We start from the raw sequence: 69012 nt of genomic DNA on the forward strand, positions 1-69012 counted from the left end.
TATACAGAAAGGTGCAGATCCTAAACTACCCAAAAAAATCTGGAAAAGAAGAATGAAGTGGAAAAAATAGTCTCCCAGTGTTAACGCTTGTTATATACCTGAAGAAATGAAGGTGCTGTCGTGTCCGTGAAGGCACACTACAGACCCTGGGCATTACGTTTGCAAACCAGGCATCTGACAAAACAATCATGCCTACAATAGATTAAGAGCTTTCAATATTCAACATTAAAAGAGCCAATCCAATTAGAAAATGGGCAAAAGATGAACAGATCTTTCACCAAAGAGGAGATATAGATGGCAAATAAAAATCATTAATGTTCAACATCATTAGCCACTAGTGAAATGCAAATTAAAACCACAATGAGACACAACCACATGCTTATAAAAACATCTAGAATAAAAAAAAAAAAAGCAGTGACAGTCCCAAATATTGGCAGGGATGTGGAGAAACTAGATCTCGTGTATGATGCTTGTGGGAGTGTGCAACGATGCAGCCACTTTGGAAAACAGTTTGGCAGTTTCTCACAAAACCAAACATGCAACCACCATATGACCTAGCTTTGGCTCTCCTGGGCATGCATCCCAGAGAAATAAAACTTTTGTTCACATGAAACCTTTCCAAGAATGTTTACAGCAGTTTTTACGCATAATAGTCAGAAACTGGATGCAGCCCAGGTGTCCTTCAATGGGTGTGTGCTTAACAGGCCGTGGTCCGTCTGTAGAGTGGAATCTTATGCAGCAAAGAAAGGAAGGAATGTACAACCTGGATGGATCTCCAGGGAATGCATCAATGCTGGGTGGATTGATTGGATGGATCTATCCAGTCAATCCACTGAATGTTGGCTCAGTGCAAAAGCCAGTCCTCAAAGGTTACACACTATACGCTTCTATGTGTGTAGCATTCCTGTACTGAAAGTGATGGGTGGACTGAACACCGCATGTGATGAGGGCACGCACCATGGTTGATGGATTGTGTCAATGACAGTTTTCTGGTGTCATATTGTCCTAGAGTTTTGCAACAGTTTCTTCACTAGGGGTATCCAAGTGAAGGATACAAGAATCACCTTCATTATTTCTTACAATTATATGTGAACCTTCAGTTTTCTCTAAACAACAAATTTTAAAACCTTGAAACATGTTAAGAAATGTTTATTATGCACCCAAGTTTTCCAACACACCTCTCACAGGTGGAAAGGTGGTGTGAACAGATGGTGTCCTACTGTGAGGAAAAGCTCCATGTCCACTGGCATCTGTCTGAGGACAGGTGCTGTGCTGGGCACTGCCTAGAGGGTGTGTGCACTGGCCAGGATGCTGGCTGGGATGCTGGACCAGGATGCTGGTTGGGATACTGAACTGAGCACTGGCTGGGATACTGGACAAGGATGCTTGGCTGGGATGCTGGACTGGGCCCTGACTGGGATACTGGACAAAGGTGCTGGCTGGGATGCTGGACCAGGATGCTTGGCTGGGGTGATGGACTGGGTACTGGCCGGGACACTGGACCAGGGTGTGGGCTGGGATACTGCACAAGGATGCTGGCTGGGACGCTGAACTGGGTACTGACTGGAATGCTGGATTAGGATGCTTGGCCAGAGTACTGAACTGGGTGCTGGCTGAGATGTTGTGCAAAGATGCTGGACCAGGATTCTGGCCAGAATACTTAACAAGGATGCTTGGCTGGGATGGTGGACTGGGCACTATCTTGCTGGATTGGGATGCTTAGTTGAGATGTTGGATTAGGCACTGTCTGGGATGCTGGACTGGGTTCTGGCCGGGACACTGGGTCAGGGTGTTGGCTGGGATAGTGGACTGGGTGCTGGCTGGGACACTGGGCCAGCTGATCTGTAGTGGGCAGCCTGGCCACGTAGGGATGGGCTGTGGTAGAGGCTCCACTGGGCTCAGCTTCCCAGTCCCAGCTGGGAGTGCACCAGCTTTCTCTTCCTTCCTCTCTCTCTCACATGAGTGTGAACACACACACACACACACACACACGAACATAAGCACACATACACGTGCCCCACAGCCCATGAGCTCATTCTGCCCATGACTGGCAGGCTGGGTGGGAACATTTCTCCTTGAGCTCTTTGTCCAGCTCAGTTTCAAATGACTCATGAGTGGCTTTCACCATCTCCCCTAGGGAGACCCCCTGCTTGGCCCCATAAACCTTCCCAATTAGGCAATGTTTCCTGATAAGCAGCTGCTTGCTGGCTTCTTCCAGACCACCCAGAGAACTGTACCCCACCCCATCCAGGCAGTGGCTGGCAATCCCTCCCCAGGCTGGCCTTCCTAGAGTCTCCCAGAACTCCACCCTCGAAACTGAGGCTTACAGTGGGGTTAAAGATTGGCCGGGTAGCAGCTGGGCAAGCAGGCTTCCTGCTGTTCTCTGTCCCCTCCATTGCTCCATCTCTCATCTCCTAGGGAGGAGGGGAATAAGGCTGTCATGCATAGACTGATGAGACTCTGCCACCACATCCAGATGGGGCCTTGGAGATGTCGGGCTGGCCTGCCCTTGCCCAGCCTGAGGTCATGGCGGGACTCTGACTTTGCAGGTGTCTGCTACTCTGTGAGTTCTGGCCAGGCCTGTCTGCATGGCTGGGGACCAGCTCAGGGTCTGTGGCTGTGTAGGATTCCAGCAGTTCCTGGGGCTGAGCTCCCCATGAAGCTATATGTTTGTGAAAGCAGTGGGATCCAGTGAGCACTGAGGCCCATTGCCTTTGATTTTCCCTTCCCAAGGTAGGCTTCCTTTTGGAGCACAAGCCTTTCTGTGGCATGGACGCAGCCCTCTTGGGCCTGGGCCCCTTCCCCTCATGGAGAGCACCACTGTGTTTCCCAATCCTGACCCATGTTAGGAATGTGTGCAGGGCAGAGACCATCCAGTCGGGTCTGGACCATTCCTCTGTCTCCCTCAAGGACACAGGGCAGCTGCAGCCTCTGGGCCAATAGAGGAAGCTTGTCCTGCTGCCGGCTCTGCATATCCTGCCCTGGCAAGCTGACCTGTGCCCAAGCAGGCCTAGGTGGCCATGAAGGGGGACAAGGGGCTTTCAGCCAGAGAAGCCCCAAGCCCAATATTCTGCAAGAGATGTGGAGCGACTCTGCCGTTGCCCAGAGGCCATCGGCCATGGCCAAGAATGCTGACGAGACGTGCCTGCCCTCCCTGGACAGCATTCCCTCCTCACGCTGTACTCAGGCCGTGAGATTACCTGCTGGGTAATTTGTGTCCCTAGCCTTTATGGTGGTTTTCTGGGCCTCAGTTTACCCTCCAGGGTCAACGGAGCTGATGCTGGTCTGTTGGTAGCTGTTCCACACAGCGTGGCTGGCCTATCCGGGACCAGCCAGGGCAAGTGTTGCAGGTGTTGCAGGCCCACAGGGTCTGCTAAGGTGGGTGGGGCTGGGTGTGGTTGGAGGCAGGGGCACTGGTGCCCACTGGGGAGCTCGGAGGGCCCAAGAGCAAGTCTGTGAAGGCCCATCAGTCACTGGGGAGGTGGGCATGTAGGCAGAGGTGTGAAGCTTGAGACTGGGGACAGGGAGCCTGCCTCCAAGGTCTAGCTGGGGTGGGGTGTCTCTCCAAGGTGCAGGGGGTGGGGGCAGGCACAGCCCAGACCCTGAGTTACAGGGCACTGGACCCCCCACTTCCCTGAGGGCAAAGCCTGGTGTCCCCGCTCGCTCTTCAGGCTGGAAGGGTCTCTGGGAACCCCAGCCCTGCTGATATCTGGGGCAGCTTAGTGGGGGCTCCAGCCAGGCTAGGTGGGTTGGACTGACCTGGGCTCCTTCCAGACCCCAGATGGCCTTACCCTTGCGGAGCTCACAGATGGCCCTCACCCTGTCCTCCTCCCTCTCTCCGCGGCAGCCCACTGCTGCAGGTCCAGGCTGCTGGGACCTCCACCCGCCTCATTCCGCGGGACTCACTGGGCGGCCAACGGGAGAACCCTCCGCTCCCTGCGGAAGAGCTCGGTAATGCCTGCAACGCCTTCCAGACACACGTTTACAATCTCACACTTCATTTTTCTTGGACGCAATCTCGTGCCTTTAAACATGTCATCACTCTGTGTCCCCCCCACCGGCCACCTAGCACTTCCCGGGTGTGGGAGGCAGGCTTCAGGGGGAGGCCCCGCAGGCTGGGCAAGGCTATAGCCGTCTGGGTTGGGACAGGGCGCCCCCTCCCGCCCCCCTCCCTGCCCCTGGGGCCCTGCAGCCTGGGTGGGCTGGGGCTGTCTTTGGTCAGCCTTCTCCGTGCGGAGCCAGCCCCACCGGTGAGCTGGCCGAGCAGGGTGTGAGCAGATGAGGGCAGCGGAGAGAGCCCCCTCTTGTAGGAGGAGTCCAGGAAGAGGGGAATGACGTGAGGCCAGTCACACCCACGGAGAGGGCTAATCATGGGTGGGTCCTTCCACGACATGGCATCACAGCTTAGAAAAGGCCACAGCTCCTTGGTGCGAGATGGCTCTCAGAGAGAGTCCCAGAGAGGACATGATTTGTCCCGCCCCATCTGCTCCCCACCCACCCCTCACTCACTCCTGCGCCAGGAACTCCCGCAGCAAGACCAGGGAGTGCTCACCTGGGCGGCCTTCCCGGAGACGTAGGCGCCCCGGAGCCGTCCTACTCCCAGGAGCCACCGTGAGGTGCATCTTCTAGCACCGTTCCAAGACAGGTCACTGAGTGCTAAATTCTCAGAGCCCACCAGTCCGCCTTTGGAGGTGCTCAGACCCCCAGATCCAGGGCCACTTGTACCCCAGATCCAGGGCTCCTCTGGGTTCAGACAAGCTGGTGGGGAGCTGGGGTCTCCCTTGAGGCTCAAGGCCTGGCTAGTCCGAGGGGTCTTCGATGTTACCTGGAGGCTGGCCCTTCGTGGGACCCTACACTGCAGCCTGCGCCCTGGAGCTGACCCAGGGGCCTTTTAGCTGGTTCTCCTCAAACCCAATCGTGTGTCTGTTTCATTCGATTTTGGGTTCTCTGACATCGTCTTGTTTCAGCAGCGGATTCCGTGCCTTCTCTCCTCCGCGTCCCCCGCTGCTCCTCCCGCCTCTGGCCACGCCAGGCCCCTTTGGTCCTCCGAGCCCACTTCTCCCAGCCGCCCCTGTGCAGAGGCCCTGAGAACGGGGGTCGCTCGAGCGTCGGCGCTGGCAGTGACCTCAGCCTCTGTCTCACCTCCCTCGATGTAATAAGGATGGGGAGAGACAGAGGTCCCAAAGGTCAAGCGAATCAGCCTTTGCCCTCCGCTGGCCAGGTCGCCTCAGTCCCGGGAAGAAGTGGCCCTGCGGCCGGCTTCCCGAGCGATCTGGCTTCGCTAAGAGCGCGGGTATCACCTGTTGCAGGGTCTCCCTGTCCACGGCAAGTCCCAGGGGAGCGCGCCAGCGCGCTTCCGCTGAGGGCTGACCCTGGGTCCTCCAGGGCTCACCACCGCTGGTCCGGGCCTGGAGCTCCGCCCCGGCCCCGCCCCGGGCCCCTGGCTCCGCCCCCGCAGCCGCCCCGGGTCCCCCCAACCCGGCGAGCAGCTGGGAGCCAACGCTCCGCCCCGGCCCCGCCCCAGCCCTCCGCGCGCCCCCAGACCGCCTCTAGCCCCGCCCCCGTGGCCGCCCCCCGCCCGTCCTAACCCGGCCGCCCCGGCTCGGAGTCAGCGCTCCGCCCCAGCCCCGCCCCTACTCCACCACTCCCCACTCCTCCCGCCCCCCACGCTCCCCGCCTCCAGGCGCGCGGAGCGCCCGGACACCCGAAGGGCCGGGCGGCGGCGCAGCGGGGCGGTGCGCTCGGCTCGGGTTTCGGCCCGCCCCTGGCGTCGGCGTGACCCCTCCTTGGGCGCGGGCGGGCCGGGCCCAGCTGGCCGGCGCCCCGCCCCCGGCCCGGGGCTCCGGGCGCTATAAGAGGGCGGCGGCTGCGGGGCACCCTGCGCGGGGCCGGGAGCGCGATGGTCAGCCGCCGAGGCGCGGCAAGATGCTGGATGGGCCCCTGCTGGCGCGCTGGCTGGCCGCGGCCTTCGCGCTGACGCTGCTGCTCGCCGCGCTGCGCCCCTCGGCCGCCTACTTCGGGTAGGTGCCTCGGCGGCCCGGCGGGCGGGCTGGCGGGCGGGCGGCTCGGAGATGGGACGCGGGGTGGGCGGCCCAGGTGCGCGGGCCGCGGGGTGCCGGGCGCTGTTGGCGGCATGCGCGGCGCTCCGTCCACGGGTCAGTGTCCTCGCGGCGCTGCGTGGGGAGAGGGGCCGGCGGCCCTGACGGGCTGGCACAGGGTCGTGGTCCTCCGTGACCCCGGAGTCCTCTTCGCCGTGACGCGCCCGTGAGCGGAGCTCCGTGGAGCTCGGGGACCAAGTCTGGTCCGGGAGCTCTGTTAGGCCGCCGAGTTCTGGGGGAACGGCTGAAGCCTCCCCCCGCCCCTACCCACCCTTGCAGCTTACCCCTCCTTTCTCTCCTCGAGAAGTTAATTTAACAACAACAAAAAAATACGTACAAAATCCAGATGTTCCTTGCACTGAGCCCCAAAGGGGGGGGGGGAACCAAGCTGGAGGAATTTATTTTTCTTGCGCTTTGCTTCTTATGCCCGCTCTGGCCCCGGCCCGCGGGAGCGCTTCTGCGGGACCCGGCCTAGAGCGCAGGGCCTGGCGGGGGCTGTGAATGCGGTCCCCCGCGGTCTCAGGGGTCGCTGCCCCGCGCGCTCTCCGCTCTCCGTAGTAGCAGTTTGCGTGGTTTCGGCGCGTCGCTTCCCGCCGTTCTTTTCTGGCCTTCCTCGTCCCTGTCTCCTAGATTTGGGATGTCCAGCCCAGAGCCCTTGGGGGACCCTCTCTGACTGTGTCACGCAGATGGGCACCCCGAAGTCGGGGCTGGCCCGGCGCGGACAGCCCTCTAGGCCCCTCAGCCTCCGCTCCCGCCGCCCAGGCGCCGCCCCGGGAGCCGAGGCCCAGCCCCGAGCCCGGGTCCCTGCCCTGGGCTTCCTGGTACCGCTCCCGGCCGCGGCCCTTTGCCCGTCACCTGTTCCCTCGCCCCTGGCCCCGGCGCCGTCGCGCAGCGGCTGGCCGGCAGAGGGCCCCGTCGGTCCAGAAATATGCCACCGCCAGGGCGGGGAGAGGCCACTGGGCGAGGAGCCCTGCAGGTGTATCCTGTTCTCAAAGAAAATAAAATATTTTCATGGGAAACTTTCCCTTTGTGTTTTTCTTTCCCCCCCTTTCTCCTTCTGTTCCTTTCTCCTGGGTCGTCTTCCAGGGTCAGCTCCGTGTCTCCTTCCCCTGGAGACCCCACCCCGCTGCCCTCTCCTGGCTCCGGCTGTGGGCCCAGCCCTGCCTGGGGCCTGGGCTGTGCAGAGGCTGGCACGCCTCTGCACGCCATCTGTGCAGGCTTCGCCTCGCCCTCGCGGGCAGAGGGAGGGTCAGAGGGTGGCCGTCTGGCCGCAGGTCCACGGTGAGTCACGGCAGCCTGTCAGCCAGCTGTGCCTTCCTGCTCTGCCGGCCCAGCCTCGGGTCTGCTCACCAGGCCTCAGACACACCCTGGCTTGTCTGCTCTGTGGGTCTTCCTGCTGCCAGCCCACAGAGGGGAGGTAGGGGTCGTGGGTCCTGGCTCCTTGGCTCCCAACACCCCACCCCCCACCCTCACCTCCGGCAGCAGAGGGGCTTTGCCCCTCTGGAGAAGTCGTTGAGGTCTGCCCTGCAACTAGTGGGCATGCAGGGGAATGCAGGGAGGGCTTGGTGCCCCTGGGACCCCTCTGGCCAGCTCTCTGGCCCAGCACTTTGGCCCCAAAGGCTGTCCTGTGCAGAGCACAGGAGGCGGACCTGCTGCCCCAGGGACCAGTCCACTGCTGGCACCAGGCAGGGGAGCTGGGATCCGTGTGATGGACAGAGGTTCTGGAGCAGGGGCAGGCCTGGTGCCAGCTGGCCGGGAGGAGAAGGGCAGGAACCCGGTGCTGGAGGGGTCCTTACCCAGCAAACGCCTTGGGAGGGGATCCCCAAGGTGGAACCAGACCCAGAAATAGAGGAGGGGGCAAGATGTGCTCGGAACTGGTCTGTGTGTGGAGGTCCAGCCCTTCTGGTCTGAGGCCCTTCCTCCTGACCTAGCAAAGTGGCAGGAGCTGGACGGCTGGGCGAAGGAGATGGCCCAAGGTGGGACGGGCAGGGCAGGGCTGGGACTGGGGGCTTCCCTCCCAACCTGGAGTGCAGAAGGAGCAGGAGGAAGGAGCTGGGACCTGGGAGTCAGGCCCTCCTTCTCCCTTCCCCCTCTCCGAAAGCTCTGCCTGGCACGGAGGCTCCCCAGCAGGCTGAGCAGCTCCTGTTACAACCCAGAAACTGAGAGAGGCTGGCCTGGGCTGGGGGGCGGGAGTGGTGTCACGTGGGCGGCGGGAGCCCTCCCTGCCCCCTCAAAGAGGCTGCAACTCAAGCTGCCCTACTCCTGTTGCCCTCTCCGCCTCTGGCCACTAGGCAAGACCCTCCAGGCCGCTTCCTGGCCACGGGGAAGGGGCTCTTCCCTCTTCCTCCAGGGCCTGGCCCTGCTTCTTGGTGGTGTGATTAGCAGGTGGCGTTTCCATCTGGTTCTCCAGGGGCCTAGACAGCTTGGCCTGATGCCCTCGTGGAAGGAGGGGTTGCCTGGCTCCCCGCAGCAAGGGGCTGGCCCGAGGTCTGGCGAGTTTGGGAAACAGACTCAGGCCCCCACCTCCCCATGCCCTGTGGGCCTGGGTGGGCTGAAAGCTTGGCCTGTACCCGGCCCTGCCTCTGGTATTAGAGGGGAGCAAAATCAGCCAAGGGAGGGAGGGGTGTCTGTGGAGGCTGAATGTATGCTCAGGAAGGGGGTCCCTGAACCCAGGGGGAGGCGCCCTGCAACTCCCCCAAGCATGGAGCCAGGGACTGGGTCCAGCAGAGTGGGTCCCACAGGGCCCTTTGCTTAGAGATCCCATGTGTGCCAAGCCAGCCCCAGCAGAGGCACCCAAGCCAATACACTTGCCTCCAGGGACTGCCGGCAGTGGGTGGGGATGGGGGGCGGAGGCCTCAGTCTTCCAACATCGGTCACCGCCCAAGAACTAGGAAAGGCTATGATGAGCCCTGAGACCCTTTCTTGGGATTGGTCCCAGCACCCCACCTTCTATGGGAAACTTTGTGGGCTGGCTTGGGGAAGAGGTCTCTGTCTGGAGGAGGCTGCAGTGGGCATGGTCACGGAGGGACCCCCCCCCCCACCAGCCAGGCCAGACATCAGTGCGCAGGGTTCGGGGGGCACTCAGAACCAGTCTGAAAGGCAGCTCTGGTGCTCCAGGCCCCCGTTCTGTCTGTGATTGAAACAGAACTCCTATCCCGTCAGCGCACCCTGTTAGGGAATGCAGTTCTGTGGTTTCTGGTCCTTCTGCAAGGGGTGTGGCCAGCATCACTATCTCATTCCAGAGTGTTCCATCACCCCAGAAACCTCACATCCTGCCCCCACCCTGCCCCCGGCAACCGCTAAGCCACTTTCTGTCTCTGTGGGTTTGCCTGTTCTGGACATGGTGCATAAGCGGAGTTCTACAGCCTGTGGCCTTCGTGGCTGGCTCATGTCAGCCAGCACCCATCCAAGTCGTAGCGAGCGCCTGTGTGCCTTTCCCTTTGTGCCTGGGTGGATGTCCGACTGTGTGGGCGCAGAACCATCTCTTTTTTTCGGGCCTCTGTTGATGGATGCCTGGCTGGATTCCACCATTAGGCCCTTGTCATGCTGCCATGAGCATCGGTGGACACGCTTTCCTGTGTGGTGATCCCGAGAGGTGGAATTCTGGGTCCCGTGGTGACTGTCTCTGTTTGCAAGAACCCAGGACACGATTTGGCTGCCGTCATGCATGCCCACCAGCCCTGCAGCAGCGGTCCAGTTTCTCTACAAAGCCACCAGCTCTCGTTGTCTCTGGCTTTGGGTTTCGTTTTGCTTTTTATTCTAGCCGTTCTGCAGGCATGGGGTGGCATCTCACTGTGCCCTTCCCTGATGGGTTTGCCTTTCCCTGCTGACTGGCGACATACTGTTCATCTGTAGCTCTTCTCTGCAGAAATCTCTGCTCCATTTCTGGGCCCAGCTTTTGGCTGGGTTGTGGGTCTTTGTGCTGATTTGTAAGAGCTCTTTATTTATGTGGATCTATTATCAGACAGCGGACAGGCTGAGCTGCCAGCTGGCAGTGTGTCTCCCAGAGCTGCGTGCACAGGCAACTCGTGTGAGCCTTCCTAGTGCGTCGTCCTCTGACTTGGGCCCCAGCATGACTGTGTGGAGCAGGAGGCCGTCTGTTTGCTGGGGCCCAATCTGGAGGCCTGGTCAGGGGCTCTAGGCACTTGCACAGGAGGCGTCCCTGGCCCTGCCCTCAGGCACTGCTGTCTGATGGGGGTTGGCTGTGCATGTGGGGTCAGCGCCAGGGTGTGGGGCACCTGCTATATAAGCCTGGGACCTGGCTGCACGTCCTGTGTGGCCCGGAGAGGAGGGGAGCCCGCTGGTCCCTGGAGGGGAAGGCAGGAGGGGCTCCAGGGCTGGAGGAGGCAGCCTGGGCATGGTTGGCCTGTGGGGGGCTGGGGGATCAGGCTCCCCAGTGAGGGAGGTCAGCCTCTTGTGGTGGGGCTAGGGAGGCACCAGCAGAGGGGAAGGTGTCCCTGGGGACCCCCTGGTGGGTGGTGGAACAGTGAGCTGTGGGAGCCTTAGCAGTCTGGGCAGATGCTGTCCTCAGCACACACATGCTGCTGGGAGCAGCCCTGTGACGCCTCAGGCCAGCATTTACTGGGGACGCTGTGGAGAGCTCCTGGGGGTCTGGGGGAGTGTGGCCCTGCACCAGGAGCTGAGGGGAAGTGCAGGTTCAGGCAAGGGCCTTCTACTTCTCTGCAGTATCCAGGGCAGCTGGGTGGCCAGCGGAGAGTGGCCCTGTGGGGAGCCCTCGGAGTGGTGCAAGGGGGGATGTGAGGTGAGGAGGGAGAGCATGGAGAGCCCTGGACCCCAGGCCCTGACAGACATGGGGAGGCGGGTGGAGGGAGCAGGTAGGCAAGGATGGAGATGTGCCCCGTCTCTCTGCTTGGTAGAGTCTGTCCCTACTCCCTGTCCCCCGCCGCCACCCCCCCCCCCCGCCCCAGCACAGAAGCAAGTAGGGGCAGGTGCTTGGCTGCAGCCTAGACCAGGCCCCTGGGCTGGAGGCCTCCCGAGGCTTCATGGAGAGCCTGAGGTGAGGAGGAAGCCACGGCCACCTGGCCCCCCTCAGCTGTGGGAGCAGATGTCCTACCACAGCCGGCAGCTGTCTGGACAGGGGGACAGCTGGCCTAATCTCACCCCCTTCCTTGCCACTGTGGTGGGGACCCAACTCCAGAGCCCAGAGCACTGTTAGGACCCTGTCTGGGCTCCCAGGGTGGCCCTGGCCCAGGGCGCCGCTTGCTGACTACCCCCAGGCCCCACCCCCCCATGTAGAGGACAAAAGGAGAAGTGTGTGGGTAACTTTTCTCCTGGAAAAGAATGCACGCACGCGATTCCTCCCGTGGGACTGAGATGAGCCGATAAGGGGTCTGGTTTGATTTTCCTGGCCGCAGAAACATGACACCTGTCAGCAGGGCCAGCACCAGGCCCACTTAATCCTGGAGGGCATGGGCTCCCTTTGTGCATTGTCCCAGTGGGCAGTGCGGGTGCCCTTGTAGGGCCCTGCCTGGCTCAGCAGGACGGCTGGGTTTCTGGGAGGTTGTCTGGTACATGGGCAAGGCTGGACCCATGGTTGCCGCATGCCTCTGGTGGGCTGTCAGCCTCCCCCCTGGTCGAGGGTTGGTCCCAGCTGTCCCCTCCTCCAGAAAGCCAGCCGTGGCCTACCTGCCATCTACCTCTAGTGAGACCAGAGCTCTCGTCCAAGCTGCCCTGGGTTGGTGTGCCTAAGGCCCATGGGGGATCCTGTTGTTCCTCTGCTCCCTCACTCTGGACTCGGGAGCCCTGTGTGGGGTCTGCTGGCTAGCCCCCTCCCTACCCCAGGCCCTTACTTGCTCAGCTGCACCCACCCCACCCTGCTGTCTGGCCTGTCAGACGGGTTTTGAGGGCATGTGCTGAGGGGTAGAGGACCCCTGTGAAGCTCCCAGGGCAGGGATATGGGTGGAGGGCTTTGCGCACCCCTGGTATGGGTGCAGGAGGTGGGGGCCTGTGGCCCCGGCTGGGTGCGAACAGCAGTGTCTTCCTGCAGGGGCCTCCCCAGGGTGGGCTAGGTGGGGGGCCAGGTGGGCTGGGCAGGGGCCTCCCCGGGATGGCAGCGCCAACCTGGGTGGCGTGCTGACCGCCCAGCTCCGTGACCCATGGGCCCAGCCCACCGTCCTCCCCTGCCCCTCCCAGCGAGGTTCCTGGCTGGCCTGGCGCCCCTGGCCGCAGGAGGAAACCCGGCCGCCCAGCTGGCAGGCCCGGCTCCTCGGGACCAGCAGCCGGACGAGGGAATGGAAAACGGCAAGCCTCAAGCTGCATTTGTTTTTCTTAGCGATACCTGAGGTAGACGCAGCCAGGGAAGTGGTCTGGCCCAGGACGAGAGGCCGTCGGGGGCTCCCAGATCAGAGCACGTCAGAGCCAGCTTCCTCCTGGACAGACAGAGTTGCTGCAGCTGCCCCAGGCCACCCTGGGGCGGGATGTCCGTCTGGGCTGTCCCAGTGTCTGTCCTGGCATCCCTGTCCAAGCTGGGTGTGCGGGAGGTGGTCATGGGGTGACGCTCCTGGCGGCTTCTCCAGTTTCCGCCTGCCCCACGTCTTGCCTGTCCCTCCCCGTGACAACTCGCGGGGACCTGTGCTGTCGGTGAGGCCTGGGACCATGCAGTCCACTGCTCCTGTTCCTTTGTGAGGCCACAGCTCCCCGTCTTCTCCCCTCACTGTCCGTGAATTTGGGGTCCCATTCAGCCCCCCTGGGTACCCACGGCATCCCACTCCCTGCTCCAGAAAGAGGCCTATTGGCCAGCAGCCTCCAGGGCCTGGGATCCCAGGAGGTTTGCTGGGTCTGGGGTCCCAGGGGTTTGCTGGACCTGGGGTCTGGGGGTTGTGCCCAGGATCCTTACCTTAATGACACCCACAAACAGGGGCCTGGGGTTGGACTCGCAGACATCAGGCCTTGTGCATTGGATTTTGCTGGGTGTGGCTGAGTCCTGTGTCCGCCGGCTGACCCCCAAGCTGGCCCAGCCTGAGCCGGAAGCTCCCCAGAAACACTCAATCTGCAGGTTTGCTATAGCCGCATGGACACAGCCCGTCCATGAGGGAGCAGGGAGGGGGTACCCAGGAATGTCTGGGCCCGGGCTCTCCCAGCTGACGGAGGTGACAGCTGTCACAGACACAGGGTTGCTTGGCCTGTCGTTGCCACTGGGCCGCCCTCCCACCTTGCTCGCCATGGCCCGTGGCTCCTGCTTCCTCCTTGGCGTGTCTGGGCCCCCGCTGACTGTGGAGCCCACAGGGAGGGCCCAGCCTCTGGTGGTGTCCGCAGCCCCGCGTCTTGCATGCTTGGTGAGATCGGCCAGCACTCAGGCGGATGGAGGGTTAATCTCACAACCAGTTTCTCTGCACTGGAATTTGTTTTGAATTAGATTCACACAGAAATTAAATGCTGTCTGGTGGGGCTGAGGTTTCCTTGGCAGGGTGCTGTGGCTTCTGGAACTCCGGCCTCTACTCCCTCCGCCCAGCCCAGGGAGCTGGCTTTGTGGGCAGGATGGCCCTTGGGGTGGCTGGGTCTGTTGGCAGGAGGAAGTGCTGCTGGAATCTGTCCCTGCTGCAAAGCGGGAAGGCGCAAGAGCTCTGGGGCCTGGGCCATGTGGGCCCGAGGACAAGGACATCTCCATCCCCAGGCCGCCGTGCATGGCGGTCTCCGGCCTGGCCCACGGAGGGACACAGGCTCCTCGACATGGCTGTGCCTCTCCTGCCTGGGTTCTTTTCACTCCTGGGGAGACCGGGGTGGGGTCTCCTCAGAGGTGCTGTGGGCAGGTCACAGAACCTAGTCTGGGGCAGCTGTGCCCAGGATCCTTACCTTAATGACACCCACAAACAGGGTGCATTCCATACTCCCAGAGGGTATGAATTTGGGGGCCTTCTCTTCTGCCTCTTGCATTCAGTGACCAGCCTAATTCAGGGTTTGTGGGTGGATGGGCATGCATGGAGATGCCCCTGTGGGCCTCATCAGGAACGGCCGCACACCTGTGAGCTGAGTGTCACAGGCCTAATGCAGGTTCTTGCTGTGCTGTTCTTTCTGGAGTTGAGATAAGCCTGCAATTTCTGCAAGGAGTAAGAGACTGCAAAACTGACCCAGCAGGTTTGGATAAACTGAGTGGAACTCCGGGCAATGAGTGACTTGTCGGTCCATTTGAAAGCAGATTAGAAATAGCTGAAGAGCTCGAGCGAGGTTGGAAGATGGGGCAGCAGAGGGTTACCCTGAGTGTGGCCCGTGGGGTGCCTGCACGCCTCCACAGAGGCTAGAGGCCGGATTTGGGGACGCATGGACAGGGCTCCCATCTGACAATGGCCAAGCTGAGCATTTTCTGCAATTCTCAGAATTGATCGGTGGCACCTACGGGATTCGGGAGGCCCTGAGGAGCCCTGAGCAGAAAACGCAGAAATCATACCAGAACATCCAGAACCAGACCGGTGAGATGCCTGAAATGAAGCACTGTAAGAGCAGAGGCTGGGCAAACACACACAGATGATCTCTCAGGACGGGCAGTCTGGCCACGGACTACAGAGTGGCTGGCTGGGGACCTGCAGGGGATGCCTCCCAGACGCGATCCTGTGAGGCAGCCATGGAGGATGCGGAAACATGCAACTTCAGACTGCGGGGCAGAGAGGGGATAGCATGAGGCAGGACAGGAGGAACAGAAACAAAGTGGGCAGGCCCAGCAGACAGTGGAGGACACACCCCAGCTGTGTGGCTGCGTGCATCTGGGTTGCAGTAGGGTCGTAGGTCTGATCACTGGGTCCAGGAGACACAGACAAGACATCAGCATAGAGAATGCAGGAAAATGGAGACATAATACACCAACTCAGTGGACTGTAAGGCAGAGAGCAAAGCTAGAGAAAAGATGCAGAAAGATGCACCATGATCCAGGCCCTGCATGGCCACCTGGTCTGTGACCTGGGCTCTGCACGTGACCTGACTGTGACCGGGGTCTCCACAGTGAACTGACCATGACCTGGGCTCTGCACCGTGACCTGACTGTGACCCAGGCTCTGCGCAACGACCTGGTCTGTGACCTGGGCTCTACACGGTGACCTGACCATGACCCGGGCTCTGCACGGCAACCTGACCCTGACCTGGGGTCTGCACGGTGACCTGAGCCATGACCCGGGCTCTGCACAGTGACCTGAGCTGTGACTTGGGCTCTGCAAGATGACCTGTGACCTGCACGGTGACCTGAGCCATGACCCGGGCTCTGCACAGTGACCTGAGCTGTGACTTGGGCTCTGCAAGATGACCTGACTGTGACCTGGGGTCTGCATGGAGATCTGACTGTGACCTGACAATGACCCAGGCTCTGCACAACCACCTGGTCTGTGACTTGGGCTCTACACGATGACTTGACCATAACCCAGGCTCTGCACGGCAACCTGACTGTGACCTGGGATCTGCACAGTGACCTGAGCCATCGCCTGGACTCTGCACGATGACCTCTGACTGTGACCAACACTGCACAGTGACCCCTGAGCCGTGCCCCAGGGTTTGCATGGCAACCTGACCATGACCTGGGGTCTGCACGGTGACCTGACCCATGACCAGGACTCTGCATAGTGACCTGAGCTGTGATCTGGGCTCTGCACAATGACCTCTGACTGTGACCAACACAATGCACAGGGACCCCTGACCCGTGACCCAGGGTCTGCATGGTCACCTGAGCCATGACCTGGCCTCTGCCTGGTGACCCCTGTGCTGTGCCACAGGGTCTGCACAATGACCTGAGCTTGGCATGGTGGCCCGTGCTGTGACCTAGACTCTGCACAGTGACCTGAGCTGTGACCCGGGCTCTGTATGGTGACCCCTGGGCTGTGACCTGAGCTCTGCATGGTGACCTGAGGTCTGCATGGCAACCTGAGCTGTGACCCATGCTCTGCATGGTGACTACTAGGCTGTGACCTGGGCTTTGACCTTGGGTCTACATGGTGACCCGAGCTGTGACCCGGGTTCTGCATGGTAACCCCCAGGCTGTGACCTGGGCTCTGCAATGATAACCCCTGGGCTCTGACCCCGGGTCTGCACAGTGACCTGAGCTCTGACCTGGACTCTGCACGGTGAACCCTGGGCTGTGACCTGGGCTCCACACGGTGATCTGATTTTGAGGCAAGTGCCATAGGAGTATATTTGAGGAATTTGAGGAAATGCATATTTGAGAAGTGTAGAGGAGCCTGGAAGCCCTCAGCAACTGTAGGTCACAGATTGAGGCAAAGAGCAGGGATCTAAACCCAGAGAAAGCAGAAGGAAGGACGCAGAAGTGAGGAAACAACCCCCTTGCGTTAGAGATGAAGGGGTGCCCTCATGGGCAGACCTGACGAGCTGGATGGGGCGATCACCCATGGGAGCTGCAGACGCGCCTGCACAGAGGTGTGTGGATGACTTCAGGGCAGGCCTGGAGCATGGCTGAGCGTCACAGTGTGCCCACGCACTGGGGTAGCATCTGATGTGCAAAGGAATGAGGCACCCACATTCAGCAGACAGGTGCTCTCCGAAAACAGGGTGTTCTTGGTGTGAGGGTGCTGTCACAGAAGACCACACTCCGCCTGGTTCCCTGGGTGCAGAATGTGCAGGGCAGGCAGACCTCAGAGACAAAGTGGATTAGTGCTGGCCAGGGGCTGGGACCAGGAGCTAAAGGGGTGCATGTCAATTTGAGACCATGAAATGCCCTAAAATCGGCCATGGCCATGTTTGTACATATCTGAGAATATACGGCAAACCCCTGAACTGTAGACCTTAAATGGGTGATTTTACGGTGTGGGAATTATATCTCAATAAAGCTGCTTGGAAAAAAGAAGGAAAAAGAAAAGAAAGAAGAGTAATCGGATCAGAAGAGAGATCTTTTCCAGAAAAGGTCAGGCTTCATGCCGAGTTCTACCAAGAAGTTAAGAAGATGTGATTCTGATCTGACCAGTCTTCTAGGAGGTTTAACAAACTAATTCTCTCTGAGGCACTGACCCCTGGCAGGATGAGCACGGAAGAGAAAATTGCAAACACAGATGCGGAAGGCCTAGACACGACATCTTAGGGTTATGGCTAGCTGCACAGAGGAAGGCCAAGCCCCTCCCGGCTGAGGCACGTGAGTGTCCAGCCTCGGGAAGGCAAGGGAGTGGAATTCCTTGTTTTAGCAGATTAAGGTAGAAAAATCCCGTGCCAGTAGAGGCAGGGACCCCATCTAATGACCTTCGACATTGGCTTGTATGTTGGAAAGCTCATAGGGAACAGAAAGCAGAGGTGGCTCCTTTAACCTGCTGTGGGGCCCAGAAGACAGCTAGCCAACCTCAGGCTTGTTGTTGAGTGGACCAGAGCTTCCCTTTTAAGACCAGAAGTCAGACAGGGATGCCCGCTGCCACGCTCATTTGAACCCACGTGATGCCACGTGATGGCACGTGATCCTTCAAGCGGGATGGGAGTGGGTCTGTCCTATGACAATAGGGCACATTCCCTGTCTCTGGCCTCTGGTGCTTCACCCACCTGCAGGGTGTCCCTGTCTCCCTTGGACTGGGTCTGGGAGGCAGAGATGTGAGTTTGGGCAGTGGGGGTGAGGGAGGGGGCAGGGTCCCTGCTCCCAGGACTGGCGCCCATGTTTCTGTCCCACATGGTGCCTGCCTGCCCAGAAGCTCACTGAATGGCGCTGCAGGGCCAGGGACAGGGCACTGGGCCCTGGGCGGCTGTTGGAACTCTCCATTGTGGCTCACAAGGCCCTCACTGTGGCAGGAAGGCAAGCAGGACGGCCTGGGACAGAGGAGGATGAAAGCGGCTCTGTGTCTCAGAAGACCACACGGCGGGTCACAGCGCATCTGAAGACCGTCAGCGGTGATCACGGCACGGGCATAGCGCGTGTGCGAAGGCCAGCTGCCTCTGACTGGTCTCACTTCTGGGGGTGACACATCATCTCTCCTGGAATCTGGCACTGACCAACATGGGGTGGACCACAGGTGCGGAATCTGCCCAAAGAACCCGGAGAGTGGTAGGAGGGACTGCCATAGACTCACTCTAGCTCTGCAGAAAACCTGTGGCGGGTATGAGCCTTGACCTCTAGGGAGCATGAGCCTTGGGCGGGCTCTGGGACACCCGGCCAGTGTGGGCCTTGGTGGGTGCCAGGACCTGTAAGCCAGTGCAGAGCCAGCTTGTGCCCTCAGGACAGGCCCCAGTCACACAGCAGGTTGTGAACCACCGGCCCAGGGCAAAGCCTAGAGTAGCTGCTGTGAGGCTGCGGTGACATTGCGGGGCAGTGTGGAGCCAGGGCCCCCTGGGTGCTGCCCCACCCGGAATGCGGATGCTGGCTCCCGTGGACGTGGACGGAGTGCAGGTATACTGTCGTTGAGGAGAAGGCAGCTGTTTCACTTCAGCAGACGCGGGTTTCCAAGTGCAGTGGAAGAAGGGGCACGTGCAGAAGGAAGTTGTCCAGGACGGAACTTGTGTTTATGGGGACACGCTGTGAGGGGAACCCCATGCTGTCCAGATAGGTTTGTGCCTGTGCAGCCACTGCAGGAATCAGAGCACTGTCCTCGGAGCTCGTAGGAAGGTTCGCAGGTGCTGGAGGGAGGGCTGCGTTACCAGCCCTGCTGCCAGCTCCCCCTCCATCACTCTGTCTTTGGTTTTTCTTTACTTCTGATATAGCCAAATTTATTAATCTTTTCTCTTTTTTATCATTCTGTCCAGCTAGTCCCTGGAGTACATCATTAGTCCTTAATGCAGCATTCAGCCATTCATGAGTGACGTGTAACACCCGGTCTTTTGATAATACCTGTCCCAAGCCTCTGGGCTGCCTCTTAGACCTGCTTGGGATGCCATCCTGGGAATGGCCCCGCACTGGCCGAGGGCAGCTGGATGGGGCAGGGATGGGGGTCCTGCTGCCCGCCCACCGAGGGGCTGTTGTCTGTGGGCGGCCTATCCAGGCTCTGCTCCTCTGGAAGGTGCAGCCTCCAGATGTGGGCCCACAGTCAGACGATGACCCCCACAGTCTGACATGTGGGGCCGAGGGGCTGTATGCAAAGCGCTGCTGTTTGGAACAGGCCACATGGTCCCACATACCCGTGACAAGCTCACAGGCCTTGGGAACAGGAGGGTACTTCTTCTGTCCCAGGCTTCCTGGGTCCAGGGCTGACCCGTGCCCACAAGCCCCCGGGGCAGCTGGCTGGGACTTTCTGGCCCCTGCAAGGACTCCACGGAACAGAGGGCCCATCTGTTCCGCCAGGCCCTAGGCTCCCGCCTCTGGGGATCTCATGTAATGGCCAGTGGTGGGCACTGTGGAAGCAACCTCGGTTTCTGTGGGTTACAGAGATCTGTCTGTAGCATGTAATTCCAGAAAGAGCATCGGTAGGCGAGCTTTGGAGACGTTTAGTCCAGAATTTTGGCCGTGGGGGAATATCTTTTCCCGTGTGCATAGCAGTCCCAATCTGTACTCCTATGAGGAGGGAAAAATCCCACCTGGCTTGATGTTGTGTTTCTGAGTTGGGGGGAGGCTCGCAATCCCTTCCGGGAAGCCACTGTGTGTACCCCATGGGCAGGTGCACCCCCCCTTGGAAATGCACACTCGCACACAGGAAGGAAGTTGGCTCCAGGTCTGGGATCCCAGTTGCAGCATTTCCTTTAATCCCCTGCCCTTTGAGAAGGTCAGGTGTACTGCCGGAGCCTCCCTCACAGAGCATGCCCTGCTCTGAGCGCTCTGTGAACCTCTTTCCTTCCCCCACACTCCTGTAGGCTTCTGTCCCTGTTTGGGTTTTGGTCCTGGGTGCCACCCCATTCCCCGTACCCTGTGTACCGTCTGCCTGCTTACAACCACCACCTCCATGTGGCTCTGTCCTCTGCCACTGTAGCTCGGGGCTACCCTCGGTGGAGCACACCGCAGCAGTGAGGGGGGCCTGGGGCAGAGGCCGGCCTCAGTGTGGATGCCGGCTGTCCCTGGGCATGCGGTGTGGACGTGGGCTATCCCCAGGTTTGCGGTGTGGACTCAGGCTGTCCCTGGGCATGGGGTATGGACACGGGCCATGCAGTTGGGTGCAGTTGGGGCACAGGGTCACCCCCTCCACTTTTCCACACCCACCCTGCCTTAACCAGCACAGCCCCAGGTGCCCCCAGGGGGCCTTGCAGGACTGTCTTGCTCCCAGCCTGGGGCTGGGCTAACCTCGGAGAGTTAGTCTGGGGGACGGGCAGCTTGTAGGCTAGGGCACTGCCGATGCGCAGCGGCAGCAATCTGGGCACAGCTGTTGACATTCCTGTCTGGGGACGAGTCTCGCCCATGTTAGCTGCCTTTGTGTAGGGAGAGCGGCTCTTCCAGCCTCTGTTGCAGGTCCTCAAGCCCCTGCCTGCCTCTAGCCCAGCTCGGCAGCTGTCCCTGTCCTTGTGGCTGTCTGAGCTCCAGCGGGCCTGAAGCCTTACCATGCTGCCTGATGTGGACCCCTCTTGCATCCCTGTGCCCTTGGGCATGAAGCCCAAAACCTGGGATAGGAACTGGGGGTGCAGGTCACTGCCTCCTCCCTTACCAGCTGCTTTCCAGCCCAGTGTCCTAGCTCTGAGCTCAGAGACACCTTCTTCCCGAAGGCCTTGCTGCCCACATGAGGCCTGCCTGTGCCTTGGGGACTTTTGGAGCTTTTCCTTCAGCCCACACCCATGCTGGTCATGGTGCAGCAGCTGGACCTCCGAGCCATGTGTTCTGCAAGGTCTGTAGGAACCCGTCTTGGGTTCTTCTCACCAGCACTCTAGTCTCCAGGGCTAGCTGGAGTCCCGCTCCCCTGCAGCTCTCTGCTTAACCCCTCAGAGCTCACTGGTGCCACATTGGCTCAAGCACCCCTGGGTAGCAGGGCCAAAGCCTGGGGTGGGTCTTCTCAGGGTGCACATTGCATCTGAGTGTGAAGAGGGTGGGAGACATCGGTCTTTCCCTCTGTGTCTATCACTGCCCTCAGACCTGCCTTTGTGGCTTTACCCTTCACGGTGTGTGTGTCTCTCCCACCTGCCTCCCTGCTCCTGACTCCGAACCCCAGGCCTAGCCCAGAATGGAAGAGCTTTGGAAGCCGGGAGTCCTCAGGGAGCCTTGCCTGCAGGGTTGTTGCTGTGGTGTGCCACAGGCCCTGGTCTGCTGCAGGCTGGGGTTAGAGGGAGCTGTAGAAAGCCTGTGGGAGCCTGCCCAGTGGCAACCATGCCCCTGAGGGGTTTTAGAGGTGCAGCAAGAGGAGGGATGGGGCACGGTGTGGGGTTAAGTATCAGGGAATGCCTGGCACCCCTGGCTGCTCCGGGTTGGCTGGCTGGGATGGGGAGGCTTGCTTCCTGTGATGCTCATGTTGGGGGAGGGTTTAGCTGGGCACCCATTCTTCCTGAGGGTTAAGGGTCTGGCCGGGGCTGGGCAGGCGTGTGCCTAGAGCTAGATGTGGTGCCACCTGTGGGGGACCACTGAGATCTGTGGGTCAGAGCACTGACGGGAGGTCAGGACCAGTCCATCCCTGCATGAAACACAAGAAACAGGGCTTGGAGGAGCCTGAGAGCATGTGACTGGCTCACAGGAGAGAGGTGGAGCTGCAGGAGAACCAGGAGATGGCCTGGGTTCCCCTGGGAGGTGCCCAGTGGCCCAGGAGTTCCAGAAAGCCCCACTGGGACCTGCAGGGGCATTTTAACAGGCTGCCAGAGACCCTCTCCAAGAGGCTTCAGGGCTGTGATGGGTCTGGGCCTTCCCATCTGGGGTCAGCAAAGGGTGGGGGTCCTGGAGCGTGCACAGTCCAATTGGGTAAGCAAGCAGAAGAGCAGGTGGGTGTGCTGGATGTGGTTCCCTTGCGGCCTGGGCTGCTGCACCCCTCCTGGCCCTTGGAGCACATCATGTGTATGTATGTGTGTGTGTGTGTGTGTGTGTGCACGTGGCGGCCCTCAACCTAGCTTCTCTGTGCCCAGGCTGACAGGCAGCGAGCCCCTGACCATTCTCCCACTGACCCTGGAGCCTGAGGCTGCCGCCCAGGCACACTACAAGGCGTGTGACCGACTGAAGCTGGAGCGCAAGCAGAGGCGCATGTGCCGCAGAGACCCAGGCGTGGCCGAGACGCTGGTGGAGGCGGTCAGCATGAGTGCGCTGGAGTGCCAGTACCAGTTCCGGTTCGAGCGCTGGAACTGCACGTTGGAGGGCCGCTACCGGGCCAGCCTGCTCAAGCGGGGTGAGTGCGCGAAAGGCGCTCCATAGCAGGATGTCCCTGGAGCCTCTGTGCCTCTGGCTGGCCCCAGGGGACCTGGGGATGCAGTGAAGACGTGGCAGGGCTTGACTGTCCTCCTGCCTCGCTCCCTCGCGGCTGCTCCTCCACTTGATTCGCCCTTCCATCCTGACCCATCCCTCCCTCCTCCTGACCCCATGTACCTGCCGCTAGGACCTCTTCCTGTCCTGCTCCTCCCGTCTGGCTCCTCTGTCCTGCTCCTCCCTGCTTCCAGATGTGCCTAGTCTGTCTCCTGCCCCGCCCCTCCCTCCTGGCCCTGCCCCTTCCCCAAACTGCCCCCTCTAGTCTTCTTCACCTGGCTTGCCCCTCCCTCCTGGCCAACCCCTAACCCTACCCTGCCCAGTTCCTACCCCGCCTCCAGCCAAGCTCCTCCTGGGGGACCAGTTGCTGGCAGCAGGAAACCTTTGCGCAGTTTTGGCAGCTTTGATGGCTCTTGCCACTTGGTGGTGACTGACGCCCAGCGGCTGGGCAGGAGGGGCAGAGGTCCAGCTGCTGCCCTGAGGATGGAGCCTTCTTTCTCCTGTGTCCTTGGGATTCTGATTAGAGCTTCTCAACAGCCTCATTTAAAAACTGGGGACCTGAGGCCCAGGGCAGGCAGGATGGGGCCCTCCAAGGCCCGCAGCCAGTCTGGTGGGTGGGAGACCCAGAAAGATGAGGTCGCTGGTCCCTGAGTAGAGCCTAGATCTCTGTGTGCTTTGAATCCTCTCTCCTGCACCCCACTCTGGGCCCAGGCACACGGAGTGCCTCCTCCCTGCAGGTGTGCAAGGCAGTCCAGGCAGGTACGCCCCCAGCCAAGGTGAACGCCAGCGAGGACCCTTTCCGTGCATGCTGCTTGTGCTCAGGGTTCAGGGCTCCAGCTGACCTGCCGCGGTTTGGCCACACCTGGGTCAGGTGGGGGTGCTTCCATGGCCTCACAGGCCCTAAGGTCCTTGCGTCCCCACCCACCTCCCAGGTTTCAAGGAGACCGCCTTCCTGTACGCCATCTCCTCGGCGGGCCTGACACACGCCCTGGCGAAGGCATGCAGTGCCGGCCGCATGGAGCGCTGCACCTGTGACGAGGCCCCAGACCTAGAGAACCGTGAGGCCTGGCAGTGGGGGGGCTGTGGGGACAACCTCAAGTACAGCAGCAAGTTCGTCAAGGAGTTCCTGGGCCGGCGGTCGAGCAAAGATCTGAGAGCCCGTGTGGACTTCCACAACAACCTCGTGGGTGTGAAGGCAAGAGGGGTGGGGCGCGGAGGGGTATGGAGGGGGATGTGGGGCGCGGGACTGTGGCCTCTGCCTCGGGGGCTCTCCAAGTGTTCCTGCCCAGGAGGCTCCTGGTCTTACAGGGATGACTAGCTGCAGCTGCGTTCTTTCGTGGGATGGGGGTTGGGCCCTTCTGGGGGCTGCGGGCAGCCAGCGGCCAGCCAGCAGGCTGGGTCTGGGGGTGCCTGGCTCCCCTTGATCCTCTGCCCTCCCTATAGCTCCTCAGCCCCTAGGGGCCCACAGCAGCAGAGGAGGCCTGGGGACAGAATGCCCATCCCCGTAGTCCCGTACAGCCCGGCCTTGAGGCTCCAGGTGCTCACCAGGCAGCCCCTGGGATGTGAAGCCCTAGCCTGGGAGGGGGGAGGTAATTAGAGCCAGCCCGGGTCTGAGCCTCTCTTTATTGAGAAACCAGAGGTCTGAGTCCTGCGCTCATTAAAGAATCAATTTCCCCCTTTTTCTTCGGAGCCCTTGTTCCTCCTTCTGCCCTCCGGAGAGGGGTGGGAGCAGATTAAATCCCCAAGGCAAGGCTACTTCTTTTCTTTGGAGTTCTCTCCTTTGTAAACTATTAATGAAAAGTCAGGATATGGAAAGTGCTCCATTAGCTCTGCGGGGCCTGGGTAAGCAGCGTTTTAATTAAATTTGTCCGGGTTTCTCAGCAAAGTGTCATTAAATGTGACTCTTGTATTGCCTGGCCAGAGGGCAGCTACGTTCCTAATCCCCCTCAAGCCCGCCGCCGGCCCTCCCTGGGGGTAGCGTGGGAGCTCTGGCCTGTCTCAGGATAGGCCCCACTGGGGAGGGTCTCCCCTCTCTGCTGCCAGAGACCCCAGTGTGGGTGGTCAGGCAGGAGGCCCCTCCAGGCAGCCGTGCATGCGTGTGTGTATGTGTGCGCGCACGTGCGCGTGCACCTGTGGAGGTAGGGGTGCTGCTCCTCCTCTCTGGGCCAACCCAGAGGATCTAGTGGCCAGTTCTACCAGGTGGACAAGCTAACTCATGTGTCCTCCCTTCTGCAGGAAGCAGGCTGCTGACACCAGACTGGGAAGTTCTGGGGAGGTGTTGCTAGCAGGGCGACAGGGGTGGCGTGCTCAGCCCCTGCAGAGGGCAGCCCTGGATGCAGGGAGGGACTGTCTGCACAGGAGGCCTCCACTCTGGAGGTCACAGTACAGGATGGAGGACTTCTGCCCTGGGCCACCTGTGGCTTGGAGGAGAGGGGGACAGACAGACACATGAGCTGGGTAGCCTGGTGATCCCCTAGGTGGGGTTGGGTCTAGGAGAGCCGGTCATCTGCATGGGCTGTTCCCGGCTTCACAGTGTGGCCCTCATGCCCAGCTCCCTTCCCCAACCCCCAGGTAATCAAGGCCGGGGTGGAGACCACATGCAAGTGCCACGGAGTATCGGGCTCCTGCACCGTGCGGACATGCTGGCGGCAGCTGGCGCCCTTCCACGAAGTGGGCAAACGCCTAAAACACAAGTACGAGACGGCACTCAAGGTGGGCAGCACCACCAACGAGGCCACAGGCGAAGCCGGCGCCATCTCTCCACCTCGGGGCCGGGCGGCAGGGACAGGCGGCGGCGACCCACTGCCCCGCACACCAGAGCTCGTGCACCTGGATGACTCGCCCAGCTTCTGCCTGGCCAGCCGTTTCTCTCCGGGGACCGCCGGTCGCAGGTGCCACCGGGAGAAGAACTGTGAGAGCATCTGCTGTGGGCGTGGCCACAACACACAGAGTCGGGTGGTGACACGGCCCTGCCAGTGCCAGGTTCGCTGGTGCTGCTACGTGGAGTGTAGACAGTGCACACAGCGTGAGGAGGTCTACACCTGCAAGGGCTGAGCTCCCGGTCCGGCCCGGCCTGACTGGTGCAGGGTAGAGGCTGTGCGTGCAGCATTGGGTGTCTGCACTTGCAGGGGCTGAGCCCCCGGTCAGACCCAGCCCGGCTGCTGTAGGGTAGAGGCTGTGCGTGCAGCGCGGAGGTGTCTACATCTGCAGGGGCTGAGGCCCCGGTCTGGCCTGGCCCAGCTGCTGCAGGGTGGAGGTTGTGCGTACCGGGTGAGGGGTCTGCAACTGCAGGGGCAGAGCCCATGGGCTGCGGCCCTCAGCGCACTTGGCACATGGTGGCAGGAGCCCAGACATTGGCTGACTTGGCTGTCTTTGCCCTTTGTCCCCCCTCCAGAGTCCCAGACGTGGGGAGTGGCCCTGGTCTGGCCCCTGCATCCCCTTTGTCCACCCCCACCCCCTGACCTGAGAGCATTGTACAATGCTTTCCAAACTCTGTCCATCCCTAAGAGGCCAGTTACTGCAGAGCAATGACCCTCCCTGCTCTGGGCTCCCTCGAAGGAGCATCAGGTGCACCTTTGTGACCACACAGGGTCCCTGTGCGGCTGCCTGTGGGCTGTCCTGCTCCACCACTGGCTTAGAGAGTCAAACCACTAGGAGAGAGACAGCCCAGCCACCCACGTATACGGGGGTGGGGAGGTTCCCTCCGGTCCCCTCTGACATGGAGCGCTTCTCTCGGGAGTGATAGCGGTGACTTTTAAATTATTTTTATTTAACTAATATATAATTATTACTTGTCCATCCCTGCCCTGTCTCAGGCTGCGGCTCCCCCTACTCCTGGCGGAGCCCGGTCTGGAAGGCCCCTTTCCTCCCTTCCCCTGGTGTCTCCTGCTAACCTCTTTGCCTGATCTGCTTTGTTGTTTGAAACCACTAAATCAAGAAGGATGTTGCTGTTGTTGTTTTTCAAGTAGTAAAGCAGGTTGTGTCTGGTCACTGCCTTCAGGGCTTCTGGGAGCCAGATGTCAGTAGCCAGGCTTGCTGCCCGCGGTGAGACTGTCCTGGGAGTTGGGCGGACCCTGCTCTGGGCGACTTCGGGCATTCAGCCCTGCACTCCAGGCCTTCCTATGTAGGTTTGGAGGCCACGGGTGGCCAAGGATGGCCTGCCCTCCCTTCAGAGGTGGGCATGGCAGAGGGGAAAGGATAGCCCCTGGGAGGGGTCCTTTCATAGCTTGCTTTGTGTTACTGCAGGAGAAGGCAGTGGATGGTGACAATCTGGGGCTAAGATTTGGCAAGCCGCAGGCTGTTCTCCTTGGCCATGCTATTGTCTTTGCAGGGAAGGAAAACAGATGGACTACACTGATCTGGTTTGGTTTGAGTGTGTGTGCATGTGGGCATGAGTGTATATATGTGCATGAATGCGCACGTGCATGTGAAGTGTACATGTGCATGAAGGCACCTGCATGTCTCTGTGTGTTGTGTGCACGTGTGTGACACACGAGTGTGCCTGTGAGCACATGGGTGCATATGTGCTGTGTGCTACATGCATGTGTGTAGGCATGTGTGTTTCTGAACACGTGCATCTGTGGTACATATGTGCTGTGTGTGCATGCATGTGTGTTGTGTGTGTGAACATTTGCGCATATGATGCATATGTGGTTGTGTGTGCATGCACATGGGTGAGCGTGTGTGTGTGCAATGTGTGCATGTGTGGTGTGTGTGGTTGTGTGTGCATTTGTGAGGGTGTGTGAACATGTGTGTGGTTCATGTGTGGCTGTGTGTTCATGCATTGGTGAGAGTGTGTTGTGTGTGTACATGAAGATGTGCATGCATGGTATATGTGTGGTGTGTGTCCATGTATGTGGGAGTGAGTGTTGTATGTAAATGTGTGTGTGTATCATTGTATGTGCATGTGTGTGTGAACATGTGCACGTGTGATATGTATGGTTGTGTCTGCATGCACGTGTGTGAACCTGTGTGTTTGAAGTGTGCATGTGTGGTGTGTACGTGGTTGTGCATGCACATGTGTGAGCATGTTGTGTATGTGCAAATGTGTGCACTATGGTTGTGTCTGCGGATGTGCGTGGATGAGTGTGTTGTGCGTGTGAACGTGTGCATGTGTGATTGTGCATGTGTGGGTGAGCATGTTGCGTGTGTGAATGTGTGCATGTGTACTTGTGTGTGCATGCATGTGTGAGTGTGTTGTGTGTGTGAACGTGTGCATGTGTGTGCATGTGTGTGTGTGAGCGTGTTGTGGTGCATGAACGTGTGGATTTCTGGTTGTGTGTGCATGCATGTGGATGAGTGTGTTGTGTGTGATTGTGTGCACGTGTGGTTGTGTTTGCATGCGTGTGTGTGAGAGTGTGTTTTGTGTGCATGAACATGTGGATTTGTGGTTGTGTGTGCATGTGCATGGGTGAGCATGGTGTGTGTGAACATGTACATGTGTAATTGTGCATACATGTGTGTGTGTTTTGTGTGCAAATGTGTACATTTGCAGTTGTGTGTATATGCGTATGGGTAAGAGTGTTGTGTGTGAACTTGTGCGCGTGTGATGCGTGTGGCTGTGTGTGCCTGCACGTGGGTGAGTGTGGTGTGTGTGTGCGAACATGTAGGTTTGCGGTTGTGTGTACATGTGCATGTGTGTGTGCATGCGCATGTGCGAGTGTGTTGTATGTGCGCAAACGTGTGGATTTGCGGTTGTGTGTGCCTGCGTGTGGGTGAGCAGGTGTCCCCGTGTGTGTGGGCACGGTCAGTGCTCAGCTGGGGCATGGCCTCCACCCAGGGTCCTTCCTCCGCCTGAGGCTGTCCTTTCCAAACTGGTGTGAGCAGCAGCTGAGGCTCCTGGGTTCTCTGGCTCCAGGCCTGTCCCTCGGGGCTCTGTGGCTGTGCTCCGGGAGGGGCCCAGAGCTGGGTGGCAGTGCAGACACAGGAACTACTGAGTGAGGGGGTTCCTTGGGGTCCCATGGGCTCCAGGAATCCTGGGGACTGTGTTTTTCAAAGAAAACCTATTTATGTCAATGTGGGTCTCTTGGTCCCTCTTTTATAGTGTAAATAGGAAAGTCTATTCTGTGGTTCCAAGAACACCCGTGAATAACTAGGTACTGACAGGGTGGGCAGGGCCGGAGCAGATGGGTCCAGCCACAGCCCCAGGACAAGACTGCAGCTCAGTTGCTGCTGGGTCTTCAAAGGCAGCGCGTCAGAGGAAAGACCTCATTGTAACCAGACACCACATTTAGCTCCATGTCATAAATATAAAGGAAAGTATTTTTTGAAACAAGGCAGACTGGAAACGTCTGCTGGCTGGTGTGTTTATATATAAATATATATCAGAATATCTTGCTAAGCAAAGAAGCAACTCCTCCTGGCAGAGCCTCTCACTGGCCTGCTTCCCTTCCATGCAGGGAGAGCCTCTAGAAAAATCTGTGCTCTGTGGCAGGGCACGGGGCCCCCTGGGCTCAGCCTCCCAGGAAGGGGAACAGGGAGGAGCCTTGATGAGGGCCAGGTGGGTCCCGGCCACCTGCTCCCTGCTAGCCACGTGCGTGCACGCGCGTGCGCACACACACACACACACACACACACACGCACGCGAGGACTCCCGGCAGGTTCAGCCAGGTCCACGCGGGGCTGGGGGGAAGAGGGGCATTCACACGCGAGAACCGTCATCTCTGTGCGGAGTCTCGTGCGAGCCTATCTATTTCTCTACCTCATCTGTATAGCGAGTAGGTGTGTACTCGAGTGACTTGGAGAATGTATTTATTTAACAGCTTTGTGTAACAGAACAGAAACAAAATGGACACTAAATAAATGTATTTTAAATTATAGCCCCTTCTGAGTCTGTTGCCTTCAGAGGGGTTCTGAATGGCCTGAGGGAGGAGAGCTTTTGGAGGAGGGCCTGAGGAAGGAGTGTGTGAGGGAGGAGGGGCAGGCTTTGGGAGCAGGAAGTCCCTGCAGACCAAGTACCACCCAGCCCACTACAGAGGTGGGGTGGTGCTCTCTCCCTGGTCACACAGTGAAGAGGCTGCTCCTCCCCTATGAGAGGCTCCTCTCAGAGGTCCCATGGATCAGGAGACAGGCCCCTGGGGCCCCTTTGTGCCAGGCTGCTTCCAGGTCAGCCTCTGGTCCCAGCACAGCCTGCAGGCTGTCTAGCGGGTCAGACAAGGCCCCACGTGTCCCTGGAGCCTCTGTGTTCATGTCCAGGGGCAAAAGGCCCCAAGTGAGGGCTTCCCGAAAGAGAATTTCCCTCATCAAGCTGTGGGCAGGGCCTCACTCTGTCCACAGGCTCCAGGGAAAGGGCTTTCCTGCCTCTCCCAGTGGCTGGAGCCCCAGGCAACCCTGGGGTCTTGGGCACTCCACCCAACCCCCACCTCCAGCTCTACCTCTCCAGTCCCTTGCTGGACACCTGTCCCCAGAGGCAGGACTGGGCAGACTCTCCAGGATGCTTTCATCTTGGCCTTTCCAAATAAGGTTACATCCTGTGGGTAAGATGGGTGTGAACTTGGTGGCTTGGGGGGGGGGGGCGGTGGATGGGATGCAGGACCTGGGCCTGCACTGGTGGGGGATAGAGTGTGCTATCTGCCAGGCTAGGGCCAGATAGAGCATCCTTCTGTCTGTGGGGCCACTGTTCCCTCCTCAGCTCAAGGCCATGTCCTTTGGAGGGCAGTGAGGAGAGCTCTTGGCCTGCTGGGGAACAGGCCTGTCTCTGCACACACTGGGCCCCTGCCTCAGCTGTCCTTTCCCTGCCCTGGGGGGAGGGGACCCACAGGCCATGACCCCAGCGCTCCCTCCCTTGCCCCAGGGCCTGGTGCCTTCTCTCCCAGGGTTGGCTCTCTGACATGGCCTGTCCATTTGTCCAGACGCCTGGTGCGTCTGGGGACTTCCAGGCATAACAGGCCCTCCCTCAGAGAGTTGGTCCCCAGCGCCTCGCCCCTCTGTAGGCCTCGGTCTTCCTTTGAGCCCACTTTGTGTGACCCCCACTGCTGTGACATACCTTGCTGGACCCCTGGGGCCCCTTGGCTGGGAGCTTGCCTCCCTGCCTCCTTGGTTTTCCTCCACCCCTCAGAGCCCCAGGGACCCAGGCTGCCTGCCAGAGGAAGTGGGATGATCTGTCCAATCCTGGTGCTCAAGCAGAAGGGTCTTGGCACCTGCCCTCTGGCCCCACGGCCCCCAGTAAGAAGAGGCAAGGGGCACAGGCCATTGTCAGATCCGTCAGGCTGCAGGTGCGGCTCCGTGGCTGGGCACTGAGCTCTGCAGGTTAGCTATGGGGAGAACAGCACGGTAGGCCTGGCGGGCCCCCAGGGGAAGCACACTGGGGAAACCAAGGTCCCCTTCCAAGCTCCAACACTGAGGTATGGGCAGGGGGCTCAGCCTCTGCCTGGGCGGGAGGGGACAGCAAGTGGCCGGGGCCAGGGAGCAGGAGTCCTGAATGAGGCCTTTCTTCCCATAGCTGAAACTGACCTGGTGAGGGCTGCAGGCTGGGGGGTGGAGGCTTCGGGGAGAAGAGAGGGCTGGGGGGCAGGATAGGCTGGTCAGGCCAGCATGCACAGCCCCCTGCACTGCTGCGCCTCTCCTTGCCTGGCACACGCAGCTCTGGACAGCTGGGTCTCCCGTCCCTCCTGGGCTCTATGCATCTGGCTGGATTGGTGTAGGCCTGTGTCTGGTGTGCGTGTGCAAGTGTGCATGCATGTGTCAGCACTGTGAGGGGGCCGTGAGGGGCTGGCACTCTCCTTTTCAGCCCCCTGCCTTGCTCAGTGACTGGCCACTGAGGTCTCTCCCACCTCAGCTCCGGCCCCCTCCAGCTGACAGGCTCCTGCTGGCGCAGCCCCTGGCCTGAGGTAGAAGGCTTGGCCCGTCTGAGCACATCAGCCGGGTGGGGAGGTGCCGTCTGAGCACATCAGCCGGGTGGGGAGACACCTCAGAGGCCACCAGGTGCTTCCTGCCCACCTGGATCAGCGAGGAGGCGCAGGAAGTACCAGAGCACAGAGCAGCATCCTTGCGGCTTGCCGGCAGGGCCAGTGAGGGCAAGGAGGGCCAGCGCAGAGCAGCCCCAGGGCCCAGGGCAGCCCCACGCTCTGCTTGGCTTGGGGCTCAGGCCGGGCCACAACTCAAGGCCACTGCCACTGGCCTGCCTTGGTGCGGGCGTGCTGTTCACAGATGCGGAGAAGGCAGTTCAGGACACACAGGTGGCCCCAAGGCGAGTCAGGACTGCCGCCCTGTCTGGCCCTGCGGGGTGGGGGATGGGAGCAGGAGGCTGGAGATGGCTGGGGGATTAGGTAAGAAGGTCCACTTAGGTAATGTCTCAGACGGGGAAAGGTATTCAGCGGGACCGCCTGCCTTCCAGGCTGGCTTCAGAGACTGAAGATGAGGTGGAGAAGACAAGAGGGAGGAGGGGAGGGGAGGAGAGGGGAGGAGAAGGGGGAGGAGAAGGAGGAGGGAGAAAGTGAAGAAGGGGGGAGGAGGCAGGGAAGGGGATGAGGAGGGAGGGAAAGAAGAGGAGAGAGGAGAAGAGGAGCAGAGGGTGGAAAAGGAGGCTAGCTCCTGGACAGGCCACAGCAGGGCCCCAAGTCACCTTGCTGTGGGACGAGGGGTGGGGGTGCCTTGGGGCCTGTGCCCTCTGAGCCCTCCCCAGTCACAGCCCAGGACTTTCTCTCCTCGGAGGGTACCCTAGCAACCGACTGGCCAGCATGCAGGTCGTGGGGCTGACTCCCAGGCGGGACAGACACTGGGCAGAGGGGGATGGGGCTCTGTGCTCGGGGCCCCTGCCACCGGAGCTCCTAGGCTGAGGAAGACCGCAGTCAGGGGACAAGTGTTCCAGGTCTGCATGGTCTCGCCTCTGCCCCGTACCTGGCCCTCAGTTTCCCTGTGCATCCCTTGGACACGGGACTAATGGTCATGGCTGCTTCCTGACAGCCTGGGACTCTGCACTGGGCCCAGCCCTGGGGCCAAGTATGAGGTGGTGTGGGGGCTTCAGGGGCACCTTTCTATCCTGTATCAGCATTGCCCCTTGGACAGAGTGGAGGAGGGGTCTAGAAGGTTGCCCCAGAAACAAGACCAAACAAATAGTCCCCCCCCCAACTATAGGGCCCCTGTGGCAGTGACCTCATCTGCCCACCAACCCTGTGCTGTGGGGGGTCCTGGGCTGGCTGGGGAGCTGCAGCATCTCGTGTTTGTGTTGGGCCCTTGTCCATGGAAACGGCTGGGTTTGAGGGGGTAGCAGAGCCCAGAGGATCCTGCTGTGGTTCTCAGCTGGGCAGGGAGAGGAGGGGGAGGAGAGAGGGGAGGGGGAGGGCAGAGGAATGGGAGGGGGAAGGGGGAGAAGGAGGGGGGAGGAGGGTCAGGGGAAGAGGAAGGGGAGGAGGGGAAGAGGAAGAGAAGGGGGCCAGGGGAGGGAGAAGGAGGGAGGGGGAAGGGGAGGAGAAGGCAGAGGAGGAAGAGGGAGGAGGAGGGAAGGGGGGGAGGCAGAGGCAGGAGGAAGAAGGGGAGGAGGAGGGGAAGAGAGATAGGGGGGGAGGGAAAGGAGGGGAGGGGAAGGCGGAGGAAGGGGAGAAGGAGGAAGAGGGAGAGGGAGAGAGGGCCACCAACCCTCATGCCCTGCGTCTTTAACTGGATCTGCCAGTTTGTAACTTTGCAGGCTCCATCTTTGTCCTTGAGAGTCTGGTAGTGACACCCCAGCACGGTCCCTGTATGGGACCTGGGGGCCATCCTGTAACACAGGCCACCCCAGCAGCTCCCCTGGGTGGGACTGTAATGGGGTGCTCACTCAGAGGAAGATCCTGGCGGCCTAGGAGCTGTGTGGAGGACTTCTTCCCTGCCCTGGGACTAGTGGGCCTATGGGGATGAGCAGGTGTTGGTGCGGGTGCTTGGTGCTGTGCAGGTGCGTCCTGTCTTGTCCTGGTGAGCAGACACCCTGTGGCCCCAGGTTCCGGCACTGATGGTCTGCCCACCAGGGTCACCACGGTGTGAGGTGGGTTAACCCTGTAATCTGCTGCATCTTCCCTGCCTCAGCCCTGTGGAGAGCATTCCCTCATCCCTCCCGCAGAGGCCTCAGCAAATCTCTAGGTCCAAGACACACAGCTCTCCCTTGTGGGCTCCCGGCCCCTGCACTTCCAGATCTCCGGCATTTACAGACGGGAGATTCCCAGAGGGTGCCTGGGAGATGGTGCTGGAAGAAGTAGAATATGCCACAGGGCCAGAGAAAGCCCTCATGGGGACTGGACTCTGTGTCCCGAAGACCAGGGAAGGGATTAGGGCCAGCCAGAACCGACCGTGGAGAGAAGACAAGGAAACCTGAAGGGAACTGGGGACAGTGAAAACAGGGCTAAGGAAAGAAAACCTCCAGCTGGACAAAAACTGGAAAGATAAAGCCTGGGAAAGGCAGCCATCTCCCAGCCCTGCTGGCCGTGGGCAGTTTTGGCCATGGGGTGCCGTGATCAGTGCGCTTCTCTCCTAAGAAGCCAGACCTGGCTGGGAGAAGGCCATCTGCTGGGCTCCGCCACCCGCCTACCCAGTACTGCCCAGAACAGACGCTCAGGGAGCAAGGGCCCAGAGGCCGCTGTGCGTGGACACCGGAGCACGAGAGGAGGCTGGGCTTCCATTCCCGGGGTGTCTGATGGAGAACAAGGAGTGTGCATCTGCCTTGAGCTCAGCCACTTGGGTTCTGTTTTCCACCATGTGGAGCATTCCTGTCCACAGGGCGGGTACCAAGGATCAGACAAACACTAGACATGGCAGTCAGCAGTGCGGATGTCCCAGGCCTGAAGGATGGAAGGTCCTGAAGTGTACGCCCAGCCAAGGGGCTGCAAAGCCAGAACTCAGGCATCGGGGGTGGGCAAGTTCTAGAAAGTTCCCTCCCCTTCAGTGCCTTCTCTGGAAAATTCCCCGAGGGATTCAGGGATGCAGAGGGAGCCCTGGGAGCATGGTGTGGGTGGGCTGGGGACCCATGGGCACCGGGAGGGGCAGGTGCCAGGAACAAGGGAAGGAGGCAGCCCTGTGGGTCCTCCTGGAAGACCGCACTACCTCCTGGAACTGGATCCCGCCCCTGGCAAGATGAGTCCAAAACGAAGTGGGGAGGGCAGACATTTGGCATAGAAGATCCGGGGGTGGGTGCAGGCAGACCAAGGCTAAGCCCTGCAGGGGCATGGGGCACCCCTAAGACACCTCCTCTGGCTGTTAGCCTGCCCAACCTCCTCATCCTCAGGCTCGCTTTCTTCCACCAGGATTGGGGACGGCTGGGGGACCCGGACCTCATGTGTGGGAATGTTTGTCCTGAGTCCCCATGTCCAGTCCAGGCCTCGAATCCCTGACTCCACCCCTCCTTCCTTCCCTCTCCTGTGTGCCCCTCCTCCCTCTTCCCTTCCCATCCCCTTCTTCCCTCTCCCTTTCCCTCTCCCCCTTTCCCTTCCTTCCTCCATCCTCCCTCCCTCTCCTTCCCCTTCCCTCTCCTGACCTCCTGAAATTCCCTCCTCCCTCCCTCCTTCCCCTGTCCTTCCTCCCCTTCTCCCTCTCCATCTCCCTCTCTCTCCCTTCCCCTTCCCCTCCCCTCCCTCCTCCTCCCTTCCTCCTTTCCCTGCAGGGTTCCAAGGTACCAGTGTTGATATAGAGCACTCGGTGATGAGACTCTGGAGCATCCTGCATCCCTGTCCCTGTTGATTCTGGGATGCCTGGAACAAGTATGGACGAGAAGCTCCCTTCCTGCTTCCTGGCTTCTTGGGGAAGGAGTCTGGGGCACTGTTTGACTCTCTTTCACGTGTATGTCCTAATGGATTTTCCCTATGTCTCAGCTCTTCAGCGAGTCCTTCTGAAGGTGAAGGAAGGTTGGGTGGTGCGCTGAGGTGCCGAGCTGGCCAGCCGCCGGGGACCCAGCCTGTCTTGGAGCGGGGGCCGGGTGCACCCCCGGGCACAGGGCATGTAGGGCACAGCCTGAAACTGGCAGCTTCTGGGAGGGAGACGTACTTGTGAAAAGCCATGCATGCTCCATGAGACTAGAAGCTATAAGGAGAAACCAGACCACGGGCCTGGTTGTAACAGGGAGTTTTCTGCTGGCTGCCACGGCCACAGTAAGTGGACAGGGTGCCTCCCGTGTCTGCCCAGAGCTGTCCTCTGAGCCTGGACGTGAGGCCCAAGGGACCCACAGCCGTGCCTGGAAGCCACTCTTGACCTCCAGCTGAGGGACGATAGAGGTGGGGGTTCTCCCCATGAGGCTATGGGCAGAGATGCCCAGCTAGGGACCTGGTCCAGGTGGGTCAAGGGCTGTCTGTAGGAAGATGGGGAAGGGCAGTGGGACATTTGGGCTGATCCAAGGAGTAAGGGGAGGGGGGCCCATTGTGTGTGTGCACGTGTGTCACAGTGTGTATGTATGTGCAAGTGTGTGTAGGGGAGCTGCGATGGCTCACAGGGGCATGATTGGGGACATAGGATGTGGGGAGGGGGAGGTCCTGAGTGTGTGTGTGTGTGTGTCTGTGAGACAGTGTGTACGTGCGAATGTGTGTGAGGGAGCTGTGATGGTTCAGAGGGACATGACATGGGGACATGGGATATGGTCATGGGTGCTGTCAAGCCAGTGGGTCCCTTGGGATCTGGGAATCTGCGTGTCCTGGGCAGCTGGACTGGGATCTGGAAGATGCAGTTGGCTTCCCTGGGCATGCGAGGCCCAGTGCCATGAGTTTGGGAATCCTACCCCAGCTGAAGCACCTTCACCTTGTAAGGGAGGGGCAGTGACCCCAGCGGGGGAGGGGGGCAGGTGGGACCTCAGTGTCCCCAGGACTGTTTCTCAGGTGGCTATGACTCTGTGTTTGGACCCACAATCCTGGGGCTTGGAGGCACCCGGCCCTGCAGCTCTCACTTCCCCAACCCCTGGAGTGTGGGCTGAAGCTGGGCCGGTGAGACGCTCAGGTAGCCCACCTCTAGGGGACCACCCAGACAGGGCCGGGGCTTCCCAACGGTCACCTGGTAGGTGTGCAGGAGGAGTCGGAGCTCAGTGGCCACTGGTGCTGCTGACAGTGTGATGTTTATGTGGCTCTGGGTACGTAGGGGGAGTGGTTTGCACACTAAATAGCTCACTGGGGCCACATAGGACAAAGCTACACGCATGAGGAAGGCCTGGGGTTGTAAAGGTTTTACGATAGGGTGTCTGGCCGGCGCGGTCCTCTCCCTGGCTTCTGCCTGGATTTGGTTTCTGCCAAGTATGTGACTCGTCATGCCGGTTATGTCTCCATGACTGAGGCTGGGTTGGATTACTGTGTCCCTGCAGGGCAGGATCAGGGGTGGGAGGCTGACTCTGTGGGGCACACAGTGGTACCCAATGCATGCTCCTAGGTGGGGCACACAGTGGTGCTCAATATGTGCTCCTCAGTGGGTTAGACAGGCAGGGCCCAGGGAAGCCAGCCCTCCTGCAAGCTCCCCCGCCTGTTCATGGAGTGAAGGCTGAGTGTGGCAGGCAGCAACCAGGATGGGTACCTCGTAAGGGACCCCAGGTGCCCCTGCTGCTCTGTCCATGAGGCTGGGTGGCAGTCTGTGCAGTACATTCTGTGCCCTCCCAGACGGACTCTGTGTGGGGGCTAGCCAGGCCTGTCCCTCCAGCATCCCGTCTCCTGCTGTGGGCCTGGACTGGCAGCTGCTGTGGTCCGGGGTGTCAGGAGGACCATTGCCAGCCTCGGGCAGAAGGTTCTTGAACAGCTGGGGCTTGGCCTGGATTGGGGATATGCTCCAGTGGGCTCTGGGAATGCAGGGCCTGTCTCCTGTGTGCTGGCAGGGTCCTGCTCCGCCCCTGGCCCTGAGGGTGGGAGCCGTCTGCCCAGCAAAGGTCACAGCCTGGAATGGGCTTGGTTTCTGGCTCAGACAAGTGTCTGGACCAGCCAACCCTTCTGACTACAGCCAGAACTCAAGACCAGACTGCAGGGCAGGGCCATGACCCTCAACCAGAGCCCAGGAGAGGGCTATGATCCCTAGACCAGAGCCCTTGGCAGGGTCATGACCCCTAGACCAGATCTCAGGGCACAGTCATGATCCCCAGACCAGATCCCAGAGCAAGGTCATGACCCCCAGACCAGACCCCATGGCAGGACCACGATCCCCACACCAGACCCCAGGGCAGGACCACAGTCCCCACACCAGATTCCAAGGCAGGGCCATGATCCCCACACCAGATCCTGAGGGAGGGCCACGATCCCCACACCATGTCCCAGGTTAGATCCCTGACCCTCAGACCTGAACCCTCGCAGAGGACACAAGACAGGCTGCAGAGTCTCTGGGGCTAGCTTTTCGTGATTCTGTACCTCTTGCATGAGAGCCTGAGAGCTTGAGGCTTGGGGAGGTGGGAGATGGACAGGGTAGGAAGGGTGCCCTCGGGCCTGCTTGTGTCCAGCCTCAGCCCAGTGCGGCTGAGGCGGGGAGCCCCTTGTTCACCTGGGGCAGCCCTGGTCTCCTCTGTATGCCCACACCTGGGGGACTGCATCCCTGACTTAGCCCTGGCTGCTGTAGCAGAGAGTTGTGGGTGGGATCCAGGACAGCCCCTCCTGTGCAGAGCCTCTCTGCAGTGGGCCAGATTGCCAGTGAATACCCCCTGAGCCCCCTTGTTCTTGTCTGGGAGCTGGAGAGGAGACATCAGAAGGAGCAGCCACAGAACAGCAGCTTCCTCCCACCTGACTTCTTCCAGGGGTCAGCCAGCTTGGGCCGCAGGCAGCTGGCTGCCCTCATCGGTAGTCCTCGCTGGACCTCTCTCCTGGGCAGCCCACCCTGCCACCTTGCAGGTCTCCACAGTCTCTCCCCAAAGCTGCCCCTTCCACACTGGCTGGAACATCAGGCCTGCAGTGCTGCTCCGGCCCAGTGACAGGTGTCCCTGTCCTGGGGCCCTCACCCCCTGCAAGGGCTCTGAAATCTGCTTGGACTGTCCTCAATCATTCAGCTGCCTGGGTACATCTCATCGCTCAGGACTCAAGGCTGCCTGCTCTTGATGGAGGGACCCCTCTGTGTTCTCCATGGGGCCTGTTTGTCCTGCCCGCCAGGGAGGGTGTCTTGTGGGGATCTGGTGGGCAGGCATGGAGAGAGCTGGGAAATGGGCTCCTGGCACTCTGCCTGTTGGGGTGCCTCCCAGCTGGGCTTGCACATGGCGGGAGGCCTAAATGGTGCACTTGCAGCCTGAGAAGCAGCCCCAGAGACAGACAGCGGTCTGGGCTGGTTGCCTGGAACCCAGGGGCTGGGAGGCTGAGCAGCCCCACAAGCCTGCTGCCTCTCTGCCTTCCAGGGGCAGGGGAGTATTCATGTAAACACCGTGGGCTGCTAGGTTCTGGATTCTGCGGGGGTGAAGTCATTCTCCTCTAGCTGGGGGTCCGGATGGGTCCAGCACGGGAGGCCTCAGGGCAGCCAAATCAGGGAGGTGCATCCTGGTGGTGGGGGGTCTCCGCCCCTCCTTCCCTCCCTCCCTCCAGGCCTGTCGGGGGAGGTCACTTGCTGGGGTTCCATGTGAGCCTGGGGGGATGGGCAGGTACACCACTCCATAAGTGCACAAGGGCATGAAGACCCAGGCCTGACTCCCAGAGGGCAAGAGGCTGGTAAGGGGCTTGGAATGCCCAGGGCAGGGAGCCCAGGGCAGGGGGCATCTGTGTGCTGGAGCCCTGCACCACTGCCTGCCCCCCAGGACAGGGCCCTGCTGGCCCAGCATCAGCAGTTCAAGCAGGTCGGGGGCTCTGGGCTCCCTTCCCTCCTGCCCCACCCACAGAGTCCTAGTGTAAGTGGAGCAGAGCCAAGGGGCAGGCCAGCATGAGGGACGCTCCAGGAGATTCCTGGCCAGCAGCAGCCACAGGCAGAGAGGCTGTGTGTGTGCCTGAACGTGGGTCAGGGACCACTGACCTGGGGCCACAGGAGCCCCTGTCCACCTGCCCCCACTGGGAACTTTCAAGGGTCCCCATCTCTGTGCCCCTGACCCCACCCATGCTGGACTGCTCCCCTAGGGATGATCGGTCCCCCCTCCCACCCTGAGTGGTCTGATGTGTGTGCATAGGTGTGCCTTTGAGTATGTGGTTGTGTGGATGGGAAAGGGCATGGTCATTTGTGGCCTCGCGGTCCCATGTGTGGCCTAGAATGCCCTATCCTCTTGCCCTCTTCAGGAAGCCCCCCACCAAGCAACCCCTGCACCACCCAAAGCTGCCAGGTCTATGTCCCCAAAGAGCTAGGGCAGGACAGGGCGAGTCCTGTTGGCCTCAGCACCGACTCTGTCCCCTCTCGAAGGTGATGCCTTCTCCAGTTCACTTTCCCAAACCCAGGCCTTCTTCTAAGTCCTGGTCTTCTCTGGGCTCTGTTCCATTCCTCTCTCCTCAGGCCCTGAGGGACCCAGCAGAGCCCCCTTGGCCCAAAGGGATGCTAGCAGGGGGTGGGCACAGTGTCTGCTGGAGAAGGAAGGCTCAGTGGCCCATGGTCTTTGTCCTCCCTCCCTTCCTCGGGCCTGGGACAAGGGTGTGAGACCAGATGGGCAGTAGCAAGAATGGGGCCTCGATCCCTTGCTGGTAGAGGCTCTGTGTCCGGGGCCCCCCAGCCCAAGATGGGGAAGCTCCTCTGGAAACCCCCAGCAGCCCCTTCCTTCTAGGCCTGTGGCGTAAGGCGGATTTCCAGAATCGTGTCTGGCATTTTCTAAGACAAAACGCTCATGGAACTCATCTGCACCTGGGAATGGGCAGTTCTGCTCTGAGTGGGTATGGGAGCCCAGAGGCCAGAGATGGTGAGGAAATGTGAGCTCAGGACTCCTCCTTCTGGGCTTGGGCCTGGTGAGCATAGGAAAGGGGGCGGCCCATGGGGTCCTGGGATCCTGTGAGGCTGAGGGGGCCCCAGGGCTCTCTCTGTTTGGCTTCCTTGCAGGTGGTGGAGTCCCTAGGAATGGCAGTGACTGGAGTGTCCCCTGGACACCTGATGGTCCCGAGAAGGCCCGCCCCCAAGCAGAGGGCCCCTCCTCTTGAAGGGGCGATGGGCTGGGACTGTGGTGTCGCCTTTGTGTCCCCCAGGGGCTGTGGTGAGATGGTTCCTTGTGGGGGTGTGGGTAGGCAGGTAGGGGCTGTGGCTTTGGAGGAGGAGTTGAGGAGGAGGAGGGGGTCTTTCTAATTGAGCCTCCATGGGCCTCCCCTGCTGGTCTTGCCACCTCGGGAGCTGCCTGGGCCACTCTGACCCTTGCCGTGCCCTCCTGGTCTGTCCCGGGCTCGAGCTTCAGCCACAGGACCCCAGGATCCCTGGCCCCTCAGTGCATCCTCCTTCATGCCTCCCTCACTGCCCAGAGCACCCTTCCTGCTCTGTGAACCTCTAGCCACACCTCAAAGCCCACCTCAAATGTCCCCTTGCCTGGGCTACCTGCCCTAACTCCAGTCCCCAGAGGGAGGACTGGACAGTTGCCTCTGGACCCCGACAGGTCCTTGGACATGGCTCTGTCCCAACCTGCTTGCGTGCCTGACTGTGGGCCCTCCAGGGTGGGCCGGGGTCCGAGCCCTTGGGGCCTGGCATGGGGTCATGTGAATGAGTTGTTTAGTAAGTGAACCAATGACTGAGCACATGGATGGCAGAAGGACACCCAGACAGGGATCCTGAGCCTGTGCAGGCCCTCTCTCCACTCAGCACACAGACAGACATGCTTTGTCCTCTAACTGCTAGTGCATAGTCCAGGCCCTGATCCTGGGGTCACGGTGGGTGGGGCTGCTGGATGCCAGGTACCTTGCCCAGTGAGACTCTCAGGGGGCCTGGGGTGGGTGGCTGGCCTCTGCACGCTCAGTGGGAAGAATCCTGCTTATCAGATCTGGCCCTGGGACAGCATGTAAGAAAGGAGGCCCCAGGGGTGGCAGCTGGACCGGGCCTCCCTGGCAGGCTGGGCTCTGGAGCCGAGGTGGCCCTGGGCAGCAGAGGACCTGTGAGGGGGTGGGGGGAGTCATCAGACTGGGAGTGCCATGCGCATGCTTGAACAGGGATCACCAGCAGGCCTCTGGGCCACCGGACGCTCCCCACATACGTGACATGCTGCTGTGGGCCCCTGGACCTCGGTGCTCTCGTGTGTCTGTGAGCACAGGGATGTGCTCCTCTGCCCCTCAGTGACATGGAGAGGCCCTATGACCTGTGGGGGTGCACACGGACTCTGTGGGCACCATGTGTCCTGAGTGTGTCCTGGGAACCGTGCATCCTGGGTGTGTCGTGGGTGCCGTGTGTCCTCAGTGGATTGTGGACACTGTGGATTCTGGGTGGATCATGGGTGCATCCTGCCTGCATCTTGGGCACTGGCACAGGCATCTGTGCCCTGGGATCCCCTGACTTGAGCTTTGTCTTCTACCCCAGGCTGCAGCTGCCCCCCACTCTTTGCTTCCCTTCTCACATGGAGAAATTCCACGTCCCAAGCTAACTTTCCAAAGTTCAGGAGAAACTTGTCTCCGATGCTCCAGAAGATAAGTTGCTCCTTTCTACTTGTTTCCGTGCTTTACCCTTGCTCTACCCAGAGGCTGAGTGTTTGAGAACGGGGGCTGGCGGGTGGATGGAAAAGCTGGAGGAGGCCGACGCTGGTCGCCCCCACCTTGGGCGGTCCCTCCACCCGCAATGCTCTCCCCACCCCTGGGTGTCCACTCAGGACAGGAAGTGGGCAGGAGGATCTTGCAGGAGATGCTGAATGGGCCAGGATGATGCCCATTGGGTCTGTGGAGGACAATGTGGCCAAGGGGAGGGAGCCCCTGAGGAACTCCCATGACAGGCAGGGGATGCTCAGGGGTCAGCGGGGCCTCTGTGCTGGCTTCATGCCCCTCCCCAGCTCTTCCTTTGTGGAAGTTTCTTTGCTGAGACCAGCAAGCTCACTCTTACTCTGGCTGGCTCACCCCTGCCCCCAGAGGGCTTTCAGACTGAGCCTGCACATGCTGTGGGCACTTGCTGGGTGGGGGGCACAGGGGCCGCAGCAAGGGCCTTCTTCCTTCTCTCAGTGTGGGCTCACCTCTTGGCAGGGCCATGGCCAAACCATTGGGCACCAACCTGGGAGGACAGGACTACTGGGAGTCAGCCTATGGCCTGAGGGCTGTGGGGGGCGATGACCCTTGTCTTCCTCTCTGGATTTGAGCACGCCCTGCACACCTACCTCCCTCTCCTGGCCTGGAACCCCAGAGGGACCAAGGCTTTCCATGACAGCACGAGGGTGCTGAGCCCTGTAAGCACGTGGGCTTTGCAGGAATGCCCTGGCCACTACCCACTCTGTCTCCTGGCCATCACGCCTTCAATCCCGGGCCCCAAGGGTCCTGAGGCTGCACTGCCACCCGGCAGCCATCCTCAGGAGCTGGACTTGCAGAGGGCCTCCCTCGTCCAGACACACAGTCCTGAGACTCCTGGTGGCCCTTTGGCTGCTGCCTTCCCAGATCCTCTGGAGTCAGGTGCTCGACTAGCCAGGGGGAGCCCCCCCCCAGCTCTGGCTGTGGGTCCTGTAGGGGTCCTGGATGTGACTGGCTTCAGGCCCAGCCCTGTAGTCTTGCCCTGGGGCTTGAAGCTGGTGCCTTGGGTGGCTGGTCCTGCCTCACTTTTGCCCTGGATGCTGGCCCCATGCCTCCCAGGCTGGGGGCCAGGGGAGGAGGGCCCTGGGTGAGGAAAGCCTGTAGGCTGTCTCCAGCTTTGTGAGGCAGAGCCCCAGTGTGGCCTCCACCCGAGAGCAGGGAACCCCAAGTAAGGGGTTAACAGTTGTGTCTTCTGGTCGGAGAAGAAGAAGGAAGAAAAGTCTACCCTCCTCCCTCTCCTACTTTTCTTCCTTCCTTCTCCCCGTGAATTCCCGGAATTCCTTCTCAATCTCCTCTCCTGCTGGGTGTGATCCAGGGCAGGCCTGTCTCTCTGAGTCCTTGCCTGTGGCATCCAGGCTTGGAACTCACCGCCTGACCCAACATCCCAGGTCCAGGGTGGGGCCTGTGGAGGCCCAACCAGGGGTCTGGGCCAGTTCCCACTCCCTGCTGTGGCCACAGGCACTCAGAGCCCAGGCCAAGCCCTGGCAGTGTCTCTTTGACCCAGAGCCACTCCCACACGTCCCCGTGATCACAAAGCCCAGGCTCCAGTGGCTGGGCCCCCAGTGTCTCTGGTGTTTATGTGTGTGTGGTTGGGGGGTGGGGCAAGGCTCTGAACTATGCCTCAGCCTTCCGGGAAAAGGCATCCTGACCTGTCCTATCCCACTTTATGGGCGGCTAGACCCTTCCACCTCGGCTGCAGTCTCAGGACCCCAGAGGCCTGGCGTGGATGGGCGTGCCAGGGAGCACCTGGAGGGCCCTCACCAGTGCCGATGGAGCCCAGGGTCCCTCCAGGACCTCACAGCCTACTCCCTACCACCAGAGGACACCATCTGGGGTCTCTCTGAGAGCTACTGTGGAACTTGCCTGTGGCATGCTGGTTCCAGGGCTGTGCCTGTCCCGTCCCCGGTGCCCACTCCTGGCTCCCCTTAGAGCCTCGGGCAGACACCCACATGAGGGTCTGCCCACAAGATCCAAATGGGCCTGGCGTGGACTGGCCCTAATTCCCACCTCAGCCTCCCTAATGTCCCTCAAGTCCAGATAGGCTTCCCCATTATGGGCCCCTTGATGGGCAAGGCTTGGGGGGCACAAAGGACTTCTGGGGGTGGAGGCAGGCAGGGGGCCCCAGGAAGGTACACCCAGGCTGCCATATCCCCAGGGACTGGACTCACGTCAGGCCATCTTGTGGAGGTCTCGGCCCTAGGGCCATGCCAGGCCAGCACCCCGGAGCTGGAGACTGGAGCCTGGACCTGGCCTCTCTGCAGCCAACCTGAGAGGCCCAGCTGGGGAGGCATCCCCTGGAGCTCCACCCAACCCTGCTGGCCATCCTCTCCAGGCCTGGCCCTTCCTCTATGCCCAGGCAGTGGGATCCCTCACACTCCTCTCCACCCCAACAAAGGATGTCTGCTGTATGGGGGCAGGCGGGAGCCCTCCAGATGTCCTGCCCAATCATCACCCACCCTGGCCTCTTCCAGCCCCAGACAGGTGCCATCTGGCTGGCTGTGTCCCTGGCGCATTCTCTCCTTCCAGAGCCAGCCCCTACCTGGTCCAGGGGGCCCTGGCTGCAGTCCCAGCCCCTCCATGGCCTATGTCCCTCACCTTGTAGGAACTCTTGCTGTCTAGGGAACCCAGAGGTGAGCTGCAACTCAAGTGTGGGTTCTGTGGGCCCAGAGGGGCTCAGGGCAGCCAGCAGGAGTTGACCAGATACTCCCCTGGTAGGCACAGAGGCTGAAGCCTGGCTTTGTCTCTGGCCACCTCAGGAAGGTTTCAGAAAAGGGCCCCAGCCTAGAAGACTGCAGACGTGCACTGCGTGCCAGTCTAGGTCTGCAGGCTCAACCGCCCCCTGCCCAGCCCGCAGAGGGAATGGCATCTCTTCTCGCATGTAGGACCAGAGCCTGGGCCGGCCCCAAGCCCAGGACACATAGTGCTGTGAAATGGACCAACTGCCTGGCAAGGTGTCACTCAGACTCTGCACCCATTGCCTCCCAGAGGAGAAAACCAGCCTGCGGCGATGCCCCGTCCCTTCTTGTGGGTATGATCCTCCCTCTATGTGGGGATGTTCCTCTCTGCGAGGATAGTCCTCTGTGTGGGGATGCTCCTCCTTGTGAGACAGTCCTTCCCCTGGGGACGCCCCCCATGTGGGGACCACCGTCCCCCTGGGATACCCCCTACTGTGGGCACCACCGTCCCCCTGGGGATGCCTCCCTGTGGGTTGGCCCTGGGCAGAGGAACCCTGGTGGGCTGGATGTTGGTCTTGGAACCAGAGCTGAGTCTACATTCTCCTTGTCCCTGAAGGGATGGGGTCCTCACAGGCCCCATCTGCACGTCACTCCTCCCTGCTGCAGCCTGAGGTCAGCACCAACATGAGGGCCATACTCCCTGTGACAAGTGCTCAGCCTGCTCTGGTTTCCACAGTGGCTGCTGGCCCAGTGGGCACTCCCAGCATATCCCTGTTCTGCAGTCTGCCTGTGGCATGCATGTCCCCTGGAGTGAAGGGATAGTCCGTGGGGTGGCATCCTACTGCAGCCCAGGCGGAAGGGCCCTGGGCTCCAGGATGTGTCCCTGCGCTGCCTCCCCATGCAGACCTGGCCCAGACACGGCGCCCCAGCAGACGCTGGGCTGTGTGTTATTTCACCTGCTGGCTCCTAGCGTTCCTGAGCAGGGCTGGGGAGGGTCATAAAAACGGTGCAGTGACCTATATATTATTTTTATGCCGGCGCTTAACACAGCACCTTTGACACGCGTGTGGGAGCCCCATTGTAAATCAGGTCTCGGGGTTCACCATGCGCACACGCAGGAGGCCACCCGGGCTTCACACGTGCACTCTGGCCCAGCAGCGGCCTCTGAGGAGTCAGGCCTTGGGGGCTGGTGTTTGAGACTCTCCAGCTTGGGTCTGGGGTCCAGCTGCTGGCTGGCCCTCTCGTCTCCCACAAAGTTTCCCTGAGTGCAGGGGCAGGGAGGGGCTGGCCAGTGACAGCTTCCTCCAGCTCCAGGCCAGAAATGGGGGAGTAGCCACACCCACCTGCACCTGCGGGAATGTGTTCTCCTGGGTGTGTGCGTGTGTGACTGTGCACGTGTGTGTGTATGTGTGTGTGCATTCCCTGGGTGGGTGTGCAGCATGTGTGACCATAAGTGTGTCTGTGTGCGAATGTGGCTGAGCAGAGGCCTGGCTCCTCTGCCCACTCCAGGCCGGCCTTCAGTCCTGCTCCACCTGCACCAGGCTCTCTAGCCCCTTAAGGTGGAGGCCATAGGGTTTTCCCCTGGGAAATAGGCGGATGGCAGTTTCCCAGAGCTCAGGGCCACGTCTGGTGCCACGCAGCCACAGTGAATCAGGCTCTCTCCCCTCGCTGGCCCTGGGCTTCCCCTTCATCTGCACATGGGGCTGGCTCCGGCATGGGGTGCTGGTGGGGAAGTGAGAGGGCACCAGGAAGGTAAGCCCTTGTTTCCTAACCAGGAATCGGGAGGGTCATCCTGCGGAGGTGGACAGGGCTGGGTGTGCAGGTCACTGGGGAAGGCTTTTCCCAGGCGGTGTGCACGCACACATGGCACAGGTCCCTTTCCAGGACCTGGAGGTCCCACCGACAGAGTCCTGGAAGGGACCCAGAAGGGGACTTCAGGATGGTGCTTTCTGGTGCATAAGGAACAGCCCCAAACTGCGGGCACCATAGCCCACATTCGCTCACTGCCAGTTAGGGGCATGGCCAACAGTTCTGGCTGGGACCTCCCACAGGTAGCCCTCTGAGGAGGCTCCTGACTGACCCAGGCATGAGGGCTTGGCTCAGAGCCAGGCGAGCTGCAGTGCCCTTAAAAGGTGTCCTGTCTTCCCTGTCTGACCCTGTCCCCTGCAGGATGACAGGGAGGCCCTTTCTGCTAATAGGCTAGGAGTCTTGGAGTGGGGGTATTGGCCAGGACAGCTCCATCCCATGGCTACCTGCTCCAGCAGGGTCAGGTGGGGTCAGGTGTCCCCCCGCAGCCTCTCTGGACATCAGGAACAACCTACCCCCTCCACCCCACTCAGGAGCCAGTGGCGCGGTTGGAATGGGTGAGTGTGCACGGAAGCATGGGGCAGGACAGGGGCCCCCAGGGACTGAGCTTGGGAGGTGGCCAGGACAACTCTCCAGTGCCCTTACAGTTGGGCTGGCTCCTGTCTGCCAGGCTCAGCTGTCGGCATGTGCGAATGTCTGGGAGCCTTCAAAGTTGGGCCCTGAGATCCACGGGGACAAAGGTGGGGGTGATGCACAGGGCTGCTGGCCTGGCTGGGGAGCTGCCCGCCCACAGCACTCACACGTGTTCTATAAGGACACAGGACGTGGCTTCTGCTCTCTGCTCCACTGCATTTTATTTAAAAGGTGGAGGAAAGAAAGTAAAATAAACAGTGGTTCCCACAAGGACCACACACGTGGCACAGGCCAGTGGGGGGTGCAGACTGCGTCCAGCTGGCACGGGTCTCCCCATGACGTCTGTTCCTGACCCACACAGGGGGCCAAGGGTCGGGGATTCTCAGCCTGGGTCCCCTGGCCTCAGCACAGGACTGCCTGCTCACTGCCCACCTGCTGCCCTGGGTTAGGGACTGGGTCCTGGGGGCGTAAGCAGGGAGCCTCACCCAGCTCTTACCCCTTTGCATAGTTGTGGTGGGAACCAGCCTCGTCTTCTCTGAGTTCCCACATACCCCCAAAGGAGACCTTTGCTGAAGACGTCTGCAACCCTGGGGGGTTGTGCCAGTAGTGGAGCTGGGGTGGTGCTGATCCTGCAGGGACCCCCTCCTGAATCCTCCTCTGCAGGTCAGCCCTGGGCACCCCTCCCCCCCCCCCGACCCCTCCCCTGCCGGGCGGCCCTGGGCCCAATCTGCTCCTGGAGTTCAACTCTCTCTTGCCATCACCTCAGACAGACCCTCATTTGGTTTGCCCTGTCATTTATAGGCTGAAGCACCCAGCCCACGGGGATGGGTTAGTGGCAGGGGAAGGTGGGGGTGGCCACAGTAAGGGCCAAGGGGGGCCACAGCCCCCAGACTGTGCACCTGGGGGACTGACAGCATCAGGGAAGGAAGGACTTCCTAGCCCCAGAAGAGGAGGAAATTTGGGATCCTCTGGGTGGGAGGGAGGGGCCGGCAGAGGTGGGAGGGAAGAGCTGGAGGGCCTGGCTTCTGGCTCCTGTCCCAGGGAGTGTCTGCTCCTGAGTGAGGGGTGGGCCCAGGCCTCGGAGATGTAGTGGCAGCCCAGAGCCCCCAGAGGGGCCCAGAGCAGGAGACAGGCTGAGGATCTGGAAAAAACGCTCTCATTGTGAGTGTAAACAGGGCTCCACCTCTGCCAGATGTTCCTGGAGAACATTTAGGATCCGCATCAACATATGAAATTGCCATCAAACTTTTATTAATCAGAGACGTTTGTTGTCAACCCCCACCTGACCCCTCCAGACCTTCCTGGGAGGGGCCTAGGTCTGGGGGTCAGTGGGAGGGCATGTGGCAGGGCTGTGCAGCAGCTGTCCCTCCCACACCATCCAAGGATAGGCTGGCTGTGGTGACCAGACCACGGCAACCAGCCTGCCGAGTGACCGAGACCCAGCAAGCACCCCGTTCCCACACTCAGAGCAGCCCCTCTCCTAGGCTGCTGGTAGGACAGTGCTAGCTGTTTCCAGAGGTTCTGGACTGCATATAGCGGTGATCCTTTTATGGGGTGGGAGATTCCTAAAGAACCAAAAGCCCCACTTAGGAGCTGAGAGATGGGCTGGCTCCCTGGAGGGGGAGAAGGAGGCGAGCACAGGACTTCTGGGAGAGGAGGTTCTAGGGGAAGGGATTCTGGGGGAGGGGGTTCTGGGGGCGTCCTGAAGGGGCTCTAGAAACGACCCCAGCAGCCCCTCCTCCTCAGGACTAAGCCCCTGTGGGTGGGACCCTTCAGACCAGGAGCCCCACCAGCCCACCTCTGATCCTGCCCTGCTCCCTGTAGCACACCCCTCCCCAGTTCCCTTCCCCCTCCCCCTCAAGCCTAACACAGCGGTGGGAAGTTCTCAGTTCTCTTCTGGGAGGGACAGCTGGGATCCCAGCAGTCCTGAGAGAGCATCCCAGAGATGGTGGAGGTGAGGGGAGGCTGGGAACTGACGCTGTAATTCCACCCAGAGATCCTGGCTGCTGGTATGTATGTGCTATGTTGGCAAGCTCTGGCCAGGGCTGGGGAGCTGGTGGAGAGTGAGAACCGTCCCCTACCCCATTGGGGCTGCCCCAGCTGACCCGCTGGCCCTCTGAGATGGACATGGAGGGAGGGAGCTGTATACGATCTGCTCCGGGGTTCTGTCCTGGCCCCAGCCAGGCAGTCGAAGCCTGGGTCTCTTTTGGGCATTAAGCTCCGTGGAGAGGCACAGCAGCATGGGGCCCGTGAAGGAAGGGCTGTTTTTGCGATCAGCCAGGCCAGGGTCACTGGGGAGATGGAGCCTGTGAGCCTGGGTGGGCAGGTGGAAACCTTGCGCAGCCCACCTCTTCCCTGACCCCAGCAGAGCCGGCCAGCTCCATCTCTGCTTTGGTTATGGGCTCTCCGCCTGGCCTGAGGGTGGAGGGTGTGAGTTTGGGGCTGGGGTCTGGGGAATCTTGAGGTCCCCAGGTCTGGGCTGTGCTGGGTCTGGGCTGGGGCTGTGGCACTTCCGATGGGCCTCTCTTGAAGGAGTTCTGGGACCATCAGAGTTTGAAGACGCACCCCCCACCCCCGACGGTGGTGGGGGCATTCAGGCCACTGTCAGTGGGTGAGGGGGGGGGACTCTACCCCTCTGCCTATTTCCCTCGGGTGGGGTCTGGCTCCAGCCCTTCTGAAGATGGGGCAGTCCATCGCAGCCTCAAGCGCTGACTGTCCTTGGCACTGGCGGTGGTGGGCCGAAGCAGTCTTGGGGGTGGGGGGGTGGGGAGTATCTAAGCCGGCTGCCAGGTGTGCATTCCCGCAGGCTACTCACCTGCAAACGGGCAGAGGGGCTTTGCTTGGGTGCGCAGGTGCCCTCAGACCCGGGCTGGCAGGACCACGCGCCCGCCCCAACAAGCACCCGACCTGGGCTTTGCGCCCAGAACCAGCTGCCCTGCATGCGCCGCTCGGGGGGGACACAGCTCCAGGTCCGCCTGGTCCGGTGTTCCAGGGGCAGGGAGCAAGTGGGTCAGGCTTGGGGCTGGGGACTGCAAGGGGCGGGGCGAGGGCCCTTCCAGCCGTGAAGGGTCTCCGGAGGGGCGGGGCGGGGCGGGGCAAGGGAGGGCTCCCGGGGGCCTCCGAGGGGGCGGGACGAGGGCGGGACCTCCAAGGGTGGGGGCCCGGGAGGCGCGCGGAGAGGGGCGGGGTCTCGGGCGGAACCGGGCGCCGGGGGGGTGCGGGGGGGGCGTGGGGACCGCTGGGGAAGCGGCGAGGGCAGTGGCGGAGGCTCCCGCAGGCCTACGGGTGCTGGGAGCTGCGGCGTAGCCAAAGCAGCAGGGCTGGGGGCGGGGTCTCCGGGGGCTGCGGGCGTCCTGTGTTCTCTGCGACCCCTCGAGAGGCGGGGCCACGCCCGGTACGGTCTGCCCCACCGACCAGAGCGGCGGCCAGAGGCCCGCCCCTCTGGGCGAGGAGGGGCCTGCCGCGGGACCAGGAAGGGGCTGTGTCTTCCCGCCCTAGAAACCGTCTGTCCTGCGTCTAGGAGCGGTTCCCGGAGCGGCGGCCGTCCCCACCCCCCGCCAGGTCTCGGCTGGGTTGGGGGCCGAGACCTCCATTCTCTGCAGAAGCCCCGCTGAGCTGCCCAACACAAGCGTCTGCTCAGAAGCGCTGTGCCCTGCGGGAGATCCCAATGACATTTGTCGCAGGTGTGATTCCAGGAGCCACGTGGTGGAGTCCCAAGCAGGCATCACAACCCAGGGGACACACTGGAGTCAGGGCGTGGGCTGGCGTGGGCTGTGTGGCCCTCCTGTTCCCTCTCAGGGTCTCTCCCCCTTCAGGGTAGCAGCAGCTTCTGGCCTGGATGGGCTTTGGGCGGATGGGGTGGGGTGGGGTGAGGGTTAGTCCTCAGGAGACCACCGCCTCCGCCTCGCTGCGGGCTGCGCACAGCTTTCTCTGAGCAGTTGCAGGGGGCTCGAGGGACCATGTCATTACTTAGTGTGCATGCCCAGGGGCCAGCTGGCTCTGGATTGGGGTGGGGACTGTCTGACTTCTGGCATTTGGGGCCGGAGAGTATCCCTTCTGTTAAGCCTTGAGACCTTCTGAGTAGTGGGAGTCTCGCAGACCCTCACCCCTGGACACTACTGTGTGAGGTGCAGAACTTGGTGGGGAGCAAGGGGGTCAGCAGGTGCGTCCTCCCAGTGGCCTCCATGTATCCCCACCAAACGCACGCTCAGCGGCTGCTGGGAGAGGCCATCAGTCAGTCTGGGCCACAGGAGGTGAGGCTGGAGGGGAGCTGAGCCATCCGACAATGGGTGTCCACTGCCAGCCAGACAGACAGCTGAACTGATGGACAGATGGAGCAGCAGGCCCCAGTTCTGTCGGAACTGTCAGCTGACCACCCACACACAGCTCTCCATCCTCCTCCGCCTGAAACAGCATGTCCTGGCTGAGTACCCTCCTTGGTAAGCCTGGTGGGGGAAACTCTGCGGCTCCTGAGGGCTGTCCTGGGGCCGAGGTCCCTGCTCTCTGGCTGGGCACCACAGTAGGCAAGCCTGGGGTGGGGTACCAAACTTTGGTGCAGAAGCCCATGGCTTCAGGAGACCTCAAGCCAGAAATGTGGGGCCGGGGTCTCTCAGGACTTGTGTACCTCTGCCCAGTGGGGGCTGGGAGTGCTCCTGGGCCTGTCTGCACCCCTCACCCTCCGCCCCCCTCTGCTGGCACAGGACAGCTTTACAGAGCTCATCTGTTCAGCAGGAAGCCTGTGTTGCCCCTGTCACCTGTGTGGTCATTGGACACTGTGGCAGGACATGTCTGCTTGCAGCTAGATGAGCTCCTGCTGGCCTGCCCCCTGTGTGCCCCTTGCCTGGCCCCAGACCCAGCACTCCTCCAGCAGCACATCTGGCAGGTGGGCTGAGTAGGCCAGAGGTGCTCCTCCACCATGGGACCAAGGCCCTGGGCTTGCTTGGTGTCCTGGCAGGACAAAGGGCTTGATGGGGTCCCCTGGCTTGTCTACCTCCACGGGGGCTCAGATCCTAGCATTGGACCCACCTGAGGGGAAAGGGTGTCTTGGCTTCCCCATTAGGACCGAAGAGGCCTGGTGGGACCTGTGCCCCTTCTCCCAGTGCTTCCTCCTCTCACCTGCCCCCTCCTCCCCTTCTCACCTACCTCCCCCTTCTTTCCCTGGCCCTCCTCCCCTCCTCCCTCCTTCTCCTGGTGCCCCCTCTCCCCCTTCTCTCCCCCCCCTCCCGCTCCCTCCTTGTCACTTGGGGCTTCCTTTGGGCCACTCCCAGCCTGGTGTCTCTTGGCCCTTGTTCTTGCCCTTGACTTCGGCCACAACCAGCTGGAGCTGTGGCCCTGTCCTCCTTGCCCTCCACAGTGATTGGGTTATGCTTGGACTTGTTCCTGTCCTCTTACACTTCTATTCCACTTGGACCCATCTTCCTCTTCTCTACTTTCTTTCCTTGCTTTTCATGTTGTTTTATGTATTTATTCTTAAAGCTTGTATTTTTTGGTACAGTGGGGCTGGAACTCACCACCTTGAGATCGAGAGTCCCATGCTCTTCAGAGTTTGCTTTAATAGCCTTCCCTCCCTTCCTGGGCCCCATGTGCCATCTATCTGTTCCAGGGCTGCCCCTGGAGCCCTTTCCCACCTGTTCCACCAAGACTGAGGTAACACTGACCAGTCCCAAGAGTGCTGGAGCTCCCATCACTCCATGTAGTTCTGACTTCGGCTCACAGGTCCGACACTGGCCGACCGCCTCCTGGACAGTGTCTGTCTGCAGTTGGGTGCACAGCCCTTTCATGTCACTCACCTTCCCTCTCACACGTGCCTGTCCCACCAAGGATGGCCTTCTTGCCCCAGCCCTTCCTAACAATGGGCCCTGCTGTTGTCCCTCCCTTTCTGTTCATCTCTGGACGGTTCTGTTTTTGTCCTGGACAAGCACATATGCTCCGTGCGCCACTCCAGGCTGGCTCCTGTGGTCTCACAAATTTGCAGTTGTTACTCTAAGATGTTGGGGATTTGTTGCTGCCTAACAAATGACGCTAATACTTACTGGCCCAACACGGTTATTTTCCGCCCTTTTTGTGGGTGGGAATTGGGTGTGGTGCCTCAGTTGGTTTTGCCTCCGGGTCTATGCCAAGCCAACCGTTGGATGTCGGCAGACTTCAGTGTCTGTCTCCAGGCTGACCCTCTCCCGTGGTCTCAGTTTCTCTCTGCAAAGACCCCTCCAGGACAGGGCTGAGTTCTCTCCTCCAGGAGGGGAAGGTGGTTTTCTCCAGAACCTGCCCCCAGGAGACCAAGGTGACAGTATGGACGCTGTTCCACATCTGGCCCCCAGTGCACATGTCTCCACTTCCCCACACGGGGCACTTGAGCCACGGAAGGGCCACAAGAAGGCACAGGGAAGGTGCACTTGCTGATGGCAGGTCTGCACCGCTCTCCTGTGCTGCGGGTTTCTCCTCTCTGTCTGGTTCCTGCAAGATAGTCTCTTTGCTGTTGAGGTTCCTCAACTGGCCTGCAGCATGTTTTGGTTAGTGATGATGCACTTTCTGCACCTGTGGCTTTACCCTTCTCCTCTCCTTTGTTTTGCAGTGCAACGAACACATCGTATTCTGTTAGATTCAGGCAATACAGCCATTCTGCTCTTCCACATGCCACCTGCTGTTCATCACGACAGGTGCCCTCCTTAGAGCTCATCACCTGTTTCACCTGACCCCCCCCCTTCCCTCTGGTCACCATGAGTGTGTTCTCTGTAGGCAACAGTCTTTCTGTGTTTGCCTCCTTGTTTCATTCTTTTTTTTTCTGTTCACTTGTTTGTTTTGTTTCCTAAATTATGCATACAAGTGAAATCATAAGGTATTTGTCTTTCTCTGACTTATTTCACTTAGCATTATACCGTAATACCCCCAGTTCCATCCACGTCATTGTATATGGTAAGATTTCATTAACTTTATGTCTGGGCACTATTCTGTTATACATATTACCACATCTTCTTTATTACTCACCTGTTGATGGATGTCTGGTCTTTTGCCACAGTTGAGCAACTGTGGCCATTGCTGCTATGAACATTGGGGTACAGATGACCCTTCTTTTCACTACATCTGTATCTCTGGGGTCAATACCCAGTAGTGCAATTGCAGGGTCATAGGGAAGATCTATTTTTAATTTCTTAAGGAATCTCCACACTGTTTTCCATAGTGGCTGCACAAACTTGCATTCCCACCAATGGTGTAAGAGGTTACCCTTTGGAGACATCTCTTGAAAGAAGTTACTGTGGCTGAGGTAAAAAAGGTTGCTGCCTATGTTCTCCTTTAGGATTTTGATGGATTCTTGTCTCACACTTAGATCTTTCATCCGTTTTGAGTTTATTTTTGGGTATGGTGTAAGAAAGTGGTCCAGTTTCATTCTTCTGCATGTGGTTGTCCAGTTATCCCATGACATTTGTTGAAGAGACTTTTTTCCATTAGACATTATTTTCTGCTTTGTCATAGATTAATTGACCATAGAATTGTGGGTTTATTTCTAGGGTCTTATATTTTTCAGTTCTGGAAAATTCTCTTACTGTATAATTCTCTTAATGTATATGGCCATTCCTAAATTAATGCTCACCATTTTCTTCTTCAGAGTTTCTGGACAGATACAGATCAGGTCCTCTTTCTATAATACTTGTGTCTCTCAGTCTCTCCTATTCTCCATCTTCTCACCTTTGCTGCATTCTGGATAAGTTCACTTGGCGTGCCTTCTGCTTTACTACTTCTCTCTTTAACTGTGTCTAATCTGCTGGCCCATCCACATGTTTAAAAATTTTTGTCCGTGATTACAGTTTACATTTTTAGAAATGATGTTAAAAGTCTGTTAATTCCTACATTGAGGAATTACCTTACACCACTTACACCACCTTACACCACTTAGAATGGCCAAAATTAGCAAGACAGGAAACAACATGTGTTGGAGGGGATGTGGAGAAAGGGGAACCCTCTTCCACTGTTGGTGGGAATGCAGGTTGGTGCAGCCTCTTTGGAGAACAGTGTGGAGATTCCTCAAGAAATTAAAAAGAGAACTTCCCTATGACCCTGCCATTGCACTCCTGGGTATTTATCCCAAAGATACAGATGTCGTGAAAAGAAGGGCCATCTGTACCCCAATGTTTATAGCAGCAATGGCCATGGTCGCCAAACTGTGGAAAGAACCAAGATGCCCTTCAATGGACGAATGGATAAGGAAGATGTGGTCCATATACACTATGGAGTATTATGCCTCCATCAGAAAGGATGAATACCCAACTTTTGTAGCAACATGGACGGGACTGGAAGAGATTATGCTGAGTGAAATAAGTCAAGCAGAGAGAGTCAATTATCATATGGTTTCACTTACTTGTGGAGTTTAACAAATAGCATGGAGGACAAGGGGAGTTAGGGAGGAGAAGGGAGTTGAGGGAAATTGGAAGGGGAGGTGAACTATGAGAGACTATGGACTCTGAAAAACAATCTGAGGGGTTTGAAGGGGCAAAGGGTAGGAGGTTGGGGGAACCAGGTGGTGGGTATTAGAGAGGGCATGGATTGCATGGAGCACTAGGTGTGGTGCAAAAACAATGAATACTGTTACGTTGAAAATAAATTAAAAAAAATGAAAAAAAAGGTCTGTTAATTCCTGAAGGTTTGTTTTTATGTGCTAGCTGTGTAATTGTACTCTTCACTCTTCATTTCAAAAAGTATTCCATTTGAAAAATAACACTGATATAGAAATAAAAAAAAAAGAAGATTGAGCCACTGAAAATGGTCATAAGGGAATTTCTTTTATTATGGGAACTCCACCCAGATCAAGAATAAAAGGTGATTGGTACATCAGATGCATCTGGGCTCCTCCCAATAATCCCCTCTTTCCTCCTCCTGGAGGAGGAGGAAAACTGGAGACTTCCTTTAGGCAACCACTATCTTGACTTTATACAAGCAATTTCTTTACTTTTCTGTAAACCTGCATTCTTGTCCACCATAGTTCAGTTTTGCATGCAACTATGTAGTATATCATCTGTTGTGTTCAGCTTTTTTTGCTCAATAGTAGAGTTGTGAGGTTGCTGCATATATATTTTTTAAGATTTTATTTATTCCTTTGTCAGAGAAAGAGAGAGAGAGTGCATAAGCAGGGGGATGGCAGAATGAGAGGGAGAAGCAGGCTTCCCGCTGAGCAAAGAGCCTGATGTAGGACTTGATTCCAGGACTCTGGAATCATGACCTGAGCTAAAGGCAGACTCTCAACCAACTGCTGCTACAACTGCTGTTGCTTGTTGTAGCCTTTTCACTGCTGCATAGTATTCCATAGCATGAATCTACCACTATTTTTTTTTAAAGATTTTTGTTTACTTATTTGAGAGGGAATGAGAGAGAGAGAGAGCACAAGCAGGGCGAAGGGCAGAGGGAGAAGCAGAATCCCTGCTGAGCCGGGAGCCAGATATGAGGCTCAGTCCTAGGACTCTGGGATCATGACCTGAGCCAAAGGCAGACACTTAACTGACTGAACCACCCAGGTGCCATGAAACTACCACTATTTTTAAAGACCCTTTTCTGTTGCTGGTTATTTGTTTTTTCCCCATGTTTGGGACAATTGGGAATAATGAGCCTATGAGCATACCTTCTTCATATTCCTTGGTGTACACATGGATGCTTTTTTTTTTTTTTTTTTTTTTGGTGTATACCTAAACAGGGATTGCTAGGTCAAAGGATGAAAACATTTGACTTGAGTAGGTAATACCAAACCAGTTGAATCAATTTAAACTTTCCCTGGAAGCATATGAGAATTCTAGCTCTTCTACATGGCCAGGTTTATTTTATTTTTTAAATGTTAGGTATTATGATGCGTATGTAGTTGCATTTCATTACACTTTAATTTTGCCTTTTCCTGATGAGTAATGGTGGTGGCCATTGGGATAACCTCTTTTATAAGGTGTCCATTTAAGTCTCTTATCCTTGGGTTGGATTTAATTGTCCGTCTTTTCTCAATTTTTTGGAATTCCTTACATTTGTCAGTTTTACGTGTGACAAATAATTTTTTAAACCCAATGGCTTTTCTCTATCTTATTAATGTCTTCTAATGAGGAGAAAGTTTTAATTATGTCAAAATTTTCATATTTTCCCTCATAACTTTTTATGTGTGATACACCTTTTAAAGAATTATTTGCCTACAACCAGGTTATGAAACCAGGTTATGAAATATTTTATGAATTATGTTATGAAAATATTTTACATGATCTTCTAGAGGCTTTGTTTTGTCTTTCACAGTTGGATATCCGTACAACTGGAGCTGGCAAGGTAGAAGCTGTGATCTGAGCTTCTCACTATGCAGGTGGTTATGGAAAGCACCAACACTCTTTCTCCTCCATCAGCATCAGGTGTCCATGTGCACATCTGCGTGCTCCTCCACTATCTATTCCATTCTTGCCTCATTTGTTTACTGGCACACCAGCACCTCCCTCTCCTTGTCACTGTGGCCTTATTGTATTCAAGCAAATAAATATTCCCACTGCGCTTGGTGGCTGCAAGCATGTCATAGCTGTTTGTGCCTTTGCACTTCTACATGAGTTTTAGGATCAGCTTGTCAATTCACACAGCACGATGGGATTTTTAATGAAATAGCATTGACTTTCTAGTCCAGTATAACCCCTTACAGTATTGGTGTTCCTACTCATGTACTCATGCCCATGATTTGGCTTTCTGTTTGTTTAGGGAATCTGTCATTTCTCTCAATACTGTCCTGGGTTTTGAAGGTAGAGACCCTGTCCATATTTTGCTAGACTTTTTTCCTAAGCAGATATTTTCATTCTGTTGTACATGATAATGGGGCTTAGGTTGAACTGATTGAATTTACAGAATCAGACTCTCTCAGGAAGAGGGGCATGGGTTAGCCACAGAGGCAGAAGAGGAAGCCCAGCCATGGCATGGTCCACATTGAAGCATGAGGGGAAGGTGGTGCTCAAGAGATGGGGACACAGTGGTTGCCACCTTGTGGCAAGGAGCTGGCCATCCCTCTGGCCAGACCATGGTCCCTGGCTGAGGTCTGCCCTGCAGGGGCAGAGCTATCCTCCCAGGCAGGCACTCCCACTGGGATAAGGACAGCTCTCCTGAGCACGGCCAGTGGTGAGCTGCTCTGGCCAGCATGCCAGATGCCAGCTGCAGGGACCTTGGCTGCTATGGAGGGTCTGGCAGGGAAGCCAAGGGCATCCACCACATCCTCGCTTCTCTTATTAAAACACTCTGTCTGCCCACTTCCTTGGGATTCTTTTGGCCCTAATTCTGAGAGAATGTTGAAGACAGTGGGATAAGCCATGAGCCTGCTGCTGCTGTTGGTCCTGAGCCCTGGGATTTTTACCACCATTTCCTCCAGCCCCCATTCCACATCCTGCCACCTTCACCACCCTGGGTTAGTGGTAGCTTGGGGCCTTACCCATGAGCAGCCTGACACTTCTGGTCACAGCTGGGCATGGAAGAGCCAGAGATGCCCGGGCACATCCTTTGTGTCCCTTCCTTCAGTTGTGCTCATCCTGAGTTCTCCTGTTGGTCAAGGCCCAGCAGACCTGCATCTCAGGGGCTCAACCAGGTACACACAGAGCCTGGTCTGGTATGATGGCCATAGTCCTCCATCCTGGCAGCGTTCTAGGTGAAGTAGCAGTATGCTGTCTGGGCCAACCCTCTGGCATTGTCATCTTCCAACAGCTGCTTGTAGGGCTCCCAGGAGATGGGGGCCGGGGGTGGGGAAAGGTGTTCATGCAATGATAGGGTAGGGTGGCACAATATTAGGTCTTCTGATCTATGAATCCAGGATATCTTTCCATTTATTTAGGTCTTTAATTTTTCTCTTTTTAAAAATTATGCTCAGTCAGCCACTGTATGGTATAGCATTAGTTTTTGATGTAGTGTTCAATGATTCATTAGTTATGTATGACAGTGCTCATGATAGCATGTGCCCTCCTGAATACCCATCACCCTGATACCCCCTCCCTCCCTCCTCCCCTTTGAACCCCCAGATTGTATCTTGGGGTCTATAGTCTCTCATGGTTCATCTCCCTTTCTGATTTCTCTCCCTTTGGATTTCCCTCTCTTCTCTTATGGTCCTCTGTGCTATTCCTTATGCTCCACATATAACTGAAGCCATATAATAGTCTTTCTCTGCCTGACTTATTTTACTCAGCACTATCCTCTCCAGTTCCATCCATGTTCATATAAAAGTTGGGTATTCATCCTTTCTGATGGAGGCATAATACTCCATAGTGTATATGGACCACATCTTCCTTATCCATTTGTCCCTTGAAGGGCATCTTGGTTCTTTCCACAGTTTGGCGACCATGGCCACTGCTGCTATAAACATTGGGGTACAGATGGCCCTTCTTTTCACTACATCTGTATCCTTGGGGTAAATACCCAGTAGTGCAATTGCAGGGTCATAGGGAAGCTCTATTTTTAATTTCTTCAGGAATCTCCACACTGTTTTCCATAGTGGCTGCACCAACTTGCATTCCCACCAACAGTATAAGAGGCTCCCCTTTCTCCACATCCTCTCCAACACTGTCTTGTTACTTTTGGCCATTCTAAGTGGTGTAAGGTGGTATCTCAATGTGGTTTTGATTTGAATCTCCCTGATGGCTAGTGGTGATGAACATTTTTTCATGTGTCTGATAGGCATTTGTATGTCTTCTTTGGAGAAGTGACTGTTCATTTCTTTTGCCCATTTTTTTACTTCATTATCTGTTTTGTGTGTGTTGAGTTTGAGGAGTAGGTTATAGATCTTGGATATCAGCCATTGTCTGTACTGTCATTTGCAAATATCTTCTCCCATTTCGTGGGTTGTCTCTTTGTCTTGTTGACTGTTTCCTTTGTATGGGACCAGAAAAAATCCTGAATCACCAAGAGAATGATGAAAAAGAAAAACAAAACTGGGGGCATCACGTTGCCTGATTTCAAGCTTTACTACAAAGCTGTGATCACCAAGACAGCATGGTATTGGCACAAAAACAGACACACAGAGCAGTGGAACAATGCAACACAGGCACACGTGCACACATTTATGCACATACACATGTGCACATACATGTGCACACAGATGCGCACACACATATACATGCAGGTAATGCAGGCACGCAAACACACATGCATGTAAAACACACAGGCATACCACATACACATGCACACATATACACACAAGGCATGCACATACATACACATGCATGAGCACACACTTGGGTGGATCTGCCTGAGAAACAGACTATGTTAACATTAATTCAAATCTACTTTTTCTTTTATTCTGTCCCTCCAGGAGCATTCTAAAAGTTTCTTCGTGTGGATTTTCACATTTCTTGTTGAGGCCATCAGCACCCTCTGTCTCCGGCTGCTACTGTAATGGGGTCTTCTCTTCTGTTGTCTGTCTTCCAGTAGGAATAGGTTCTGCTTTGGTCCTGTTTTGTCCAGTGGCTTTGCTGGATGTTCTTACTGCTTCTGGGAGTTTCTCATATCATCTCAGTTTCTGAGATTTCTTCCACGGCCCTCTCCTGCTTCCCTGGAGCATCCCTTGTGCAGCTATGGTGGCTACTCTTCCAACAGGCTGGACACAGGAGCATCGTCTAGTGACCCAGCCTCAGTAGGCATGCACTCTGTCTCCCCACAAGGGAAGGTTGGTGTTCAGGCAAGGCGGGAGTGTGTCTTATTATCCACTGATTGCTATCTTTTCTCTCTCTCCTTTTTTTTTGGAAATGGGTTTTGAATTTTTAAGAGCCTCTCCATCAGTATTACTCTCCTTAGTGAATGATTTACTAGGTGACTTGTGTCCATGGGTTTCCTTGCATTATTGGAATAGTGCCTGCTTGCTTACAGGCCATTGCAAAACCTGGCTGGATTCTGTCTGCTTGCCCTTCACCAGGGTTTCTGAACCATATGCTGCTTGTGCATGGTCAGATGTGTTCACGCACACGACGCCAGTGTGAGTCTGGAAGGCTCTCCCTGGGCCGCATGTGGGCCGCATGGAAGCACAGGGACAGCCCCATCATGGGAGGTTTAATGGCCTCCAAGGAAAACCATCTGAACAAGGGCTGCTACTCGGAGTGGAAGTTCTTCCTGAAATGCCTCCGTTTCTCCTCCAGACTCTGGTTTATGTACACCTTACATCTCTATGGGCATTAGTTTTGGTATGTCACTGGTTTGCTAAAAAGTGAAACTTCTCATTTTACCTTTATTTACATAGGATCACACAATACCTCTTATGATTTCTGAAATTGTCTGTGTTTAATATGTACTTTCACCTTGCCATTTCTTGTTTTGTGTGTTGATCTCATATCTTGATTAAGTTAGTGATTTTTTTAGTTTTAGATTTTTTTTCCAAAGCCAGACTTTTTTTTTAAATAAAGATTTTATTTATTTATTTGACAGACAGAGATCACAAGAAGGCAGAGAGGAAGGCAGAGAGAGAGAGGGGGAAGCAGGCTCCCTGCTGAGCAGAGAGACTGATGTGGAGCTCGATCCCAGGACCCTGGGATCATGACCTGAGCTGAAGGCAAAGGCTTAACCCACTGGGCCACCCAGGTGCCCCCAAAGCCAGACTTTTAGAATGTTAGTATATTCGTGGTGCTCAGCCCACTGATTTCTGGTTTCACCTTTTTTACTCCTTCTGTGTGCTTACTCTCAGCTCATATCTTCCAATGTTCATACTGGAATTTTTGGTATAAAAAGTCTAAAGACTCTGATCTTGACGGGTCTGAGCATGTAAATCAATGACCCGCCATCTGTCTGGCTCTGGGTTGAACCTGGACACCAGCGCTTGTGAGGCCGTCCTTTCTAGATGGCTGGGTCAGGGCTTCTCACCCTGCTGCCTGTCACCCCGACAAGGCCACTGAGCTTCAGCTGATGGACATACTCTGTCTTCGTGAGGGAGCCTGTGCTCTGGGTGGACAGATGACGCAGGATTTCTGGGATGCTCACTTGGTCAACATTTAATATCTTCCCAAATATCAGCCCAGAGCACTGAGCCAAGGTGCTCTGCCTTTCTGTGGTTGGATCTCGCCCCACATCTGGGCCTGCTGTGGCCCTAACCTCACTCAGGTGTGAGGAGACCCGAGGGGCTGAGCTGGACAGGGACAGAGGCATGCAGTCTGAGTAGGTCAGGATGGGCCCTCAGCCCTCACAACATGGGCAGGACAGCCAGCAGGGCCACAAGGACGCTGACGGAGACCCCCAGCATGCAGGCGAAGGCGGGGAGTGGCTGAGAAGGTGGGGGTGTGTGCTCCATGTGGTAATGGATCCATTTGGAGAAGTAGGAGACGCGGGCGTAGACTGCAGGATACATAGGGTACATGCACCCACGGCCCCAGCTCACTATGCCAACCTGCAACCAGGTGTGGTTGAATTCACAGACGAGTGGACCCCCAGAGTCACCCTGGAAGAGAAGAAGATTTTCCCATGAGTGGGGAGTCCAGGGCCTGCAGCTTCCTGCACGAGGGGGACCCTGGGCACTGCCACGCCCTTGGCCCCACCCGCCAGGGCCGAGGCTCTGGTGCAGGCAGACTGAGCTCTTGCCACTGTCCTGCCTGCACAGGGTGGGTGGCATAGGGTGACGGCAGTGGGCAAGGCCCCTGGGTCCATGTGGAACCTGGGCTGCTCCAGCAGTGCTGGGTTCCACAGGGCCCTGGGAGTGGACTGCGGTGCCCAAGCCACCCCAGGCTCCCCCACCCAGCTAAGGCCACATGATGCTGTGCTTTTGAGGCCTGCAGGGGACCAGCTGTCCGGAACTACCACCCACCCAGAAGTACCCCTGGCTCAACACAGGTGAGTGTCTGAAATCCCAGGCTTGGCCTCGGCCCCTCCGTGGGATGCACCTCGCACACGGTCCTCATGTCCCTGATGTCCCCGGCACACAGCATGTCCAGCATGATGTACGACAGGTGTCCGTAGAGCAGCCGGCACAGGGGCAATGGGATCAGAGGTATCTGTACCTCCTGCAGCTTGTTGGGGACATGGCCTGTCAGAAAGGAGTGCAGGTCTGGTGAGAGACTAGCAGGCTCACCCTGTAGTCCCGTCTGCACGGGGGCATCAGACTTTGGTCAGCGAGTGGCAGCAGAAATGTCTCAGAATTCTGCCCGAAGGAGCAGCAGGAGCCCATCCCTCCTGCGACAGCAGGCCCAAGTGACAGGGCCTCTGTCAGTCCGGTCCCTGAACGAGGGGCTGACCGTGATGCAAGATGGGCCTCTGGGTTTTGTGTGTCACCCCGTGTGCCTGGCTCTACCCTGATGGGCACAGCAATTGGTCCCGGAAACCTGTGATCTCCAGGCCCATGTGCGAGTGGGTCCCATGGCTCTGGCCTTGCTTCATTCAGCTAAAGAAGAGCTGTTTGCACACACTGCAGACCCACATGACCCTGGTGTCAAAGGAGTGCAGGGTGCTTGTTTGGGGAAAGACAGGGAGCACCCGGGGAATCAGTTTTGGACCTAATGAATGTGCACCTGGGGGGAAGAAGACAGAAAGTAGAAGTTAGCCGTGTTTGTGGCTGCTATCTGTGCTGGCTGGGTCACATCCAGCCACACAAGAGGCAGACGGTGCAAATGGAAATGCACAGCCAGAGAGCCCACAAACCCAGTGTTTGCAGTGCTGGGAGAGGCTGTCCAGGAAAGGCCATCAGGGAACCCTGCAGCCCACCATGTCAGCCAGCCACCCGCCCGGACCTCCGCCGAGGCCCCCCAGGGTAATGGGAGTATGGTTCCCTCCTGCCACAGAGGAACAGGGGCAACCACACATGGGGCCAGGCCTGGAGGACCCCTCGCTCTGCAAGGCCACTCCCCAGGCTGCGACATGCTGTGAGGCCCACAGGTGTCTGGAACCCCAAGGCGAATGCCAGAAGGAGGGCAAAGCGGATAGGAGGGGATCCAGAGGGCACATGGGTCCTGGTGCCCTCAGCCTGCTGCTGGGACCTGAGCCATGCCCTCAGAGGGTACAGGCGGCATGGGGTGGGCAGAGGGCGGCAGCATGGACTCCGCAGCCCCTGGAGCTCACAGGGGCTTGGAATGCCGAGTTCTAGCCAGTCCAGGGCACATAGTCCTGCCAACTACCCAGGACAGTGGTGGAGAGAGAGGATCGGAGGTGCCCTGCTCCCCGAGCAGGACCGCATGGAGCCAGGCGGATGGAGGATCAGAGCAATGAGCCTGCATCGGAGCACGAAGAAGGACATGGAACATAGAGGCAGGTGGGCAGAGCCAGACATTATTTCCATGCCTTCCTGAGGGGCGGCCTGTGGACCCAGATGTGAGGTTTGTGTCCACTGCTAGGTCTGTCCCCTGGGTCTCCACTGGGCGCCCACAAGACAATGATGGAGTCAGGGCAGGGCTCAGGGAGAGAGCACCTCGAGGCAGGTGTCTGGTGGGTGGCCAGCTGTCATGGAACTCCCTCTGTCCCCCAGAGCAAAAGCCTTCCACCAGCTGGGAGGGGACACCGAGTGGAGCGTGGCTGTCCTGATGTGGCAGCAGAGTACACAGAGGCCCATCTCCAAAGGGCCACAGCATGGCCTGGGACCAGTTTGGACCAGTGAAGTCACGGCTCCTCCCCCTCAACACCAGCCTAGCGACGAGGGTCAGGTAAGGTGAGAGCATGCTGTGGGTGTGCAGACATGCTGGGGTGAAAGCTGGAGCAGGAACCCATTAACACCCCAGGCCCCATAGCCAGCAGCCCTCACGGAGGGACCTGAGCCTCCAGTGCATGGAAGACATGGCCACAGCCACAGCAGAGCCCGCAACCCGGCTCCAGTCCTCTCCGGGCTGACTGATCCTGCCCCAGGTGTATTTGGGGTGCAGAGAGTTCAGCCTAAACATTCTCTTGTAACACCTAGCCTTCAGCAAAGACACGCTCACACCCGAACTCACACCCACCACCCACACGCATGTGCACACATAGCTGAACTCACCCACCATCCACATGCACACATGTGCACACTCCCATCACTGACATGTATACTCACGTGCACACACCTGAACTCACACCTGCATGCATGCACACACACGTGTGTACTCATGCAGGTCACACACATGCACACTCACAACATACTTGTGTGCCCACGTGCACACACTCACGGCCGCCCAACTCCCATGCACATGCACACTCATGCATACATGCACATGCATACCCGTACTCACACGTCTGTGCTAAAATCATGCTGTTTTGATCACTGTAACGTCACGGTACGATTTGAGAGTGGGGGGCAGGACTCTGTCCAGCTTTGGTCTTTGTTAGGACTGTTGTGACTATTCTGGGGCCTTCCAATTCCACACGAACTCCACGGTCGGTTTTTCCACTTCTGCAGAAGAGCCGTTGGAGCCCTGGTGCCAACTGCACAGGACACGCAGGTCACTTGGGCTGATGCCGACCTCTTGGCAGTATTAAGTCCAGCCCAGATACACAGGCTGTCCATGTATTTACTGAGGTCTTTCAGAATCTCTCTTGGCAAGATTTGTATGTTTGGTGCACCAGTCTTCCACCTCCACGGACTAATTTGCTCATACATAGCGTTTCTTCTGGACAATGTAGGGCTGCTTCTTCACTGTCTGTCTGTGATGGTTCACAGAAGGCACAAGACACCCAGCCAGTCTTTGTGCTGATCTTGTGCCCTGCAACTTTCCACTGAGACCGTTTGTCTGTAGTTGGTTTTGCGAATTTGTTTTTAGGGTTCCCTGGAATTTTCCATATGTATCATCATGTCATCAGAGAGACAGTTCTTATCTCATTTCCAGTTAGGGCGACTTCTAGTTTGCCTCATTGAACTGTTGGGAGTTTCTGGCACAGCACAGAATCCTGGGGGTGAGAGGGGGCTTCCCATCGTGCTTGGTTTGAGGCATGAGCTGCTCACTTTCCTGCACTGACTGCGGTGTTAGTTGTGGGTTGTTCATGAACATCCTTGGTTGTGCCAAGGAAGTACCTCTTCCTAGTTGCTTTGGGAGTGGAATTTCATCATGAAGGGACGGTGGGTCCTGTCACATGCTCCGTCTGCACCACCAGAGACGAACGTATGGGTTTCCCCCTTCATTCCCTTGTGTGCTGTGTTACACTGGCTAATTTCTGTGTGTTGGCTACCCTTTGTATTCCTGGGATGAATACCACTTCATTGGCGTGCACAACCCTTTTAATGTGCTGTTGGAGTCAGTTTGCTGGTGTGTTATTGAGGGTTTATATGTGTATTTTCATGAGGGACAGTCTCTGTAATCATCTTTTCTTGTGCTTTCCTGTCTGGCTTTGGTATCAGTGTCATGTTGGCTCCACAGAATGAGGGAAGTGTTCCCTCCTCTCTTTTTTGCAGAGTTGGAGAAGAATTGATGTTAATTTTTCTTTAAATGTTTGGTATTCATCAGGGAAGTCACCTTGTCCTGGACTTTAATTGTTGAGATGTTTTTAAAAATTGATTCACTTACTCATTCAGTGTTGTAACTTTTTCTGGAGTCAGTTTTGGTAATTTGAGTGTTTCTAGGAATTTCTCCATTTCATGGGGGTTATCGAATTTGTTGGCTTAGAGTTATTTTAGTAATCTCTTGTGGTCCTTTTATTTCTGTGATTACAGTAGTGATGTTTCCAGTTTGATTTCTGAAGTCAGTCTAGCTGTAGGTTTGTTACTTTTGTTGCTCTTTTCAAAAACTTAACTGACATTTGACTCATTGGCTATTTTTTTCTATTCTGTATTTCATTTTCTGTGCTCTAATTTTTATTATTCTCTTCCTTCTGCTAGCTTTGGGCTTAGTTAGTTCTTTTTATAGTTCCTTAGGTCATAAAGTGAAGTTATTTGTTCAAGGTCTTTCTTCTTTTATAAATGTAGGTATTTATAAAGCAATAAATGTTACAACTTTAATTTTCCCCCTTAGCACTGCTTTTGCTCATCCCTTAAAGGTTTAAGTTGTCTTTTCTTTCTTGTTCTTTTTTCCTTTCCTTTCCTTTCATCTCCAAATATTTTATAACTTCCCTGGTGATTTTTTTTTCTTTGATCCATTGGTTATTTAAATGTGTGTTTTTTACTTTCTACAATTTTGTGAATTTTTCTATTTTCTTCATATCATTGGTTTCTGTTTCATCCTGTTGCAGTCAGAGAAGTTACTTTGTATGACATTTACCTTTTAAACTCCACTGAGACTTCGCCTGTGTACTAACATATGGTCTGCCTGACAAAACATCCCAACGGCACCTGAGAACGTGTGTGTGGCTGGAGCAGGTGATGTCTGTGTCTGTCCGATCTGGTTGGGGTACCGTGCTGTTTAAGTCCTCAGTTTCCTTATGTACCTTCTGTCTGGTTGTTAAGCCCATTACTGAGAGAGGCGTATTGGTCCCACAACCGCTACTGGAGAACTGCTGATATCTCCATTCAGTTCTGTCCTTTGTTGCTTCATACATGTTGTTGCTTTGTCATTAGGTGTGTAAGTGTGGATAATTCTTGTATCTTCTTGCTGTATGGAAATTTTATTCATCTGTAATGTCCTTTCTTGTCTCTTGTAGCCTTCTTTGTTTTAGGGTCTATTTTCTCTGATATTATTAGTATACCCACTCTGCTCTCCTTTGGCCACTATTTGCAAGGGTATCTTTTCCTGTCCTTTAACCTTCCACTTGTTTGTGCCTTTGGATCTCAAGTGCCTCTCAAAAGACAGCACACAGCTTATTTTTATCCATTCTTTTAATCTGTCCTTCCATTGGAAAGTTTAATCCATTTACATTTAAAGCAATCTCTGATAAGGAGAGACTTACTTCAATCGCGGTGCTTTTCATTTTCTTTAGGCTTTATAGATTTTTGTCCCTCATTTCCTTCATTTCTATCTTCTTTGGGGTTAAAAATGATTTTTTTGTAGTGAAATGTTTAAATTCCTTCTTAATTTCTTTTTCTGTAAATTCTACAGCTATTTTCTTTGTTACCATGGGATTACTTTGAACATCCTAAAATTATAAATTTCCAGTTTGAATTTATAGAACCCTAATCTCAATAAAATTTTTAATTAAGTAAAGCAGACATTAAACTTTCTTAATCTGGTGTAAGATATCAAGCTAAAGTCTCCAGGCCAGGCCACAAGCTTATAGTAAATCATTAGAAGCATTTTCATTAAAATAAAAAACAGGAAAAGGAGACCTAGCATCATTTCTAATTGGAGGTTCAGCCACTACAATAAGACCAATAAAACATATATAAAGGAAAAAATATGGGAAAGGAAGTGATGAAACAGTTTTTATTTGAAGGAAATATGATTTTTTTAAATCAAGTAATTGACTGACAAGCTATTAAAAGTGAATTCCATAAGGTGGCTGAAAGTTAGTGTGCAAAAATCAACAGGTGTGACTGGTCAGCAAATATAATAAAAAAGAATGTTTTCAATAACTGTAAATATCCTGGGGCACCTGGATGGCTCAGTGGGTTAATCCTCTGCCTTCAGATCAGATCTCAGGGTCCTGGGATTGAGCCCTGCTTCGGGATCTCGGCTCGGTGGGGAGGTTGCTTCCCCCTCTCTCTGCCTATCTCTCTGCCTACTTGTGATATCTCTCTCTGTCAAATAAATAAATAAAATCTTTAAAAAATCCTGTAAATATCCTAAGGTACTAGGTATACACCTAGAAAGACAATATGAGGTCATTATAGAGAAAACCAGAATAATTAACAGATTTGTTTTAAATATGTTTAAAAAGATGGTTTCCCAGTTGGATTTTGCATCTTAAAGAAAACTGTTTGGAAGTCTGTGTGTTATGGTCCTCACAGCAGCTGTCAGTGCTTCTCTGTGTACAACAGAGATAGCTGGGGTGAAACAGCATACAGAATGCCGGGTGGGTGGATGCTCCAGGCTCCAGACACCTGCAGCCCCATAACCGACGGGATTCTCTCTTCCCTATAGCAACACAGAGCCATGGTCCTCTGCAGGTCCGGCAAAAGGCCTGACCCTCCGTGCTCTTACCTTGTGGGGAGACGAGTCCCCACCCTGTAGACCAGCAAGTGGCATTGTGAAGGTTCACATCTGGGGATGCGATGCACACTGGGAGCACAGAGTCAGAAAACACGATGCGGGACTTCAACTGCACCAGGGCCACGTCGCCTCCCACAGGGTGGTACACTTCATAGGTGGGGTGCACGATCACCTTGTTGACCTCAA

General features: G+C 57.5%; 2 protein-coding genes across 4 annotated transcripts in view; one reads left to right on the forward strand and one right to left on the reverse strand.

Annotated features, from left to right (window-relative positions):
* Positions 1 to 5804: 5804 nt before the first annotated feature.
* WNT9A (Wnt family member 9A) lies at positions 5805 to 29132 on the forward strand. Of its 3 annotated transcripts, XM_082724057.1 has the most exons (5): positions 5809 to 6020; positions 17817 to 18037; positions 21984 to 22240; positions 23247 to 23509; positions 24886 to 29132. In XM_082724057.1, exons 3-5 carry the CDS (start codon positions 22099 to 22101, stop codon positions 25366 to 25368), a joined length of 888 nt encoding a protein of 295 aa, XP_082580183.1. In that variant the 5' UTR covers positions 5809 to 6020; positions 17817 to 18037; positions 21984 to 22098; the 3' UTR covers positions 25369 to 29132. The 3 variants fall into 3 exon arrangements, with proteins under 3 accessions (XP_082580182.1, XP_082580181.1, XP_082580183.1); XM_082724056.1 differs by lacking the exon at positions 17817 to 18037 and having other exon boundaries at positions 5805 to 6020; positions 23247 to 23497; XM_082724055.1 differs by lacking the exon at positions 17817 to 18037 and having other exon boundaries at positions 5807 to 6020.
* A 32913-nt stretch (positions 29133 to 62045) lies between these two features.
* The window catches only part of PRSS38 (serine protease 38), a gene marked incomplete at its 3' end in the record, with an annotated part of 8324 nt that continues 1357 nt past the window's right edge, over positions 62046 to 69012 (reverse strand). Inside the window, exons 3-5 of the mRNA XM_082725226.1 lie at positions 68818 to 69012; positions 62740 to 62882; positions 62046 to 62300 (exon numbers count right to left, since the gene is read on the reverse strand). The exon at positions 68818 to 69012 is cut by the window's right edge and continues 77 nt beyond it. Of these exons, the coding sequence (XP_082581352.1) occupies positions 62046 to 62300; positions 62740 to 62882; positions 68818 to 69012 (593 nt within the window). The remainder of the gene's footprint in view (positions 62301 to 62739; positions 62883 to 68817) is intronic.

Source organism: Mustela nivalis (genome assembly GCF_964662115.1).
Source record: "Mustela nivalis genome assembly, chromosome: 3".
Classification (NCBI taxonomy): Eukaryota; Metazoa; Chordata; class Mammalia; order Carnivora; family Mustelidae; genus Mustela; species Mustela nivalis.

Coding starts and splice junctions, on each gene's coding strand:
- WNT9A (XM_082724055.1), top strand. CDS start 5,926: ATGCTGGATGGGCCCCTGCTGGCGCGCTGGCTGGCCGCGGCCTTCGCG. Junction 22,241..23,246: donor GGCCAGCCTGCTCAAGCGGG/GTGAGTGCGCGA, acceptor CCCACCTCCCAG/GTTTCAAGGAGACCGCCTTC. Junction 23,510..24,885: donor ACAACCTCGTGGGTGTGAAG/GCAAGAGGGGTG, acceptor CCCAACCCCCAG/GTAATCAAGGCCGGGGTGGA.